The sequence below is a fragment of the Pseudonaja textilis genome, chromosome Z (assembly GCF_049901715.1).
Source record: "Pseudonaja textilis isolate UNSWEBS1 chromosome Z, rPseTex1.2, whole genome shotgun sequence".
NCBI classification, from domain to species: domain Eukaryota; kingdom Metazoa; phylum Chordata; class Lepidosauria; order Squamata; family Elapidae; genus Pseudonaja; species Pseudonaja textilis.
The window spans coordinates 86,831,672-86,896,492 of record NC_142008.1 but is presented as its reverse complement, the minus strand read 5'-3'; the positions used below and the strand labels follow the sequence as shown (position 1 = coordinate 86,896,492).

At 38.3% G+C, this 64,821-nt stretch overlaps 3 protein-coding genes across 4 annotated transcripts; 2 read left to right on the top strand and 1 right to left on the bottom strand.

Annotated features, from left to right (window-relative positions):
- The first annotated feature begins 8,962 nt into the window (after positions 1–8,962).
- Positions 8,963–32,562, top strand: MEIOC (meiosis specific with coiled-coil domain). 2 transcript variants are annotated; one of them, XM_087916813.1, is made up of 8 exons: positions 8,963–9,124; positions 9,954–10,082; positions 16,649–16,809; positions 17,790–17,894; positions 19,255–21,097; positions 26,330–26,464; positions 27,663–27,843; positions 30,783–32,562. In XM_087916813.1, the coding sequence occupies exons 1-8, from the start codon at positions 9,119–9,121 to the stop codon at positions 30,947–30,949; spliced, it is 2,727 nt and encodes a 908-aa protein (XP_087772939.1). In that variant the 5' UTR covers positions 8,963–9,118; the 3' UTR covers positions 30,950–32,562. The 2 variants fall into 2 exon arrangements, with proteins under 2 accessions (XP_087772939.1, XP_026574059.1); XM_026718274.2 differs by having other exon boundaries at positions 8,972–9,106.
- Positions 32,563–37,885: 5,323 nt separating this feature from the next.
- CCDC43 (coiled-coil domain containing 43) lies at positions 37,886–42,563 on the bottom strand. Its single transcript, XM_026718261.2, has 5 exons — positions 42,356–42,563; positions 40,424–40,511; positions 39,887–40,022; positions 39,138–39,196; positions 37,886–38,604 (listed from the first exon to the last, which is right to left on the bottom strand). The coding sequence occupies exons 1-5, from the start codon at positions 42,518–42,520 to the stop codon at positions 38,417–38,419; spliced, it is 636 nt and encodes a 211-aa protein (XP_026574046.1). The 5' UTR covers positions 42,521–42,563; the 3' UTR covers positions 37,886–38,416.
- A 14,172-nt stretch (positions 42,564–56,735) lies between these two features.
- On the top strand, positions 56,736–63,230 carry DBF4B (DBF4B-CDC7 kinase regulatory subunit). Its single transcript, XM_087916811.1, is given in 15 exon segments — positions 56,736–56,772; positions 58,233–58,281; positions 59,969–60,061; positions 60,368–60,512; positions 61,371–61,489; positions 62,213–62,259; positions 62,262–62,300; positions 62,303–62,461; positions 62,464–62,509; positions 62,511–62,564; positions 62,566–62,658; positions 62,660–62,916; positions 62,919–63,017; positions 63,020–63,190; positions 63,193–63,230. Coding segments are annotated over 15 exon segments (1,410 nt in total). The 5' UTR covers positions 56,736–56,771.
- Positions 63,231–64,821: the final 1,591 nt, after the last annotated feature.

The window sequence follows — 64,821 nt, the reverse complement described above, 5'->3', positions numbered from 1 at the left end:
AAACTTTTACAGATTCTTTCTTTTCCTTAGGGTGTCCTTTTCAGATTTAGAGTAAAAAAAAGTTATCACCAAACCGGCACACTCTCTCTTTCTGCTCTCTTCCGTTTTGGAGCTGTCCCAACTTCAGCAGCTTTAATGGCTGCCTCTTTGCCACTGGCAAAGAGCTTCTCCTGGATCTACCAGGGATTTTGCGGTATCCCTGGGATCAAAAGGATGCGCTCTTCACTTTCACCGTCTCTTCGGGACGGTTTAGATCCGATAGGACCGCCCAGGAGCAAAGATATCGGCAGCGATCTCAGACCTCCAAGATCGCATGCTGTATCGTCGCGACACCAGCTCCGCCCTCTCCAGGCAATAGAGGATTTTACAGGAGATGATGTGACTCAGTTTGTAAAGCAGACTCTTCTTCCACACAGTATCATATGCCACAGTAAGGTTAATGAACACAGCTGTGGTTTTTAAGCCTTGTTGGAAACCAGCCTTGATATATCCTGTTAGGCTCAGCACCCGATCAATACAACTGTGATTATGACGAAAGCTGGCTTGTTCCATGGGCAGAAATGTATCTATTGTGGGACCAATTCTGTTTATGATAAGTTTCTGCAGAAATTTGTAACAAGAACTCAGAAGGGCAATGGGGTGGTAGCTTTCTACTCTGTCTTGTGGTTCGCCAGGTTTCAGAAGTGATATTACTTTGGCTTTTTTGAATTCCAGTGGGAGGTGTCTGCTAGAAAGTACATTTGAAAACAATTTGCTACGGACAGTAAAATGCCAAGACAGAAATTACTCTTACTCTAATTAATCATTGCTATTATACATGTTTTTAATATATGGTAATTTACTTACAAACTCATGCTTATATACAACTAAACAATCTCAGCTTGATCCAATAAAATATATTCCTCCACATCCTAGATTTTAAATCAGTTGCTTCCTATGCAATCAGTTACTTTGCAGAGCAAGCTGGTACTCTGGACAAAATAGTTGGGAAAACAAAAATCAGAAAATAATTCCATGTAGTAGACTTGAGGGGCGGGGTAATAAGATCGGGAAAAGATACAATCTATTCTTTTGTGGCCCTAAGGAAAATACTTATCTGGAAAGTTGAACTGTATTCTTAGGAATTGTTGCTGATCAAAATTCCTATTTTTAAAATATTATTTTATAATTTATATTTTATTTTTTGAAGTCAGATTTTAACAATTTCTTTTGTTATAAAGTCATTTTATTGTTACATGAGTATGCTGTTTAGGTTAATTTAATTGTTCATTTGTAGGCAAAATATTCTGCAATATTCTGTACAGAAGAAATGATTTGGGGCAGTTAGCTGTGTACATAACATCGAGTCTCATTTAAAATCCAGCTTTAGAACTTCACAAGATTTTTTTATAAATGGCAAAATAGATATAATACGCCAGCTCCTAATGAAAGGTAGAACTATTCCTTGAGAAAAAATGGACAAAAAATTAAAAGAAAAGTCTAAGGATACATTTTTGCTTCTAGCACCATCTATGGTTCATCTGGATTCACAATGTGAATTTTTGAGTTCCCCAAATCAGGAGAAAGCACTTAACTAACTTGGGGATTGTCCTAAATGCTAAGCAAAATCAGAAATATAGCCATTTTGATGTCCATACTTTTCAAACTCTCTTTAAAAAGTGTTTTGTCTGAAATCCTGGAAAATATGAATATTTAAATAATATTACTTCAGAATAAAGTGGAAAATCCTGTATTTTAACTTTTCATCTAAGACTTTCCTTTATTGCTACCTTTTATATTGAATATATAGCTTCTGAGCCTCAATTTTTGTCATAGTAAAAGGTTCACTCTGTATGAATCTTTGCCTTTATTCTGCACATATATTGGGAACTTCAAAATATACTTGGGGGTGTGTGGAATCTTTCAATTTATGGTTGCTCTCACATTCAGCCCTACTGCCCATTAGCTTAAGCTCTGGTGTTTTAAATTATTGTACACAGTTAAGAGATGTAAATGCAAAGATTCAAATGATCAGTGGATGATACTAACAGTTATACAAACTTGTCACTTCCCCAGATATCTCCAGCACATAATTTTAATAGCCTTCAGTTATAAATTCTTGACAAAGCTGCCAGGTCTGGGTTCACATAGCACATTAAACCATACATTATGATTACAAACCAGTTGCCCAAGTTCAAAAACAAAAAATTTAATAAAAACAAATGTTCTACTTAATGTAGGGACCTTTCATTTCCCAGTTACACTTCTTTTCACAACATACCAAACAGTACAGATGTGTTAGGTTTCCACTTAATTTTAGAAATCTAGTTATTGAGTGTACAAACCATGGCTAAGTATGTGTGAACATAGCCAAATGTTAATAAATTTTGGTTAAGTAAACCAAAATGGAATGTTTGAACCCAATGTCCCAGAGTTGCTTTTTGAAAGGGGCAACTGGACTTTCTTGTCTTTCTGTGAAGACATTTCACTTCTCATCAAATAAACTTCTTCAGCTGAGTGGATGGTGGGGGAATGGAAGGATTTATACTCCTTGCAGACAGCTGGTTATTTGCATTCTTTTAGAGTCATTAAGGTCACCTGGAAGTTTATCTGTTTAATCAGGGTCCCTCAGTGGTGCAAATGGGTGTGGATTCCTTTTGGTTAAAAGGACTGTTATTATATATTGGAGATAGATGATGTTGTATTCCTCCCCCTCTGTTGAGAGAGGGCTGCTCATTTTTAACATAAATGGCTTCTTTTACCCCTCTTTGAAACCAGCTGTCCTCTCAATCTAAAATGTGGATGTTATGTCCCTGGAACTCTAGGAGTTCCCACTCAGGTCCGTTCACATTGCGGGGGCGGTTTTCCCCCTCGCTCATTGGTTGGTTCTCCCCAGCAGCCAGCTATAAAAGCAGGCTGCGGGGTCCAACCAGTTGCTGATCGCTGCGAGCCAGTTCCAGGCTTGGCAAGCACGGTCAGTCCTTTATTGTTATAATAAAGTATTTGTTGCACTAATGCTCTGGTCCAGCCTCTCATTACCCAAACTTAACACTGGCGACGAAGGTGGGATGGCTACCAGAAGCACAATGCAACCGCTGAGTCACTAGCCGCCGATCCGCAGCCAGAAGAGCGATCGGCCGGCGATAAACACGCTGATCCGCAGCCAGAGAGAGCGGTCAGCAAGCAACAAGCGAGCGCTGATCCGCCGCCAGAGAAAGCGGTCAGCAAGCAACGCGAAGTGAACGCTGATCCGCAGCCAGAGAAAGCAGTCAGCCAGCGAAAGTGAGAAGCGTCTGTAGCCGCTTGTTAGCCCAGCTACAGGAAAAGTGAAGTGCTGCGAGCCGCAGCAGCGCTCCGTTTCTTTAGGCGCGAAATTCAAACGGCTGTCATTTGAATTTCAAACCTAAAAAGTACAGCGCGTGCTGTAAGTCAAGTCACTGACGCCCACGCAGGCGCGAATTTCAAAACGCTGCCAACGGCTGGCAGCCTAACCTCGTGTTTAGCCCAGAGAGAGAGAGAGGATTGTAAAAAGCCTCTCCAGAGCTGAAATCACTTGCCTGCCACAGGCACTAGAAACCTTCTGCTGCTGCCCCAGAGAGATTTTCCACAGATTGTACAACCGATTTCCTCACTATGAATTCCAATCCAGTCTTCCCAGCGTTCAAACCGGATGAGGAGAAGTGGGAGTCATACAAGAACTGCTTTAACCATTACATCGGCGCAATTGGGCTGGCTGATGCAGGGAGCACCGGAAAAAATCATATTTCCTGATCTACTGTGGAGCCATCGTCTTTGACACTGCCACAGCACTCGTGGCTCCACGTGAGTTAAAAAATGTTCCATGGTCTGAACTGTTAGAAATCCTTACTAACCACTATTCTCCCAGACCTTCACAGATTGCCAGGCGATTCACCTTCCGTATGAGGAAGCAATCAGAACAAAGAGACCATCAACCAGTACATGGCCGCCCTCAGGACCGCAGCACTCCATTGTGGGTTTGGAACCTACCTGGAGGACATGCTCCTCGATCAACTAGTCTGCGGGGTCAAGGATCCCCACCTCCAAAGCGCCTACTCGCTAAGAAGGACCTCAACCTCGCACAAGCCGTCGAGGAGGCCCTGGCAGCAGAACTGGCAGCACACTCAGCCACCGAAATCCATGGTCCAACTTCCAAGCTAACGACAGTTCCAGTCCACTCCGAGGAGGTGGTAGTAGAGAAGCCCCTAGTGATGAAAGCGACATCCACCGCCTCACCAACGCCAGGCATCCGCAGAGTAGGAGCCAAGCAAGAAAACATCAGTCCACCCAAGCAGATCACCCTGTGCCTATCCTGTGGTGGATCTCATCCGAGAGCCGCCTGCAAATTCAAAGGAGCCACCTGCAACACCTGCCACAAAGGGGGCACATCGCGAGAGTCTGTCAAGCCTCTCAAAACTCGGCACAAAGGCACCCTCCTTTCTCACATTCTGGACCTCAGAGGCAAGTATTGAACTGTCGCACTCACCACCATGCCAAGCACACTTGCCATACCATTAGTAAAATCTCTCTCTCCGTTTTGTTAGAAGGTAAACCGTGTCGCATGGAGGTTGACACAGGGTCAGCGCTCTCAATTATCTCGTGGAGCACCCTCAGAGGCTACAGCCCAGTCTATCAACAAGCCGGCTCCAGAAGTGCCAGTTTAGCCTGAAGGACTACCAGGGAAGGTCATTCTTGTAATCGGCAGAGGCAAGTTCCTTGTCAATTTTAGAGCTTTCAAAGGTCACCTACCTCTAGTGGTAGTTAACGGCAATCTCCCCACACTCTTGGGGCTCGATTGGTTTCCCCATCTCGGCCTAGGGCTAACAGGAGTCCATGCTGTCTCAACCTCTGACACTGACTCCTTATTCGCTGATTACTCAGATGTATTCAGCGATGAGCTGGGGTGTTATAACGGTACCCCTATCTCATTCTCAGTCGACCCCCAGGCAGTCCCAATCAGGCTAAAACCGCGTAGAGTCCCATTCGCTATTCGGCCAAAACTAGATGCAGAATTGGATAAATTATTAAAACAAGGGTCATTGAGCCAACAGATTTCGCCAAATGGGAGGCGCCCATTGTCACACCCTCAAAAAGACGGTAGCCTGAGAATTTGCTCGGACTACAAGACCACAATTAATAAGTTTTTACAAGTTAGCGCTTACCCAGTGCCCGTCATTCAGCATTTATTACACACTTTTGAACCTGGCAGCATTTTTGCCAAATTGGACATGTCTCAAAGCGTATCAACAGTTCCCTGTTGACAGCCAAACAGCGGAACTCCAGACCATTGTCACCCACAGGGGTGCTTTTCGGTGCAAGCGTCTCCAATTTGGCGTAAGTGTTGCCCCAGGCATTTTTCAATCCCTCATGGAGCGGATTTTGCAGGGCCTCCCTGGCGTAGTACCCTACTTGATGACATCTTAGTCTCGGCCAGGGACAGACCCCAACTCTTCCAGAGAGTTCGAGCAGTGTTAGAGAGGTTCAGACAGCATGGCCTCAAATTAAAAAAAGAAAAATGTGCCATTGCCACTAGACAGGTGGACTTTCTGGGTTATAAAATTGATGCCTCAGGCATTCACCCCCTGAGTCAAGGTTAAGGCAATTCACGAGGCACCCACTCCAACCTCCAAAACTGAACTGCAGGCCTTCTTGGGGCTATTGAACTTTCGCATCCTTCCTGCCCCATAAAGCATCAGTGGCAGAACCCTGCACAGACTGTTGGATAAAAAATCGCCTTGGCACTGGGGTCACAAAGAAGACTCCGCTTTTGCGCAGATCAAATCACTACTCACGTCAGAGGCGGTCCTTATTCAGTTCGACCCCAACCTTCCATTAGTGCTAGCAGCAGACGCATCCCCTTTTGGAATTGGGGCAGTATTAAGCCACAGGCTCCCCAATGGCTCCGAGGCTCCCATCGCTTTTTCTCCAGGGCGCTCTCTGCAACAGAGCGCAATTATAGCCAGATCGATAAGGAAGCTCTAGCAGCTGTTGCAGCAGTGAAGAAATTTCACGAATTTCTCTTTGGCCACTTTTTCGAGCTGGTCACGGATCATAAGCCTCTCCTGGGTCTACTAGCTGGGGACAAACAGACCCCTCAAGTCCTCTCTCCTAGAATGACGAGATGGACCCTTTTCCTAGTGGCATACTCGTATAGACTCATACACCGCCCAGGTAAAACATTGTCCCCCGAGACGCTCTCAGCCGGTGCCCCTTGCCGGCTCCAGCTGAAGACCCTGCTCCGGTCCACGCTATCTTTGAGGTCACCCAATTGGACCTCCCCATCACTGCCCTTGACATTGCGGCCAAATCCAAGACTGACACAACGATCGCCCAGGTACTGGACTGGGTGAGGAGGGGTGGCAGGCGGTGATGTTGAAAACAAATTTACACCTTTCAAGACCCGCCTGCAGGAATTATCCAGTTTGCAGGGCTGTCTGCTGTGGGCACTCGGTGGTCATCCCGACCTTACTGCGTACCCGAGTTCTGGAGCGTTGCACGAGGGCACCCTGGCATCGTCAGAATGAAGGCATTAGCACGCAGCTACGTATGGTGGCGGGCCTCGGCGAGGACATCATCAGATGGGTAAGCTCCTGCAATCCCTGCCAGGAATCCCGTCCAGTTCCTCCTATTGCCACCCCTACTAAGTGGGAAGCGCCAGCGCTCCGTGGTCCAGAATTCACATCGACCTAGCCGGCCCATTGCACGGGAAAATGTTCCTAGTGGTCGTGGACTCCTACTCTAAATGGATTGACGTGGCACAACTATCCCACGACCACCACACTAGCAATTACCAAGGTATTAACTCGCCTGTTTGTAACACACGGGCTGCCTGACTCCATTGTTTCCGACAATGGCCCACAGTTCGCATCAGCCAAGTTCAGCCGTTTAGCTGCCAACCTGGGTATCCGCCACATCTTTACGGCCCCATTTCATCCTGCCAGTAACGGATTGGCTGAAAGAGCCGTTAGGACCACTAAAAAGCCCTAGCTAGGTTCAGCAAGGATGACTGGCACCACAAACTCTACGCGTTTCCTGATGAGCCAGCACTCAACTCCGTGCTCAGTCACCAATAAGTCCCCAGCTGAGCTCCTGATGGGCATGCGCCTGAGGACTGTATTGGACAGACTTCACCCACATTACTGCCCTGACTCTCCCTCGCTTCCACATCGGGGTTAGACATTTTATCTTACAGGAACCCGTATTCGCGAGGAACTTCGCTGGAGACCCTCTGTGGATCCCGGGCGAGATCGTGGCCATCACCGGACCCAGGTCATATCGAGTCAGATTGGAGGACGGCCGAATATGGAGAAGGCACCTGGACCAGCTGCGAAGGCGTCACAGCACCCTCGTCAGCAGTGACTCAGAATTACAAACCGGGGCGAGACCTCAGCATCAACCCCACATCAGCACCAATCCCAGTGACCTGTTTACACCAGCAGCCGTTCCAGGGAATCCGAACACAGACAGCGACGTCCAGATGGCTGACCAGTCCGAACCAGTCAACGGGAGCACGTCCCCAGTGACCAGCCCTACGAGTCCCGAGCCAACCCGAACCGAGGGGCACGTTAGTGACTCCCTACCGATTCTGCCTTCCCCTACAGACTCTGAACTGACAGACAACCCACCAGAGCTGCGCCGTTCTGGGCATCAGCATAAACCTCCTGCCTACCTCAAAGACTATGCGTGTTCGCATCTGGGGGAAGGGGTGTTATGTCCCTGGAACTCTAGGAGTTCCCACTCAGGTCCGTTCACATTGCGGGCGGTTTTCCCCCTCGCTCATTGGTTGAGTTCTCCCCAGCAGCCAGCTATAAAAGCAGGCTGCGGGGTCCAACCAGTTGCTGATCCTGCGAGCCAGTTCCAGGCTTGGCAAGCACGGTCAGTCCTTTATTGTTATAATAAAGTATTTGTTGAACTAATGCTCTGGTCCAGCCTCTCATTACCCAAACTTAACAGTGGACTTTGCTGTTTTCAAAAAGAATGGCCTGTGTCTTTTAAGTGCAGGTGGACTGCTGAATCTAGTCCTGATGGGTTTGTTCTCCATACATGACCTGGATGACTTCACAGACGTTTGAACCCAATCTTTGTACTTAGGTTGTGTCATTTTTAGACTCACTGAGACCCCACTAAACTCTTAATTATGATTTGCTTTCCATGGTTCATAATTAGATCAGCTGAGACCAGGAAACTACAATACCTCCCACTATAAATTTTGGTTTATTCTCTCTTCCTCTTGATCCTTCCCCTTTCCAAAATTCCCTCCCCCTCAAGGAAATAGAGAAATTAAACTTTCCTGGAGTGACAGGAATTCCCCCCCGTTTTAAATGCAACATCTTAATATATGATTTCTATTCCTTTCTAGCCTTTGCGTTTTGTTTTGGTGTTTGTGTGACAGGAAAAAAGTTACAACTTATTCCAACTGCCTTAGCTTATCTCCGGGTAATTAATATCACTTACCGGCTTCTCATTGGGTAGGAGGAAGTTCCTCCAACTGCGTGCCATAAGTTCCCGCCCACTAAGATTAGTGGGCGGGGAGAAAGAACGGGAATACCTCTACCGAGTATAAGAACAACGCAGTTAATTTGGGGGCCAAATTTGGACAAAGGCGGTGCGGTGTTCACCTATCTGATTGGTTCTCTGGAGGAGCACTGACGATAACAGCCTCCACTTACAGGCATGAGCTCAGCAGAAGAAAGGATAAAAAACACTTAAGAGTTGCCCTACAATGGCATTCCCGAGTTTCCTATCCCTGTAGCTATCCGCCGAGGAAGATGCGGGGGAAGGAAGGATATGGGGGGCGGAGGGAGGGGGCGGAATGCCGCTTTTTATTGGTCGTCTTTTTATCTGCGGCATCCAATTGTGGGGAGGCCTGAGCGGGGGGTGGGTGTTTGTGTGGAGGGGGGAGGGGATGATCCCTTGGGAAGTCGCTTCCTTCTCTACCCCGCCCCCTCCCTTCCCCCAGTCTGTCAGGTGTGATAACGGTTGTTCTCCTTCCCCCGGCTGCTGTGAGAGACGCTCTCAGCTTCCTTGGGCATGGCGGGGGTTCCACGACGTCTCTCTTTGTCCCCAGGTTTCCTTGAAGGAAGGGAGTGAGAGGCGTTCTTAAAGCTGTGTAGGGAAAGGGATGGAGGTGAGGGGGTGGGGGAACGGGGTTGAGGAAGAATGGTATACAATAGAATGATACGCTGAGGTATGAAGCAGAAGCGGAGGGGGTCAGGCAAAAGACAGGCGGGAGAAGAGGGGTGGAAGGGCATATGTGGATTGAAAGGGGCGGTATGATGAAGAGGACTTGATGAAGGGCAAGCGGGAAAATACGGAATGGGCACAAACTAGAGAATTTAGATGAATGGCGACCAGCAGAAGATACTGGAAATGCAGCTAAGGAAAATAAATGGGATGTGGAAAATTAGAAAGCAAGAGGAACCACAGGAACTTGAGGAATTGAAAGTCGGGGGTTGTAAAACTTAATAAGCAAACACCACTATGAAAAAGGGGTGCAATCATTAATTACATATCAATATAATCGTCGTGCATTTAGCAAAAGGAATCAAGTATTTTTCCAGTCATGTTTTTCCAAATTGCCCAACTATTCTCAGTGGAGGAATCTAAATTTTTCCTTTGGTTTGGCTAATTTATGTTTACAGTTATGTGTGGGTATCTGAATAAAAATATGGACTTTAGCTATTCATTTTGCTAACTAATCAAATCTGTGAGTTTTAAAACTAGGAAATCTTGACTCAGAATTCATCCAAGTTGGAGATGCAGATACTATTGTGCAATTCTTCCAAATCTTTGGTACACTATTCTTTAATGTAAAAAAATATGGAGAGCAATATTTTAATAGGCTGATTCCCAGAAAGTCAGCATATAGAAATGTACTTACCCATTTTTTTTAAAGTGTAAAGCAAACAATTTAGATGTGAATTAATTGTCTTTCTACTTCCATTGTTTTATACCAGCCTAAAGTAGCTTTCAGAGGTGCCAGCCACTATTTGAATAGTACAGAATCCAGTGGAAGACTGACGGATGTGTTCAATAACGTTATCATGACAGGTTGCAGCTCCTTCTATGATTGCTACAAACTGCAGGTTCAATCAGTTTTTTTTAAAGATAATTTTACTTCAAAAACATTTTAGGGAGTAACCACATTGAAGCATTGTATGATAGTATATAGTTCTATTATATTGACTTTAAAATAAACTTTGTATTTAAAATGCATTATGAAATAGTTCAGGAGTGAGTTCAGTATTGGGGTGATAACAATACATTCAAACTGTATGGGCAGATGAATCATAAATCTGGCACCCTGTTTTTGCAGGTTTTTTATAGAAGAACAATGCCTTTTTTTCAGCAAAGTGTAGATCTAGATAGTGTTCCATTTATTTTCAAGGAGAAATAAAAAGGCAAGACTTTGTTAGGCTTAACATACAAATGTTTTAAAAAAATCCTATCCCAAAACTTTAAGCAGAGGTAACAGTTTGAATTTTCTACTGTACTGTTGCTAAAGATTAATTTCAGCATCCTATGATTCTTGATCAATGAAAATAGATGTGCAGCCCATACCCCAAGATGATATTTTAGTATGGTTTATCAGTTGTTAACTCAGCTATCCTTATCATGCTTCTGTATCAGAAAAAAGAATTATATAATCTCTTGTGAGATTCAGAAGATAGAGGGAAGAATGGGTCAAATGACATCTTTTCTTTAATTTTCTTTTTTAATTCTATATTTTGCTCTTCTGTCTTTTTCTACTTCTATGAAAATTAAATGAGAATTCAGTATAATGAACTTATAATTCATTATAAGGTATGAATAAAAAGAGTAAAAAAAGCCTTCAAATGTTCACTACTTCCAACAAGTATATTTTCACTACTTCCAACAGTAAATTTGTTCCTGCATTTGAATGGAAAATACCTTTGCATTATTTGTCCCAGGAACTCAGAGTGAAGTGTTGGGACTTACAAAGTGATTGCTTATCTTGTTGAGGCCCTGACTAAATTGTTTTCAAACCAGTATGGTATTTATACCAAAATTAATAAACATTTTAAATAATACTTTATTCTGTCATCTTCATAATACAGAAATATGCTACTTTCCAATACAATGCTATAACACCAAAAATGTATTAAGGACACATTATTTTCCATTTAGCATGAAGTGATCACAGGATCCAGGGGACCAGGGGTGGGCTTCAAAATTTTTAGCAAGGCGTTCACTGCCCAGTTGTTGGGTGGGCGTGGCCTAGTCGGCCTCCTGCACCATGGCAGTTGGGGTTTGTCTTCCCCGGACTCCAGAGGCTTTCCTCAAGCAAACGGCTTCCCTGGACTCTGGAGGCTCTCTGGAAGCCAGAAACGGGCCCATTTCCAGCTTTCCTGAACTTCTTGGAGGCCATTTTTCACTCTCCCTGAGCCTCCACGAGCGCCCTGCACTTACCTGCATCCAAAATGGGCTGCATGGGGACTCTTGGGAGGGGCGGGGTGGGGTGGGAAGGGCCAACCAGGAGTGGATTTGGGGGATTCTCTGAACTGCACAGAACCTTAGCTAGCAGCTCTCCCTCTGCAAACCCCAAGTTGCTCACCCCTGCAGTGGACCCCTGAAAGCTATTACTCCAAACTCAGATGTTTTTGTGTAATGTTGTTGGCAGTTTTTGGTTGTATTTTATGTTTTAGGTCTTTGGCTATATAATACGATGAATTTACTGTATTACAGGTAGTCCTTGATTTAGGACCATAATTGAGCCCAAAATTTCAATTGCTAAGCAAGACAGTTTTTAAATGAATCCTGCTGTTGTTTAAATTAGTAACACAGTTGTTAAGTAAATCTAACTTTCCTATTGACTTTGTTTGTCAGAAGGTTGCAAACAGTGATCACATAAGCCTAGGACACGGCAACTGTCATAAATACATGCAAGTTGCCAAGCATCTGAATTTTGATCATGGGACCAGGAGGATGCTGCAACAGTTGTAAATGTGAAAAATGGTCATAAGTCATTTTTTTCAGCACTGTTGTAACATTGAATAGTCCAACATTGAATTAATTATGTAAGCCGAGGATGGGTCTAGACAACTTACAATGGCCAACTTGCTGTGGGATAGCTCACCAAAGCCAACTCGCCATTGCCATGGGACAAGAGTTTCACTGATATCAAATAAATGGTGGAATAGAATCATTAAAGAAAGGATGCCAAAGGAGGAACAAAATGAAATGTGAATGACAAAAATTAAACGTTATTTTTTTAAAATATACATATTTAAAATATATACATATATACATATACATACATACATACATACATAGGTCTTGGCATGTTCGGGTCTTTTCCTGTGTAAGATTGAGAGTATCTTGGCGATGTTTCGGCGAGGTCCCACTCGCCATCCTCAGGCTGGTTGCTCGGCTTCATGCCAGTACAAGCAAATGCACTGGCATGAGCCAGCACCAGCCTGAGGATGGCGAGTGGACCTCACTGAAGCATCGCCAAGATACTCTCAATCTTACACGGAAAAGACCCAACATGCCAAGACCTGCATACCTGTACCCATGAAAATTTACGAATATATATATATGTGTGTGTATAAAGTTTTCGCGGGTACTTACATGTATGGTATTCAGCTTTGTTCGGGTATTTTCCCATGTCATTATGGTTGTGCTTTTAAAGTTGTAGCAACGTTTCGGCAGAATCTCTGACAGACACAATACAGAAGCCTGATGATGGCAGATGAGATTCTGCCGAAACATTGCTACAACTTTAAAAGCACAACCACAATGATGTGGGAAAATACCCGAACAAAGCTGAATAACATACATACATACATACATACATACATACATACACATATACATATACATACATACATACATACATACATACATGCATACACACACACAAACATACACACACACATACATACACATATATAGATTTTACAGCATATATTGAGCAATGGTTACGTTTTTTTTCTTTATCATTGACGTGATCTGCCTTGTTACCATAACTCCCTCGTTCTTTTAATGTTTTAATTTATCTATATAGTTTGTGATTAAATGCACGTCTTCTGTCATTTCCATAACTTATCCAAATATCAAATATTATCTTTTCTTTAACCACTCATACCAAATGTTGCATATTTCATAGTAGTCACTATCAGTCAGTTTGGTTAGGCTGTCCATCTCAGCACATTCATGTATTTTTTTTATTACCGTATCCTCTGAAGACAGTTTCCAGTTTTGTGCGTAGGTTATTCTAGCTACAGTTATGATATGCAAAATTAAATATTGATATTTTTTCTCCATGTTTGAATCTATCATACTTAGCAGAAAGATTTCGGGTTCAAGTTTTAAATTTTGTCTTGTTATATTTAAAATCCAATTTCTAATATTTCTCCAAAATTTCTGAGCACATGGGCAAGTCTACCACATGTGAAAATATGTTCCTTGTGCGTAGTTACATTTCCAACAATTGGGTGAGGGAATATCTTAGCCAGTCTCGCAGGAGGTAGGTGCCAGTGATGAACCATTTTACATAAGTTTTTTTTATATGAGACTGACATAGTTAATTTGTAATTTGTTTGCCAAATGTGTTCCCACTGATCAAATTCAATACTATGACCCACATTTTTAGCCCAAATTATCATAGGATTCTGTAACTGCTTCTTTTAATTTGTAGTCCAAAAGATATTTATATGTTTTACTAATTGATTTCTTTTCCTCTCCTAGCCATATTTTATCTAATTCTTGTGGAGTCATATTAAAGCCAAATTGTTTTCTATCATTTTTATACTGGGTTTGTATTTATGCAAAGGGCCACCATGCTATCTCCTTTCCTTGAATTTGTATTTGCTTCCTATTTTTAAACTCTCCAATGTCATATAATAAATCTTTATACTTAACAATATTTTCATAATCCAATACATTTGGATGTGTAACTGCTTCCAATGTAGATATCCACAATGGAACCTTTGGATAATGGTATTTTTTAAAAATCTTTCCCCAGATATTAAACAATAGGTTTCTTACATGGTGCCTTTGGAAATATGAATGTTGTTTAGATTTTCCATCCCACATGAAGGCGTGCCAGCCAAGTTGGAGATCAAAACCCTCTAATACTAATAACCTTCTATTTTCTAATTTAACCCAACCCTTAAGCCAGTTTACTATAGTGGCATCATAATATAATTCAAAATCTGGAAGGCCAAATCCTCCCTTTTTCTTGGCATCCTGTAATTATATTTCTCTCTGGGTTTTTTCCTCTGCCATATAAATTTAGAGATACATTTGTTTAATTCTACAGAAAAATTCTTTTCCTACTTAACTGGCACTGTTTGAAACAAGAACAACAATTTTGGCAAAATGTTCATTTTTACTATCAAAATATGTCCCAATAGCGATAACTGCAATTTGACCCAATTATCTAAATCTTTAACTATTTGCATTATTAACTTATCATAGTTATCTTTTTAATCGACGAACATCTAGCAATCAATCAGATCCCTAGGTATTTTACTTTATTTGCCACCTACATACCTAATTTATATGCTAGTTCTTCTGCTCCTTTGTACAGTTTTTTATTAACACTTGTTTTTTCTCTGTTAATTTTTAACTCTGTCACCTTTCCATATTCTTCTATTTCTTTTAGTAGTATAGGGCTCACTTCTAAGGGTTCTTCTTAGTTCCCCAGGCCCACTGGCAGAACCAGGTCTTCAGCACTTTCTGGAAGAGGGTTAGAGTGGGGCCATTCTAATCTCTGGGGGAATGATATTCCAGAGAGAGGGAGCTACCATGGAGAAGGCCCTTCTGGCTCCCACTAGATATATCTCTAGGGGATGGGACCTGCAACATTTCTTTCATCTCTGCTCTAGTGGTTGGTTAGATGTGACCAGCAAGAGATGGTCTTGGAGATAACTTGATCCCAAACCATGAAGGGCTTTAAAGATGACAACCACCACCTTGAATTGCACCCAGAAGCAGATCGGCAACCAGTGCAGCTCCTGCAGGAGAGATGATACATGTACACACAGGTCTGCACAAAACCATGCGGGCCGCTGCATTTTGCACCAATTGGAGCTTCTGGGTGCTCTTCAAGGGCTGATGATTGCACATTGCAATAATCAAGATGGGAAGTGACTAGGGGAGTGACCATGTGTAAGTATAGACAGTAACTTACTGTTACTCTACCAAGTTGCTTGTCTGGGGAATATTTCTCAATTGCTAATTAGAATTTGTTTATTTGCCATCATTGTGAGAGGATATTCAAGGCAGATTATAACAGAAAAGAAATGAAAAGAATATTCAATACTTAAGAATCTCTCCAATTCTAAGGCTGTTGGCTATATTTGCTGTCATAAGTTTGATTTTCTTTATATATAATCTTAATCTGATTTTTTTTTACTATATTCTTTGACTTTCATGATTTAGATATTGCATGTCATTTGCATTTTCAGCTGTCAGAATAGTATAAAATTGGGAGGCGAGGAAGCAGAGATGTTTGTTAATATAAGATATTTTTCTCTTGAAATTGTTGTATACATACTAATGTATGTTAACATTTCATTTGCATGACTAATAACTTATTAATTAAAAACTCTAAAATATTTTACCCTATTTGATAGTCAGAGAAATTCACAGATACAGTGAATTTTTGTATTGTGAATTGTACATTTTCCCTTCAGTTTAAATGACATGACACTTCAGGGAAAGGATCTGGGAGAAACCAAAGAAAAAAGGCAGTAGGTCTTAACAGTTACATATATAATGAGTGATTATACACTTTAGGTAGTTTAATGTAATGGTTGCCACTGAAGGTAGCAATTGAAAGAAGGCTTGTACCTTGGTTCTTTACTAATCTAGGAAAATACAAATCAGGTCAACATGCTTAGATTTTCAAAAATAGTCCTAGAGTGTTACATATGAGGTAATCACAAAAATAATAGGTAGCTGCATCACACTGGGGCATTACTTCAGAAAGTGCTCCTTTTTAACTAGCAGCAGTACTGTACATATTATTCCATTGTTTGATATATTTATTACTCCTATATTAAGACACTTTGGACATCCAGTTTACTACTTTTTGCTTGAGGATAGATTTACATTGTGTGATGATATAGAAATTATTTTAGTTGTGAGGGAATAAATTACAAAGAATGAATTACATTTTCAGTGGTTTATTGATAAGTGAAATCCAAATAAATTGCATTTTTAATTTTGTATATGCTCTGGAAATTGTACTTCACTTACTCTTTCCTGCTTACATTAGTTAATATAATATAAGAGCAATTCTGATTTTTTTTTCTACCAATGCTTGAATTATTTTGAAAACAAGCTAATTTGATGTTATGTCATTTGTTAAAAACAAGAAATTATAAAATGTAAAATGTTGAGTATTGAAATGTGAACTATTGTTATGGTTTGGTAATATCATGAAACAATTTTGCATTGAAATTAATTAATACATTGAATTGAGAAAACAATGTCTAGCTTCATTCATTTGCATACATCTAACTTCCTAGCATTAGGCAAAAAATCCAGATGGTTGTTTTCCTCCTTATAACCTGCTTAACCTTAATACTGGAAATTAATTATAAAATTTATGTTATAAGTTAAGAAAAGTACTGTTTTGTATATTGCTTTGTATATTATCTTTTTCTTCTTTAAAATTCAGAATGAAGAGAATGTAGACTTACGGCAGACTTACAGTACTTCACTTTCAACAACCTCTGAATGTTTAAATCACAATGACTCTTCTCTTTTCTATGTCCCATGGTCCACTTATGCAGATGATAATAAACAACCTCCAAATTCTCAAATTAATGTAAAGAGCAGGTATATGATTAAAGAATTAAATGAACTTTGAAATTTGTTTTGCTTTCTGGCATAAGACATGTTAGGGCTTTTCTAAATTGTTTCTAATGTCCAGCAATCTTTCTGCACAGATCATTTTTATTTTTGCCCCTAATTGTTTTTTTAAAAAGAATGATGAGGAAAAAAGAAACCTGGCAAAAGAGAAACTTAAAAGGCTCAGAATAATGTTATGTCATCATCTTCCATTCTGTAAACATATTTGCCTTTGATCTACCCTTTCTTTTACAGAAATACAGTAATAATGGATGTAAAAATCAAAGCTTTCAAATGTCTCTCCTATTCTAATAGCAAGATAATAAGTTAAGAATTACCACCATTGTCACCTTATGTTGTACTGTATTTTGATTGATCATTTTATTAATCTAAATAACAGAAACTCTGATAAGTCAACTGAAGAGAAAAAGACTCTTGTATTTTCTATCTTTACAAAATAAGTTGGTGTAAATCTTTAGGGAATGATGGCAGCAAAAGTAATGATTTTGATGTTCTGAGTTTTATAAAATCATATGGGTTTGAATTTTGGAATTTGCTTTCAGAAAATTTTGGCATTACCAACTATATTTATAAAAAGGAATTAATATAAAGGTACAGTTTTGGCCTTTCTGACCCATAGAATCCTCTAGCAATAGCAGTTTGGATATATTTGAATTATGGAAGTTCTTAATTATATGGTATTAAAATGTGGATTGATATAAAATTATGTGTGATTCAGATCATGATTTGGTTGGGAAATATGTTTTTATCAGCCATTGTCTGGTAGGAAGCTAGCAGAGTAAAATAAAGAGAAAATTTAGTTATGCTATGTAAGAAGGAACTTGGTGAAATAAGTTGTAGTTCTGGATAATTCATTATATCATAAGTACAGACTATACAATTAAAAAGACCAAACATAATAGATTTGGATGGTAAATCACAATTCACTATACTTTGTTTGTCTTCAGGATTCAAACAGAAAGAAATGACTATGGCAGTGAAACAGATCTGTATGGACTTGTGTCTAACATCTTGGAAGAACAAGATAAATCACAGCCCTATTTTACTGAAGGGTTAGTACTGTATTTAGAATAGAACAACATTTTCTCATGCTTACTATTATAAGCAGCATTTATCATATATAGCCACTTTTAATCTACTTCTAATAGTAAAAGGTTGTAATTTCTGAAAGCCTTGATATATAAATACTTGAAAATTAAAATTTTCTAAGTATTTTTTTCAGCTGTTTCAACTGTTTAGTAAGTATCTTAAAACAATATATTGGATCTATTTCAAAATACTATCTTCTTGAATTTATTAATTAAATAAGATATATGCCTGCTACTTGCAATCTCCGCATATTAGCAGCATAAAGGTAAAGGTTCCCCTCACACATACGTGCTAGTTGTTTCCGGCTCTAGAGGGCAGTGCTCATCTCTGTTACAATGCCAAAGAGCCAGCGCTTTCTGAAGATGTCTCCATGGTCATGTGGCTGGCATGACACCAAAGGCGCATGGAACATGGTTATCTTCCCACCAAAATGGTCCCTAGTTTTTTAATTGCATTTTTTACATGCTTTCGAACTACTAGGTTGGCAGAAGCTGGGACAAGTAACGGGAACTACGCAGTGCTAGGGTTTTGAATCGCCGAACTGCCGATCTTTCTGATCGACAAGCTCAGCATCTTAGCCACTGAGGCACCACGTCACTTATTAGTAGCGTACTACCTTTTAAATATTTATTTTTACTTTAATATATATGTTTAATATATAGGTGGCACGCAGAGCCATTTGTGAGCCTCAGCCAAACTTACCTGCACTGCGCATGCACGTGCCTCCCAGTTGATTTTTGGCCTGTTTGAAGCAGTTTTCGGCCTCCCAGAGGCTTGAGGGAAGCCTCTGCAGCCTTGGGAGGGCGAAAAATGGGCCTTCCGGAAATACCGGAAGTGCTGAAACTGGCCTGAGTTCAGCCTCCCAAGGCTCCAAAGACTTCCTCAAGCCTTCAGGAGGGTGAAAATGGGCTCTAGAGGCCCTCCGGAGGGTGAAAATGGGCACTTCCGGTATTTCCGGAAGGCCCATTTTTTTGCCTCCTGAAGCTGCAGAGGCTTCCCTCTAGCCTCCAGGAGAGTGACAACAGCCTCAAACGGTCCAAAAATCAGCACAGTGCGGGTAAGGGGGTAGGGTGGGGGTGTTGCACATGCATGCGCAGGGGGGCAGACACATTGCATTGTGGGTGCCGGCACCCGTGCACACACTTTCGGCACACCACAACAAAAAGGTTTGCCATCACTGATATATGTTGTTCTAAGACTATAATTGTAATAGCTTTTAATGGCTCTTTGGGTACATTAATTATAGGACACATCAAAACTAAAAGCATAAAATATAAAACCTATTAAGGAATTGCCACAACTATTTATTTTTCATTCTTCTAGAGCATGTGCCACCAGTTTAAAATCTGTATGGCCTGTGAGCAGTACTCGATTTACAGATCATCCTGATGTGTTGTCTGAAACAAAAAGAGCAATAGATGGAGTCATTCCTCAACAGGCTTTTTATGGTGGAGAATCTTTACCAGTTTCTGAAAAACAGTATCTGCACACTGGTAATGTAACATTGCAGCAGAAGGTGGATGACCTTTATCATGAGCTTACTAATATAGATCTTGATGAACAATGGCTGTTTCCTTCCAGGAATGATAATCTCAACTGTTACAATGTTCAGTCCAATGAAAATGCAAAGGTATCACAATTTCAAGACTATTCATATGCAAAAACATGTTTTACCCCACAAACCAATCTTTTAGAAGCAATAAAAGAATCAGGAACAGATACTTACACTTATGGAAGAGAAAAAACAGGTCCTAGGGGACATGATTCAGAACATCAAAAGAAAGCTGAAATGTTTCTTTCACAATTTAATAGGTACGGTGAAAGTGCAGATTATTATAGATACCTGGATTATTCTCATCTTAATAAAGTAAAGCAAAATAAAAACATAAATTATGCTGTCCAAGAGAGTAAAAAATTACCAAGTGGAACACCTGAGTTACCAATGTTAGATACAGATAATTATAGTAAATTTTTTCAAAATAAACAAGTTGTCCCAAAGAAAATGGAAGATGTATCTTCAGAGCAGCAGAGTTTTACATTTCAAAAGACCACAGGACTCTTATCAGAAAAACAGTTTGTGAATGAAAATTCATTTACTCCTGATTTTGGTTTAAAGTCGGATTTTACCCTGAAGTCTCATATAGCTGTTCCAGGAAGTGGTGATTTTGCAAATGTTTCAGAAAATTCAGATTATTTCAAATCACTGAATATTTTAGCAACAAATCCAGTAACTACTTCACCAAGCACAAACCTGAGGCCAACATGGATAAATATACAAGCTAAAAACAGTTCCTCTGTCCCTATTCGGAATCAAAGCACCTTGATAAAATTGAGTAATTTATCTACAGGTTCAAAAGGTTCCAATCATTCTTACGATTTTTCTCAGCTATCATCAGCGAATGTAACTTTAAATAATAATTTGTTACTTCAGAAATATCGCCAAGAAGCACCTACAATATTTTCCAATTTTGATTTCAAAGATGGTGGTGCTACAGAGAGAGTTTCTTCTTCCAGTCATACAGAAGGATTAAGTAAAGTAGAAGAAAGCCTTTTTGAGTCCATTATTGACAAAAAAATTAAGCCACCAAACGGTTTTTGTGATAACTATTCACAGCAATATGGGATCATTGAAAATGTGAACAAGCACAATTTTCAAGTTAAACCACAAACTGGACATTATGAAGTTGAGGAAGGCCAAAAACATTTAGATGGATTGTCTCAAAATTCCTACCAAGATATATTGGAGTCTCAAGGCCACTTAAATAGTCATAGACAAGGAGGCGGAGATAGTAATATTGTCAGTAACCGTGTAAATTGCAACCAAGTTTCTTGTTTCTCAAATAATTTTATGATGGGTGATTTGAGACATAGCCCAAATGCCCAACAGCTAAGTTCAAACAGATTTCCTTTGAAACCCAACCATGCTTTTGGACCATCAGTTATTCCTTTGATGGATTCCTATGATTTGTTTTCCTATGAGGATTTAAGCCATTTGTACCCATATTTTAATGATATGATGTATGGAGACAATTCTTTCACCGGCTTCATTCCAACATTTGGATTTCAAAGACCCGTGAAAACTCGAAGTGGATCAGCCAGTGAGCTTCATATTAGATTGGAAGAATGTTATGAACAGTGGAGAGCTCTAGAAAAAGAAAGGAAAAAGGTAAGAAACCTATGCATAGAATAGTTATTACAAATAATATTTGTTGTATTCTTAAATTTCTTCTTAAACTACTTCTGCTACCTGAAATAGAAGTTTCAAATATCCACATTCTATTGTACTAAATAAAACAGAATCTTAAGATATAATACAGTGGAAAAAAATAATTGTTAATAGCTACAGTTTTCTCTAGTATTAATCCAAATGAATTCAGTGGGCTCATTTTTGGGGGTAGTCAAATGTAAGACTTCCCAACAGCGGTACTCCCAAATTTACCTCTTTTCCTCATAAAATGAAAGTAGCTTCTTATTTTTGTATGGAAGAATAAAATATTACTCTTGAGAACACATGTAATAATTGAATATAGGTAGCTTTTGACTTTAATTGAGCCCAAAATTTCAGCTGCTAAATGAGACATTTGTTAAATGATTTTTGCCCTATTTAAAACTTTTGTTGCCACAGTTATTAAATGAATCACTGCAGTTATTAAGTTAGTAATACAGTAGTTTAGTGAATCTGGATTTTCCACCAATCTTGCTTGTCAGATGTCGCAAAAGGTGATCACATGATCCAGGGATACTGCAATTGTCATAACAGTGAGTCAGTTGTCAAGCATATGAATTTTAATCATGCCACCAGGGGGGTGCTGCAATGGTCATAAGTGTCAACAACTGTTGTAAGTCACTTTTTTCAGTGCCATTGTAACTATGAATGGTCACTAAATGAACTGTTGTAAGTTGAAGCGTACTTGTAGTCAGGCCATCATCAAAGGAATTCCATAGAGCAGGAGTGTCAAACTCGATTTTACTGAGGGTCACATCAGGGTTGCGTTCGCCCTTGGGGGGGGCGGGGGGCAAGGTAGTTGTTGTTCCTCTTTCTCTTTCCTGTTCCCTTCTTGGATGCTTAAATGCAAAAGGGGAAATATTTCTCCTTTTGTTTTGTTTTTAATTTGTTTTCCTAGCCCCCTGCCAGCAAAAATGGAGTCTGGGGGAGGTCATGTGTAGCTCCACTCCAGGACCCGGTTTCAGCCGTGATGGTCTCCTGCAGCCCTCTGCCAGCGAAAATGGAGTCCGCATGCGGCCCTCCTGAGCTCTGATTTTGCTGGAAGAGGCACCGCGGGCCGGTCCTTCTTTGTTTCCAGGGTAGCCCCACAGGCCAGATCTAAGCACCTCATGGGCTAGATCCGGCCCCAGGGCCTTGAGTTTGATACCCCTGCCATATAGGGGAACAAAAATTCAATACAGATAGTTCTTGACTTAGAACAATTAAACCTAAAATTTCTCCTGCTAAGTGAAGCGGTTAAGTGAGTTTTGCTCCATTTTATGATCTTTCTTGTTATAATTGTTAAGTGAATCACTGCAGTTGTTAATAATATGATTGTTAAGTGAATCTGGCTTCCCCATTGACTTTGCTTGTTAGAAAGTCACAAAAGGTGATCACATGAGCTTGGGACACTGCAACTTGTCAAAAATACATGGAAGTTGCCAAGCATCCAAATCATAGGATTGTAGGGATGCTGCAATGGTCGTAAGTGTGAAAAATGGTCTTAAGTCATTTTTTTCAGTACTGCTATAACTTCGAATGGTCACTAAACAAATTGTTTTCCATTGAGGATTATCTATTATAGAGGACAAATATGTACTGTCAATTTACCCTTCTACAAGTAGTCTTTAACTTACAACAATTCATTTAGCTACTGAAATTATAATGGCACTTGTTCGCTATGCGGTGATTTTGCTGAAAATCAGAAGTATATGCTGACAAAAACATAAATCGTAATTGTGATAGTGGGATGCTGCAAATAGTGGTAATTGTGGACCAGTTGCCGGGCACCTGAAATGTCATGTGACTGGGGAGAGGGCAGCTGTTGGAACTTTAGAACCAGATCATAAGTATCTTTTGGGAACTTGATGTAACTATGAACAACTTCTAACTGACAGGCCATGAGGACTATCTATACAATGGTTAAAGCACCCTGCGGTCATGTAATGATTTATGGCCTTCCCAGCCAAAGTCCAACAAATAAAATAATGGGTGAAACCATATTCATTTAAAGACCATGTAATTCATGTAATTTGCTTAACAATCATGGTGATTTGATTAACAATCACGGTAAAAATGGTCATAAAATTGGGTCCAGTTAATGATGATTGAATTAACTATAATGACTATATAGCCTAATGGCTCGAAATTCTGATTCCAACTCTTGTCATAAGTCAAAGACTATCTGTATATTATATTAAATAAATGCACCTAGTAGATGCTTCTACAACTGTTCTTTTCAAATGTATTAAATTCCTAGAAAATCCAGGAAACAGTAGCTTTGGCTTCATTAACATAATCTTCTAGATTTCTTTCTTGTGGGTAGAACACAAATTACGAAGATCAAGCTCCATAATATGTTTATTTCTGTAAAAAAATGTTCTGTTGCAGCTTATGTCATGATAGATGCTCACATTGGCCCTGGTACCTCATATCAAGATATATCTCTATGTTATGTGATGTGGACTCCAATTTTTCTCTTTCAAAAAACTGAATAATTTGCCAGTTAAATTTTAAGATAGTATTTCCAGAGCCTCTGGTCTTTGTTATCCTCCAAAGGGAAGAGTCCATTCTGGATGTAAAGTAGATGAATGAGTTTACTATTGCAGCTTCAAGTCATAAACTCTCCAATCAAATAAGGACTTCAACTGGGGACTTTGTCTATCTATCTATCTTCGTTGATCTATCAGAGATTAGATTCTTTCCCATAGTAATAGCAAAAAAATTCTCTGATGTTCTTATCAAAACAATCATTTTGAGTTCTAAGACTTATGTTTTGATTTGCCCTGGGCCCCAAGGGTGTTTTCTATATTTTATTTATATACCTGTTTGTTTAGCTGTCCATCTCAAACAATGGGTGTCATACAAAGTTTTAAAAATATAACAAAAGTGCAAACTCATAATGTCCCAATTAAACAATAAACCCCAAAACAAAATCATATCATCAAGACCACTGTTGCTCATCTAGCTTGCTCTAAAACCTGGAAAAAAAGCTAGGTCTTCAGATCTTTACAACATTTTAATAGGATCTGGGCCATCAGGATCTCTCAGGGGAGATCCCAGATTGAGATCTGTATAATGCATAGTAACTAAGTCTCTAAAAGTCATACCTGGAGAATCCATTAATTAGCAGGCTTGAACTAAAGTTAAATATTCCAATATATGCTGTATATGGTCTCTTATCATAAAAATACATTAATACTTAGAAGACATTCATTTTTTTAATCTCTAGAGAGAATATTGACAAGGTGTCAGATCCATACCATCCACAAGTGCTTCTTGAATGAAACTGCTTCTTATCCTCTTGTGATGCACAGGCTGTATTTTGATCAGGGATTTTACAGATTGTTGTAAGCCCCCTAGAGTAGTGGTGGCTAACCTTTTTGGGCTCCTGTGCCGAAAATTGTGTGCGCACTCACACGCTCACATGCCAGCATCTAGAAGGCAATGCCCACGCCCCCTGTGCATGCAGGTGTGATCCCTCCATGCCTTACCTGCACTGCGCATGTGCACTCTTCCCAGCTGATTTTCAGTCTGTTTGAGGCCTTTTTCAGCCTCCCAGAGGCTTGAGGGAAGCCTCTGCAGCCTTTGGAAGCCGAAAAACAGGCTCGTTTCATCACTTCCAATATTTCCGGAAATCCCGGAAGTGATGAAACGGGCCCATTTTTCGGCTCCAAAGGCTGCAGAGGCTTCCCTCAAGCCTCTGGGAGGCCAAAAAGGCCTCAAATGGGCTGAAAATCAACCGGGAGGTGAGCACATGTGCAGTGCAGGTAAGTTTGCCTGGGGTTTGAGTGCCTGCACAAATGGCTCTACGTACCACCTGTGGCACGCATGCCATAGGTTCGCCATCAGAGGCCTAAAGTATCATAATGGCAAGATAGACAGCAAATAAATCTAACAAACAAACAAATACTATTCTCAAGACCTCTCATTGAAGCTCTGATACCTTCCAAGCACCTGTGTTCAGTATAGGCAAACAGCCATTTATTTGACCAAAAGAATCTCCAAGCTTTTTGTCCTTTCCGTTTCTAAATTCTTATACATTTTAATTACATCATTCCCTGGTTATTTAATTGTTACACAGCTATATTATTCTCCCATCTTCTTGTCTAAATGATTTTCATTTCACAGATGTTACTACAAATTCAATGTTTACAAGGCATTAAAATATTAAATATATATCTTATTTTCTCTTACTGATTCCATTTTTGTGCCATTTAATCCCAGTTCTCTGGATAAGAAAGCTGCTAACCATTTTCTATCTAATTAGTTTAAAGATAATTTAAACTAAATTGCAAGTCCTACGATAGCAAATTTTCTAAACTTTCTCTTGTTCATGTACTATTCCCAAGGCTGTCACTGTAATCATATTTTCTTCTTATGTCTACTTATTGGAAATAGGCATGGCAATTTTCTGGATATATTTTCATTAAATATTATAAGTTATTTCATAGTAACTTATTTAAAAAACCAGCTTTTAGTAGATGCAGTTTGCCATAAATCCATTCTTATTCACATGTCAGTTTGATGTCACATTTATTCTAAAGGTTCCTTCTGATTTGATGAAAAGGAGCTATCTAAGATTAGCCACTGTTTTAGCTTCAACTAAGTTATCATTTACTAATGATAACAATAATTTTGTTTCTTCCTAATGCTATCCTTATATAAATTCCTAATTTAAGTTTGGCTGTGGAAAACTAGAAGATATAGCAACAGCTATAACAATTAGACCTATATACCACTCCAAAGTGCTCTACAACACTCTCTGGTTTACAATGTCAGCATATTGCCCCCAACAATCTGGGTCCTCATTTTATCGTCCTCAGAAGGATGGAAGGCTGAGTCAACCTATGTGATTATATAATTGCAAGTTACATAATTTTATACTTTGGATACTCCATGCCAGAAAGAAACTTTACTTCAGTGCCCAATATCTTGTTTTGTCCAATATCAAAATTTCAGTACTTTCTATTCTATTATTAAACTTAACAAGTGATTCTCTTTTAAGATTGTCATAATTATGATTGAAATTTTGAATTGCAAACTTCTTCTAGGGAATATATCACATTTACACAATTTTTGAAAGTTAGGCTGAATAGTTGGAATCCAGCAATTTTGTTTAGAGCTTATATCACTATTTGCATCCCTGAAGTGTGGAAAATCTTTCTTATCATTAGTTATTCTGCTTTTCAGACTGAATCTGCCCTTGCAAAGAATTACCCTGGGAAGAAGGTATCTAGCACTAATAACACTCCTATCCCAAGACTGACATCAAATCCATCCAGAGTTGACCGTTTAATTGTGGATCAGTTACGAGAGCAAGCCAGAGTGAGTTATTTAAATTTTGAATCTCATATTTTATCAGCTTCCCAAATGGGCGCAAATTTTCTGCCAAACAGAAAGATTGACTATTACATGCAGTGACATTTTTATTTAATTCTTCTTTGCTTTGCTCCTCCACCTCCTAATAGACATGGCTGCTCAAAACAATTTTATAGAATTTTATAGAATTCATTCAATGATGGATGCAGTTTGTTCTATCTTCAGTCTTGTCAATTTTAAGGAAGGAGGACTGGATGCAGTTTCTATCAATTTTCCTTGCTTCAAGCTGGCATTCCTGCTCCCTCTTACTGGTTTTTCTCCTGTTTGTGCTCTTGGGTTAATGATGAAAATAGAAGCAGCAGTTGGAAAGTGAAGCACTACCATATAAAAAAAGTATAATACCTTCAAAAACTGAGAAGTATCTGCTTGCATATTTTAATTCAACAAATATCTTCATATCCTGAATCAGAAGTTTATTAAAATTAGAACAAGTCAAGGAAATAAATAAGTGAAACAAGTTACACTATATTTTTCATAGTCTAAAATAAGACTTGTCTTGGCAGAGGACATAGAATAAAAAAATATTTTAGAACATTCATGAGAGAATCTAAAAACCTGACAGCCATAAGTAGAAACAATAGCAATAGACACAGTATATTAACCAAAAACTACAGCTATAGTATAAAAATAGACAATAAAAAAGCAAAAAAATAGCAACATCAAATTGGGCAAAGGCTTCTGAATTAGCTTGGTTTTCACTGAGAGGGTAGGTAATCACTTGGAAGCTATTCCACAATTTCTGTTCTACCATAGAGAAGAGACATCTTGCTTCAGTCTGTTCCTCCCCCAACCTTGCAGAAGTGAAGAATTTGTAACAATTATTCCTAATAGATTTAACTGGTTGAGCCAATACTGGCTGGAGTAAGTGGTCCTGCAGGTATAAGTAATCATGATCCAATTATTGTAAAAAAACAAACCCTGAAATAGTGTTCTATCAATATAATTTTCAAAAACACAAAATATTTTGAAACTCTTAAATTCAGAATCTTGGAATGGCATGGGGATACTCCGGCAAATACAAAAATTACAGTTGCCTTGGATCCCCAGAACTGTAGTTCTTTGAAAGATTTAAAAAGCAATTTCATATTGTACTTTTATAGTAGGCCTTCAGTGTGGAATTTAAACTGTCTGTTAATATTCATAGGTTGTGACTCTGCTGGGAAAGATGGAACGTCTCCGAAGTTCTCCCCTTCATGCTAATATCTGTACTGCTCTTGATAAGCACTTGGAAGCAATACATGTTGTTCAATCCCGCAGAAAGGATGAAATTGTCAATGCTTCACATCGGCAAAGACAAGGAGGCCCCCGGTGTCAAGATGACAGAGGTAATACAAATAATAGAATTGGGAGGGGCTTTGGAGGCTATCTAGTTCAAACAGGAGGCCTTTTGCAGTGGTGGGATTCAATTTTTTTTAACTGCCGGTTCTGTGGGCGTGGCTTGGTGGGCATGGCAGGGGAAGGATACTGTAAAATCTCCAATCAGAAGTTGTATTTGCTGGTTCTGCAAATTAAAAATTTCCATTACCAGAACTGGTCAGAATCTGCTGAATACCACCTCTGGCCTTATATCATTTTGGAGAAGTGGCTATCCAATCCATTCTTAAAAACTTCTAGGGATGGAACACCTACAAGACAAGCCGTTCCACTGGAAATTTCTCACTATTTTCTGGGTTGAATCTCTCTTTGACAAGTTTCTTGTTACTTGTAACAGTGCTTTGAAGAAAAGAATGTTCTCTTCTTTATGACAGTCCCTCAAATATTGGAAAACTGCTATGATGTCAACCCTATCCTTCTGTTAATTAAAACAGACATGTTGAAGAGTACTAGGCCTAGGACAGAATCTTGGGGTGCCACTGCATATTTCCCTCTATGTAGATCTAGTTCCATTAAGCACTACATGTTGAGTACAGTTTGTCAGCCAGTTACATATCCATCTGGTAGTGATGCTGTCCACATTTTTGAATCTTATCAAGATGTAGGTTGTTGTCTACTTTGGCAAATACTTTACTGAAGTCCAAGGGTACTTGTCCACATTTCACTGGTCCACTAATTTAGTCATTTTTTCTAAGAATGCAATAAAATTTGGGCATGATCTGTTTTTGACAAAACCATATTGGCTTCTAGTAATAGCTTTGCTAGCTTCTGGGTGTTCACAGATCTGTTGTTTGATTATCATTTCCGGGATCCTCCCAGATACTGATGTCAGGCTCATAGGTTTATAGCTTCCTGGATTTGTTTCTCCCCTCCTTTTCTAAAGAAGGGAACCACATCAGTTCCAGTTTTTGATAGTTCCCCTGTGCTCCAGAAGTTTTAAAAAAAAGGTTCAGTGGTTCTGTGATTACATCTGCCAGCAACTTCAGAATTCTGGGATGTAATCCATCTGGTCCTGGTGGAATTTTGTCTAGGGTGGACAGGAGTTCTCTTACCATTTTCTTGTCTATTTTGACTTTGTGTCTCTGGATATTTTCAATTTGGGTTGTCCCAAAGTTTCGTTTTCACTTGTTTTTCACTTTTTTTCTTCGAAGGTGTTTCACTTCTCATCCAAGAAGCTTCAGAGCTAAAGAAGCTTCTTGGATGAGAAACGAAATGCCTTCAAAGAAAAAAAAAAGGCTAGTTGCCCCTTGAAAAAACAACTTTGGGATCCCTAGCCTGTCTTTTATGATTCTGCTTTTGGTAGAATAGACTATTTTTTTCTTTTGTGTGCAGACAGATACAAAGAATAAATTATGAACTTCTATTTTCTCTCTGTTGTGATCATTTCCTCCTTATCCCATTGGTGGACCAATTGTTTCCTTGACATTTTCCTTATTTTTTGCATGTTTAAAGATTTTTATTTTTGTTAATTTTAGCTCATTGAGCCTTTTCTGACTTTATATTTGCAGTTTCAGCTTATATCCTGGTATTCTGCCTTAGTTATGGGTCCCTTTTTCAACTTTTTATACTTGTCCTTTTGTCTTTCAGTTTAACAAAAAGTTCTTTATGCAACTATGCAGGTTTCTTTTGGATCTCTTATTTTTCTTTTTCAGTGGCATCATGCTGGACTGGATTTTGATAATTTCATTTTTCTGACTTTCTCAAGCTTCTTGAATTGTTTTCTCCTTAAGATTTTGATCCATGGAATCCTTTCCAAATTCAAAGTTTGTTGAAATATAGCTGTTAAATTCTAAGACACTGCTTTGATTTGTTCTATTTCTTGTGTCTGTATTATATTGAATTTCAAAATGACATGGTCACTTTCCTCTAAAGTTCCTACAACACGAACCCCTTATACCAGTGGCCCCCAACCTTTTTTGTGCCACAGCCCGGTACCGGTATCACAAAATGATCCGCGGCCCGGTACCAGCATCAGCATGCATGACAAGGCAAGGCGAGCCAAGCGACTGGCCAGTCAGCCGTCCCCCACCACCTTCAACTCCTCCTTTGTACCTTTGTCGATGGGCTTCGCTTCTGGGCGGCTTCGGGACAGTCGCCGTTCGCCTTGCCTTGGTGCTGAAAGAATCCTCGCACCTTAGTTTCATTCGAAGCCCCCTTCGATGAAACTAAGGTGCGAGATTCCTTCAGGACAAACACCGCTTCCAACCGGAAAAGCTCATCTGGAAGCACTTTCTTGTCAAACAAGATGGCGGCGCCCAGCAAACCAGCGGCCCAGTAGGAAATGTTACACGGCCCGGTACCGGTCTGCGGCCAGGTGGTTGGGGACCCCTGCCCTATACAATTTCAACTCTGTTAATAAGAATTAAGTCCAGTATAGCTGACCTCTTGTTCCTTTCTGTAGATCAGGGGTCCCCAAACTTGGCACTTTCAAGACTTGTGGACTTCAACTCCCAGAATTCCTCAGCCAGCTATCTGGCATGGGCACGCTCTCAGTAACTGTTGATGCCAACAGATATAAAGAGACTGCCCATATCAGATTTAAAGCACTCTTGCCCACTTCAGATTAGTTACTGCACACTTTAGTTAGAAACATACTCCATTAAAAGATGGGAAAACTATGCAAATAATTTTTGCTGTCGTTCATTACAATAATTTTAAGCCCTAGCAATATCAGGATTTCTTAAATGGGAATTCCTTTATGTTCCTTTTGGATAGGAATAGGTATTTTTTGCCAGATCTGTATGATTCAGATAAAATATTTTTCTCTCACAATATAAAAATAATGCGGTATTGTTGAAATCAGCAGCAGATATTGGTGTGGGTTTGTGTCAGTAATGATTTTGAGCAGTTGATAAGAATTTATATTTTCTATTTTTTTCTTATGTTGCAGATGTTTTTGCTCTTGCATTGGCTATTAAAGAGATGTGCATAGCAACACGTAAAGCTCGTACTACACTGTGGTGTGCTCTTCAGATGACATTGCCTAAAACAACCTATACATCTGTTCCAGCTGAGATGGAAAAGGTTTTACAAGAGCTAGTAACATCTCAAGATTAATTGTATGATCAGATGAATAGTGGTAATCCTATGATTCAACGGGGAGATACAAAAAAGCACTGAAAAGCAAAGGCAAATATATATATACATACATATACATACATACATATATATACATACATACATACACATACATACATACATACATATATGTTTAAACATTCTGTCCAAATTAAAAGTAACTACAAGGAAGTAAAGTTGGCTTATGTGAATCCAGCAGCTAACTGATAAGTATCAGTTAACATAAGCCACAATGTCTGTGTTAACCGCTGTTGGAATCAGTATATTAATGAGGTTGAACTACTGTATTAGGTTCAATAAATCAGTATGTTTTAAACTTTTAAATCCATTCTACATTGTAAGTATACACAATGAGAGTTTGGTTGTATAATAAAAATTCTTTTAGATTACATTATTACTTTAAAATAATGAACTGAATTGCTGTCACATACTATCGTGTATGCAGTCTAGTAAAACAATCTTAGATTGTGAAAAGAAAAAGGTTTCATTTAGACAATGAGTACCTGGAAACATAAAGAAAACCAAGCTAAACACACCCAGTATGAAAATTTTAAAAATGAAAATATTTAAAGGAATATATATTTATGAATTTGAAACCTTATTTTAAGCTTAAGTACAAAATTAACCGATTTTTCTCAAATTAGTGATGCTATCATAAAGTTATTATCCAACCATGCATTTAAAGGGAACATAAAAAGAAGTTTTGAAATCATTTGTAGCAATTATTTTAAATATCAATAAAACATTGCCTGTTTCAAAGTATTTAAATGTAAACAAATATTACATTTATCTGATCTGTGTCCTTACAGTTGTGCTGCAACTAAAATAATGAGTATTATTTTTAATACCCTTGGTTTACTTTAAGAAGGGTATCAAGAAGTTCTGAAATGCACTTTCTTTATGGTTATTACACTTTAGCCAGTTTGGTTTAAAATTGTTTAATGTATATTTTGTTTCCTTGGTTTGCTTCTGCATACTTTAGCACTGTTGAACAATTGCTTTTATCTTAATATCTTTTAATATATTTTTATTGAATGTGAATAACTTATTAAATTAGCATGTTATTATGTGGCTCAGGAGATCTTGGGTTTTAACAATATAGCATGAACATAAACTGTATAATGTCTGGATAAAATTTATTAATCTGCCCTTGGCTAGGTACACAGATATTTTAAATATTTGTGTTCTTCCAGCGTTTAGAAATCCTGGTGTGCTAAAAAGTATAATCAAACCACATAAATTGCCTTTAGATGATGAGAGGAATTGATTGAGATTGCAAGAGAAAATATAGGGAACAATTTTGATCATTGATATGACATTCCATGCTGTCAGAATAAACTGCAGATGGCAGCAAATTCATATCACTATGCTATAGTAGCCACTCAAAAGATGGGTTGAGTTTTGACATTGATATGTTTCATGTTATGAAAACAAATATTGTACTGACTTTAGTCTCTTAATTAATAAACTGGATTTTGTTGCAGTAAATTGTGTTTTTCCTATGTCTATACCTTGACTTCCAGACACAAGATATTGGCAAATAGGGCTTTATAAATAAATTAAAAACTTCAGGCTCCCTTGTTTCACTTTTCCAGCATTTTTACAAGCTTTTAGCTGTACTTTCTAATAGGGGCTGAGAACTAGAGATTTACACCTTATTCAGTTTAGGTGGGAGCAGTGTTTTGGACCCAGCAGTGTGTTCATTGTATCTATCATTGGCTCCTTTGACAAACCGAATGTCCTGGAACTGGAAGCCCAGGAAAAGGAGTGACAAGTACCGTGAGCATATAAATATCAGATCCAATGCACTTTTCCCAGTTTGCACATTTGTATGGAGAACTATAGAATTACTTGTTCAGTTGACATGACAAATTTGATCTGGCCAGTATTCTGAAATAGTGTAACACAAAATGTAAACTTCCAGTTCTTATTGGATAGGTCAATACAGCTTTTAAGAGAGATTATTTCCTATTTGATGATTTGGGTAATTTACTTTTCCTTGAAAATAGATGTTTTACTTATATCCCACCGTTATTTTTATAAACAACAAGGTGGTAAACATACCTGATACTCAGTTCCCCCTCCTATTTTTACCATAGCAAAAACTGTGTGAAGTGAGTTGGGCTGAGGGAATGATTGGACAATGTTAACAGTATTTTTAGATACTGTGATCACTTCAAAGTCATCCCTGTAATAGAACTATTGTTGTTTTTGTTTAATGTTACCTGGAAATAAATAGTTGAACCTTTCCAATATCATAATCATATAGAACTAATCCTCGCTACACACCCTTCAGCATAGTTCGCATCTTTAGCCTCAGTCTCTTGACCACTGCAGACAGAGTAACTTTTTCTTAAAAGTTTGTACTGATCAACTGGACCCTCATCGTCACCTGCATCTTTAATAAATCTTTAGGGATATATTATATTCCTTCTTGCTTCAAATTCTCTATCATCCCCAGGGCCCAAGACACCATCAAGGAGTTGAGTGACTACAGACTGATTGCTGACATCTGTAGTTATGAAAACCTTTGAAAGATTAGTGCTGACCCACCTGTAAAACATCACAGAACTATTGCTAGACCTTGCAGTTTGCCTATCAAGCAAATAGATTGCAGATGATGCTGTTAATACAGCACTGCACTACATTTTACAATATCTTGAATCCCCAAGGACCTATGCAAGATCATTTTTGCAGACTTCAACTCAGCATTCAATATCATCCCAGAAATTCACTTTAAATTGACTCAGCGAGCTATACCGGTCAGCTTATATATGAATTATAAGCTTTTTAACAGAAAAAGTAGGTGTAAAAAAAAAAAAGGCCAGTAAAATCACATTGAATACCTGTTCAGTTAGCACACACACCCCCTTTGTGCATTCTCCATACCAATGACTACATTCTCCTAATGGTATCTTATGATTATATTACTTTGTTTGTATGTACATTGAGAGCTGTTGCACTAGAGATAAATTCCTTGTGTGTCCAATCACACTTGGCCAATAAAGTGTTGTATCTACTCTTCAATTTCCATTGCCATTCTACTTTATTCACATCAGGTGCTAGAATGATCATGATCCTTTGAATCCAATTGTTGCAAAGCTTCTTCCTCCACTGCTGCTTCAGAGCAATGAAACTACATAAAACTCCAAGGTGATATTTGGAAAGTTATGTGAAAGTTAATATAATTATGTTTAGTGGCACAAATTACACTAATGGCACAAATTACAAACTGGATTATAGTTATGAGAGAGGTTATGTAAAAAGAACAAATAATAGTGCCCTATGAGCATTGGTAAATATAGTAAGAAAATATAACTTATTTAGTGTTGTGACTCAGAGGTTTGAGCCTGCTCTGTTAGAAGACACAGGCTCGAGTAATGAGGAAGAGGAGGATTTGGCCTTGAGGTTTGAACCTGCTTTGCTGGGAGACACAGACGTGAGTCAAGAGGAAGAGGAGGATTTGGCTCTGAGGTTTGAGCCTGCTTTGCTGGAAGATTCGGAATCATCTTCCTCTCCAGGACCTTCCTCCCTGGTTGTGCCTCAGGTGTTGGCAGATAATCAGGAGAGAGTGCCGGAGTCCTTGGCTGAGGATCAAGCCGAGGAATGCTGGTTTGATGCAAGGCAAAGACGCAGGCAGAAGTGTGAAATACAACGTAAAAGGAAATGTCAAATCAGGGACTGACTTGAGAGACTGACACGCCCCTCAGGAAATAAAAGAGGGCGTGTTAGCTCTGAATCCTTGTTCGGGACAACTTGTTTATTTGGAATAGAAGCTTTGACAAATTATCTGTGTGGCATTTGCCTTTGATTTGTGGTCTTGTCTTGTTATCGGACTTGGCAGGCAACTTCTGGAAGACTGCCAAGGACTTCTCCAGTCAAAGGAATTTAACTCTGTCGTTCCTGGTCCTGTCTGTTTATTTATATTCCTTTGAAACTTAGACTCTCACCTCGTGGTCACAGGTGAGACAGAACAATTTAGCACTGCAAATGTAAAGAAAACATAATACAGCAATCCCAACAGTATATGTCACAATGGCTATACCATAAAATGTTAGAAATATTCCTTTAAGAAGCAAAATGATAAAAGGTTGTAATTAATACCTATTGTAATAAATAAATGGGGGCACTTTTAATGTAGCTTTTCTTGATGTTCTGTTCTTGGCCTTTAATTTTCAATAATTCATCAATTAGTGTACTAGCAAGGAAAAGGTGATAATCAGGAAAGTACAGCAATTACTCTAAAACATTTAAGAGCGTGACTGCAAGGGTAGTATTCGTTGTATCAAGTCTGGAATCAAGTAGCCAGAATCCTGGGTACTGAAATGTTGATGCTATACTAACACTATAAAACAATAACGGGATAAGTAGTAGGATAAAATAAGATGCTTAAGAGCATCTATTAGAATAAAGAGGAAAGCAAAGGCAATAACTTTAGGCACTATGTAATTAAGGTGACTATGCTTCTGCATTACAGCAGAACTTAAGCCAGGACTTCACTGCTACAAATACAGTACAATATTTCTATAAAAGGAAATTTTTTCTTGTTCCAAAATACTTTGCCTTTAAAATGGAAGAGTCATCTGAGATTTGGTAAAAATTATCATTGTATCTTATAAACATTAAGGATCTCATTTCGTGTTCATTCGTGATAAATATGGTAGATTATAAAGAATGTATGGAGCGACACTTCCGCTTGCCAGCTTCGGTGACAGCAGGGATTTGCGTTCCTTCGCGATCCCCGCTGTGCTCACCGTCTTGGTGCCTCCGATCCAGATGGATTTGGAGGATAAGGCTAACTTGTAGAGGCAGCCGAAGATAGGGAGGATCTGGGGAGGGGTTTGGGGGTGTCGCAGACCCCCCCCCAGTTTAAACCTCCTTCTCTCAAGACGATGCAGCGACGGTCTTATGGCCGCCATGAAGAGGCTGGCATCCGGGAAAAGATTGTGCAGGAGGGGTGCTGAAGGAAGAAAAAAAAACAGAGAAAGCTTTTGGCTGAACCGGGACAACAATTAACATCTGAATACCCTGGAACTTTGGCTTTTCAAGTGATATATTGTTTTCCAAAGGATCGTTAAGCTGCGGTGGAAGAGTAAAGGGAAAACTTTTTTTTTTCTCCTCACTTTCCTTCCCACGGAGGCAGCAGATGGAAATCCGAAACACCCGTATTGGCAATAGAAGGTATTAACTTTCAAAATTGAAGCCAAGGGGAAATTATATTTTCAAATATTGATACTTTAAAACTCAAATCTTTTTGCTTTAAGGGGGAAGGAAGAGAGGTAAATGATTTATACTAACGTTTGTTGAAGGAGACTGCTTGGAGTTTTATAAGATTAGAGATTAAACTGTAATAAAACTTCCAAAAAATGTCTTGGAATTATGTAACTGAATTCTCCCCCAGGAAGAGCAAATGACTTTGGGACTTTAACTATCTTTTTTGAAAGACTAAGAAAACATTTGGACTGCTTTAAAAAAAAATCCTTTTCTGTTCACAATGGTGTCTTTTGAAGAATTGAAAATGCAGTTTGAAAAACTAAAACAAGAGGAAGATGGCTCTTTTGGATCTATCTTTGGCTTTTTAGAAATGGCGATTTCTGCTTACCAGGAAATGCAACAAGAAAGAGGCTGGGACGATGAAGAAGAAGCCATCTTTAATAGACATATGATTTCAAAAAGGGTAAAAAGGAGAAGAAAATCAAGAATTTAAGCTCTAAAAAACAATTAAGAAAGGGAAAAGAAAGGTGAAAAATCGATATAATGATAGAAAGCAATGGAAAAGAGGCATGCAACAGAGAGGGAGATTAAAAAGTGGGAGATTGAGAGGGGGTAAAAAGGCTAGATTTGACAAGGAAGGAAGAGACAAAGCGAAGGGAAGTTATAAGGACTTTAAACAAGATGTTGTTTGTTTTGTTTATAAGCAATTTTTTTTCAGAGACAAAGGGTAAAATAAAATCTCAATAGAGATTCTGCAAAGGTACACAAGACTGCATTTTTTATTTGTATTTGAAATATGTGTCAATAAAATATTGTAGGGACTGTGTAATTGATGTGTATTTAACTAATTTGTTAGGGAATACTATTTTTAATATCTATAAGAATATTATGTTTGTTTGTTTTTATTCTAAAATGTTATTTAGAATGTACTAAGCAGAATCAGAATAGAAATAATGTTTAATTTTAAGCGTTGAATTTGGGGGGAAAATAGAAAGGTGTCATACTTCAACCAGTTATTACAGGGACAAGATTGTGTTTAAGAGAAAGATAAATGGATGATTGAAAAAGAACGGACAAAAAATACAAGTGAAATGATTTAAATTGAGATTAAATAAATAAAGTAGAATTAAGAGAGTGAAAAGAGGGGAGAAGATATTTGTAAAATGTAGAATCTTTAACAGGATATGAAATAGTATATAAGCTGAGCATGAATTTAATTTAAGTCTGTACCAAAAGTTATAACCGGGTTAAGCCGCTTTCTAAAAAGAAGTTTTCTATTTTTTTTGTTATGTGTTTGTCAGTCTATATTTGCTTATTGAGGAGTAATATTGGATAAGAACATATGAAATAGTAACAATATGAAATATAGTAAGATGAAATATATGAATGAATAAAACTGAATAGAAATAAAGGAAGAAACAGTAAGAAGGTGGAAAACAGTAATAAGATATGAAGTTGAATATATAAGATGCTTATTAAGTTATGTGTGGAAATGTGATAATTTAGAATTATATTGTACTTAAATGAGATGTCTTATTTGTTTTGTTAAGTAGTTGTTGGAAAAGATATCTTATGTTCTTATGTCTTATGTTTTGTTTGTGTACTTTTTTTTTTTTGAAAATTAATAAAATTTTACTTAAAAAAAAAAAGAATGTATGGAGCAGGAAGTCAAGCATGTTACCTAAGGTAGTCACAGTACAGTTTTGCTGAAGTAATGTATACATTTATTAGGCCAATCCTGAACAAAAGAAATATGTTCTCTCACATTTGATGTCAGATGTTTACAGCATTATGCTAAATCCAACCTTATACACCCATCATGGCGTGTTATCTCTTCTTGACAAATCCATGTAGCAAACTGGATTTTTCCTCAACAATTCTATCACTTATAAGAATCCTCTGGGTAGACTGAATATTATAGAAGTGAAAATACTTAAGAGCAGAAAATGACAAGAAAAACAAAAAGTCACCAGTTCTTTGGTTATAGATCTTGGCTGTGACAATTCAGCCAAATTCTTGGACAGCAAAATTATATATGGAAAATTTTAAATCAAAGTTTTTATCATGAGAGAGAAAACATCCCCTCTCCCTGCAAACCTTGCCAAGTACATGCTGCTGCTTTGGAAAAACAAAGAAAAATGTTCAAAGCTTATCTGCTTGATCACTCTGAACATGCATGCTGTGCTATCTTTTAGATAATGGAGGGGAAGAAAGTCCAGCAGCTGTTATTAGCTACCGTTTCCTCTCGCCTTTTTGTGTCCTCTTCTTCTCTTTCTCCTTGCGTTCTTGCTTAGTCAATTTGTCTTTCTCCCGCTGGACTTTGTCCCGTTCTTTCTTTCGCTGGGATTCATCCCGTAGATGTTCTCTCTCCAGCTTACGAGCATTCATAACGTCTTCCAGGTTTGTATTTTTGAACAAAGCTAACAGAGAGTTGAGGAGAACAAACCTTTTGAGCACATAAAGTTCTGACTTTGTCTAAACATACTTGCAACACAGCCTTAAGCCATAGAAACAGAATATAACCTGAAGAAAAATCAATTCAACATGGTTCTATGGAAAATGAGATTTAGCATTCAAATATCAATTCAGACTTGCATTTCTCAGAGAAAAAATGTAACTATTTCTCAATTTACTAAGCTTATTCTGAAGTGAAATAAAGAAAAATAAAAACATTTAATAAAGTAGAAGATGCAACAGAAATTATCAAGAAAATAGCTGCTGCTGCATGATCTGTACCTAATCAATTAACTCATTAGGAAGACAGTGAAACAAGCTGGAATATTGTAAGTAAGAAAATCTTTCCTATAATAATTGAAATTTCATTCTTTACCCAAGATTCTCCTCTGGAGACTCAACACCCTTTAAAATATTATACTATTGACACAATATGCTTCTCTATTATTATTCCAAGAATGACCAAATTTAGCTTCAAGGGACACCCTACAAAGGATACATTTGTTAGAAGCAATAGGCATTGCTGCTGCTCCCAAATCTTCATGTACATTTACTTCAGTGTACTGAGTTAAGGATAATAAAATATTGGGAATATGAACAAATGTACTAAATGCCTATGTAAGATGCTTCATGACTATTGCCTACCATGAAAAAATAATTAAGAGACCAGAAATAATCTTCCATTCCCCTACTGAAATAATCCAAAATATTTGCCTGCAGTTTTTCTTTCATCAAGTATGGCAATATAGGTATCTTCAACCTTCACTTATTCTTGGTATCTATTAACCAGAGATTTCCTATGAATATAGAACATTATATACCAAAGTACCATGGCTAAAATAAAGAACTTACCAACATGAGTGTGTTTGATCCATGCTGAAGTCATTTAAATTATTTTGAAGTAACTTCCTGCTTACTTCAATAATACCTATCATATGGGTATACAGCCCTTATTAATTCTGACATAATCATAAAGATAATGTATGTTAAATAGATGGTAGAATGAGAATCTTCTTTCTGATTAAACCACAGTTGGTTATTAATTATCCCTGTCCAGTCATCATGGAGTATCTTTGCTCTGACCCATATTTAAAGTTCTTCCATATGTTCTACCCTAAATTTATAACACAGAGCAGGTTATAACAAAAAAATAGTTAACCAAGGAATACAATTCACCTCAACCCCGAGTCACTGAACGAGCCAGCTAAAGAATAGACATTTTCAGGACTTGCAGCAGAGAAAGGATATTCCTCATCATCTGTCACTTCAGCATATTGTGCCAGGAGAGCAGCTTTCTGAAGTGTATCCTCCTTCAAGATCTCTTTAGGTTTCACAACAATTTGTGCTTGCTTTTCAATTATGTTCGTGATGGCTTGGATCTCATCTGTGGAGGAAAGCAAGAATAAATAATTACAAGTCCACCAGGAAGTCCTCGTTTTTTTTGCATATGAACATGACGCTTTCCAGAAATCAGTATTTCCTCCAATTTGAATGCAATGTTTAAAAAGTCAAAATTATAACAATAACTTTATTTACAGCCTCAGATGAAATAAATTAAAAATTCCAGCAAGATAAAACTATTAATAAAAATAAAAACAATGAAAAATAAAATGAAATAGAGTAAAAATAAGAGACTGCACAGTTGAATACAGAAGCCTATGCCATGAAATCAGAATTGGAAAAAACAATACAAGGGGATAAAAAGTAATTTTTGTAGTGAAAATCATGCAAAAATATTCCAATTCATGCAACAACTTGAGTACCACAAAGACTGTCATTTAATACCTTCTTTCTTCTCACTGATTTCAACATATTGTGCCTCTGACCATTTTTTAATTATTTCTTTACAAACTTCTTGTAATACATCTTCATCCTGATAAAGAACAGAGAAATTACTCAGTTGAATCAAGAAAATCTTACCTAAATTAAAAATATAATTCTCTATGGTCTGTAATCTGAAATCCACTAACATGCAAATTTATGCAGTTTTTTATAATTATGTAATTATTACATTACCAATGGTAGAAAGTGTGTCTTAATTGGGAAGCTCGTAATGATAGTTGATGCCAACTTTATCACAGAGTCTGATCATTTCGCGAAGGAATCAGTTCATAAACAGAATTATATTTTAGAGTATGGACCAATTTAAATTGTTTCCTAATAAAAACTGAATCATATGAATTATAACAGGAGAAAAATAGAATAAATATAAGATTACCAGAACAAGAAAATTTTGTGAGTCACAAGAAAGTATTTTTAAACAGTTGCATAAAAGCAGATGGTAGGCTATGAATGCAAGACCCACTTATTCAATGGAAATACATTGATATAGGATTGCAGCATCGCCACAAAACAAGCTAGTGTGTTACTGGCTTTTTTTTTTAGTGGAAAGCAAGAGAAAACATTCTTGAATTGTAGTCCTGAGACCTAAGAGACTCAAAAAGTTTGAGGCAACCAAAAAGACTAACATATTCTTAAAGTGAGATGGGTGGTTTCTAAAGTTGGTTGATAAATAACTTTCACAGTTCCAATCTCAAAAAAATGAATTATTTTCTTGCAGATATGTTTCCAATTGTCAGTAGCCAAGTTACTATTTTTGTTCTCTTATCCTTTAACCATAAAAAGAAATGCATACATTCTTAGTGATAGTCTTGGCTTTATTTTCTGTGCCCTTTTTAAATCTAATACTTGTTATTACTGTTACAGTCTAAACTATTTTACTGCTACTGTAGTTTATGGCTCATTATATGGAATGACCTGTGGTTGCAACAATAAACTTAGTTACATTAAGACTTTTCAAAATACAATACAATCTTTTTTTCCAATGTAAAATAAAGTTTAAATCTGTATTTTATGAAACAAAAATTATAAAACTAGAAATAGGTTTATACATTGCATACATTGATTTCCACAATTAGCCCTTGATATGGCATCTTTGCAATGGTAGGCAAAGCTAGGGGCAAAGAAAAACTTGTACCTCTCCATCTAGACCCAGTTAATGTCATACAAAAAGCCTAATTGCTCTAGACTTTGGCTTTTGAAAATTCTGATGTGTCTTATTGTATAAATGTGTCCATCCCAGCTGCCTGAAAAGTTCTCTTTATGCTTGTATTTAAACAAATGGCAGAAGATAATGACAAGTAGTTGTTTCTGATTTTTCACTTGCTGTTTGATTTTCATATCTGGTGATACAAAACTAACAAATATTGATTGCTGCAGCTTAGGTTCACCACAAAACCTGTCAATTGACCCTTTCTGGATTCTACTTGGATTCCCCATCCACTTAAATTCAAAACACTTAAGAACAATCTTAACGAAATCAAGGACAGAAGAGTAGAACCTCCTATTTGTAATGTAAGCAATGAGGATATTTAATAAGAGACTTAAACCCATTCAATAAACACTAGGAATAAACAAAATTTGAACCCAGATTTGACAACATAACTTGTCATCTCGAGATGCTTTGCGTGAATAAGAAATAGAGATAAAAATTAAAACTACACTCGGTTCAATACCCCTATATACCTAGCTGTTCCTGGAATTCTTCATGCGCATTTTTGATACATTTTATACATACGAATAAAATATACCCTCGAAGCTAGAAAAGATAGGAAATCCATTTTGATAGTGTCATATGAGGGGAAGTACGGAGGGAAAGAGGAAGGGGAAAAAAATAGCTACGGAAGCCGGCCAGGACCAATTTGGCGTCATTCTCACCGATTCCCCAGCAGCCAAGGCCCCTGCCAGCCCTTCCAACCGCTCTGCATCGCACTCCGCTTCCCGCAATACTCCTCGTATATATCCACCGTACACATCTCCATCTAATCCAAGGGCCTCGAGACGACTCTCAAGCCAAGGCTCAAAAGCGCAGGGCGCCGCCATCTTAGGTCATAACCCGTCCGAAGTCGCAGCCGCGAATTAATATACATGCGCAGTGCTCCGGCGGCGGAAGTTCGAAAAAGTGTAAGGATTGGAGATGTACGCTTCGGTAGAAAAAAAAAAATAGCCTTGTGTGATTGTGATAATTCTCAACAGAAAATACCGGTAGTATGAATATAACCTTTTAATTTAGCGGTAATTAGGTCTCAAAAAATCTTGTCTCCAAAAGAAGTAGCGACAAGTGGTAGGAATTACTGCTTTTTCTCACTTAGGAGTTTTTTACTGTTGCATTCTTAGGGTTTTTTTTAAAAAAAATCAATTTAATCTACTGTCAGGTTTTACACCTGGACTTAAAAATAAATCATGGATCTTCTGAGGCTTCACCGTAGCTCAAATGCTAATTTGGCTGGCAAAGTTCATAGTCACCAGTATTCAGCTATATTGCATATACATAAAGAATAGAGTTGGAAGGGACTTGGAGATTTTCTAGTCCAACCTCCTGCTCAAACAGGAGATCCTATAGCATTTCAGACAAGTGGTTGTCCAATCTCTTCTTAAAAACCTCCTGTGATGACACACCTACAATTTCTGAAAGCAAGCTGTTCCACTAGTTAAATTGTTCTCACTTAAGAAGTCTCTCCTTAATTCCAGGTTGCTTCTCTCCTTGATTAGTTTCCATCCATTATTTTTTGTCTTGTCTTTGGTGCTTTGGAAAATAAGCCCCCCCCACCCCCTTTTTGTGACAGTCCCCCAAATACTGGAACACTGCTACCATGTCACCCCTAGTTGTTCTTTGCTCTAGACTAGCCATATCCAATTCCTGCAACTATTCTTCATCTGTTTCAGTCCCCAGGCATTTAATCATCTTAGTTGCTCTCTTCTATACTTTTCCCCAAAGTTTCAACATCTTTTTTGTAATGTGATAACCAAAATTGAATACAGTATTCCAGGTGTGGTCTTACTAACGTTTTATAAAGCGGTACTAATACTTCACATGATCTTGACTCTGTGCCCCTGTTTATATAACCAGGGATTGTATTAACTTTTTTGGTTGTTGCTGCAATTGCTGGCTCATATTTAAATGATCGTCTACTAGGACTTCAAATCCCTCCCTGTTTTTCAGCCAGATTTCCCCTAATCTGTACTTGTATCTTTGATTTTTCTTCCCTAATTGTAAAATCTTGCTTTTCTTCACATTAAATTTCATTTTGTTGGATAGGGCCCATTGTTCAAGTCTGTCAAGTTATTTTTGGTTTCTGAGCTTATCAGTATCCAAAAAGCATATGAAGTTGAACACATTAGTTTTATCCTCTCCAATAGAAAGATGTCAGGGGCATTTATATTTTCTAAAGAGTTTAAACCTGATGCTTCTTATAACTGGTGTATCCTGTACAAGTAGAGTATTAGCAAGTATTAAACAAATTAGACTGCTTATATTTTTGCTATCATCTAAGATTGAATAGGAATTGCCATCTAAAGGGAATCTAGAGTATGTAGATATTGAAACGCACAGTAGAATTACAGCCTCATTCAAATCAGAGGAATATAAGGTATATATTGATAGTTCATGTCAGAATTTAAACCAGAAAGGGAACTGAGATGCTATGATTAAAGTTTTTCCCCAAACGTGAATATCATGTAAGATCTAGATATAGTAAAAGTCTGGTTCATTATATAGCAAAATATATGTTATTATATCTCTTTGTTTCCACTTAGTGTTCATCTGTATATTTGCAGCCCAGAATAAGTGGCTATATTTTAAGCTCCGTAGGAAGCAGAACCACAAAATACCCAACTCATTTAGTCTACTGTATTGTATAAATTTAGTGTATCTTGTTACTTTGTGGTTCAATGTGTTTTGCAAACTCATTAAACTGGATTCCTTAGTGAATGATTAATCACTTTTCCCAGATGCACTATGGTAATTATTTTCATAAACAATGCTATCTTTAGATGTATGGAAATAGTTTATGGCATTTGAAACTACATTTAGGACTTTAGTAGTTTAGGATTTTAATTTCCAGAATTCATTAACAATCACTTGGCTAAAAATTTTGATTCTTGCAATCCAACCCATCTGCAATGCATCTTATTAGAGAAGGCCATTTTAGTGTTTTGCTTTACAGCATGCTAGTTTCCAATTTAACTTTTTAAGGCAAGACATGGACAAAGATATCTGGGGAAACAATGGGACCTGAGTTCTGTATTATTTACACCTTATACAGACCAATCAGCCTAACAACAATACCTAGGAAGATACTGGAAAAAGTAATAAAAAAACAGATCTGTGGACATCTAGAAACAAATAAAATTATAACTAGTAACTGCTTTTTTCTGGTTAAAAATGGATCACGTCAAACCAATCTTACTTCATTCTTGGGACAAAGTGACCAAATTAGTAGACCAGAAAAATGCTGAACATAGTATGTTTAGACTTCAGCAAGGCATTAGACAAAGTAAACCACAACCTTCTTCTTGATAAGCTAGAAAAATGTGGGATAGACAGTCTCATCACCAGATGGATTTATAACTGGCTGACAAACTGTATTTAAAGAATAGTCTTTAATGGTACTACATCTACATGGAAGTAAATAAGCAGTGGGGTACCACAAGATACCATCTTAGGCCCAATACTCTTCACTATCTTAGATGATGGAATAGAAGGGGATACTTGTCACATCTGCAGATGACACTAAACTGGCAGGAATAGGCAATACCCCAGAAGATAAGCTCAGGATCCAAAAAGATCTTGACAGGCTTGAACAATAGACTGTACTCAACAAATGAAATTTAATGAGATAAAAAGCATGGTTTTATACATGGGCAGGAAAAACCAAAGGTACAAGTATGCTTAGGTGAAACCTGGCTCAAAAATAGTAACTGTGAGAGTTACCTTGGAGTCCTAGTGGATGATCACTTAAATACAAGTCAGCAGTACGCAACAACAGTCAAAAAAGCTAATAGAATTGTTGGTTGTATAAACAGAGGCATAGAATTACAATCACATGAAGTATTAGTGCCGCTTTATGAACCCTTAGTAAGACCATACCTAGAATACTGCATCCAGTTTTGGTCACCACATTACAAAAAGGATTTTGAGACTTTGGAAAAAGTGAAAAGAAGAGCAACTAAGATGATTAAAGGCCTGGAGACAAAAACATGAAGAATGGTTGCAGGATTTGGATTTGGCTAGTCTAGAGAAAAAAGGACTGGAGGGGCATGATAGCAATATTGTTGCAAAGTCGTGTCCAACCCATCTCGACCCATGAATAACGTCCCTCTAGGCCTTCCTGTCCTCTACCATCTTCTAGAGTCCATTTAAGCTCATGCCTACTGCTTCAGTGACTCCAGCCACCTCATTTTCTTGTCCCCTTCTATTGTCCTCAATCATTCCCAGCATTACGCTCTTCTTAAGTGAGTCCTTCTTTCTCATTAGGTGGCCAAAGTATTGATCTGGCCTTCTAAAGGGCATCAGGGTTGTGCAGAATGCACAAACAGAAAAATATCCACCATCCTAAGAAACCCTAAAGACAGAATCAAGTTAGAAAACCAAGGAGTATATGAAATCCCATGCACCGCCTGCCCTACCACATACATCGGACAAACCAACAGAAGAATAAGTGCATGCATTGAAGAACACAAGAACTCAATCAAAAAAGAACCGAACTCTTCCCTGGTCCAACACCTCAAAGCCACAGGACATGAGATTGACTTTAAAAATACCAGAACTATCGCCAAAATTGAACACTTCAACAACAGAATGATCAGAGAAGCCATAGAGATAGAAAACCCCCTACACAGCATGAATAAACGAGATGATACCTCCCGCCTACCAGCCATTTGGAAACCCACCCTCATTAACAAACGAGTACCTAACATGAAGAATGACACCAGACCCACACCCACGAGGGCCACACAAGATGCTACCACCACACTTCCACGTAGAAAGCAGACCCATACCCACACAGATGATGAGACATGACCACGGACCAGAAGCCGTACCGCAGCTACATCACTACCCTCTTCAAACCCATCCGACCCATACATGAAGCTAATGGATGCCCACCATGAAGATGTGGCATGACCACGCGCCTTGCCTCTCCACCGGGCTGCTTCTTTAGTGACCGAAAGGAGCTATTCCTCAGGCTTAACAGGGACTGAGGAAAGAATGGCAGGCAGGAAAACTCCTCCCCATTTTCCTCCCGTTCTCCAAAAAGCCTCCATTCCAAAACTTTCCCCAGGAAAATGGGGAGGGGAATTTTCCTGCCTGTCATCCATTCCTCAAGCTCCCTCTCTCCCCCCATTTTCCTGCCTTTTGCAAAAATGGCTCCACTCCAAGCCTTCAGCATATCCCAAGGCTCTGCAAGGCTTGTTGTAGTATTGCGCATGCAAACAGCGGCATTGCTGTGAGGTTCATCACATCGGCACAGCCTCTTCAAGCAAAACCCTACAGGGACTGCTGTGCCATTGCACATGCAGGCGCTGGCACCACTGCGAGTTTGGATACACTGGCGCAGGTGCTCACAGCAGGATGCCAGCTGCACCAGTATGATGAAGCTCATGGAGCTGCCATTCATGAGTACAATGCCACAACATGGTCAAACAAATGGCAGGTTCAAATCTCAACAAACAAATGCTCTGTCTTGCATATTGGCAAAAAATAAATAAATCAGAATAAAATACAGCTGAATAGTCAAGACCTTGTTGATGATCCCAATTATGTCAAGGACCTTGGAGTACTCATCTCTAATGATCTAAGTGCTAGAGCCCACTGTATCTACATAGCCAAAAAGGCATTAAGAGTTGTTAACCTAATCCTATGTAGCTTTTTCTCTGGTAATATCAAACTATTAACTAGACCATACAAAACATTTGCTAGACCAATACTTGAATACAGCTCATCAGTCTGGAACCCACATTACATATCGGATGTTAATACAGTCGAAAAAGTCCAGAAATATTTCACGAGAAGAGTTCTCTACTCCTCTACTTGTATCAGAATACCTTGTGCCACCAGACTTGACATTTTAGACCTAAACAACCTAGAACTACGTCGCCTTCAGTTCGATCTAACTATAGTACATAAAATTATCTACTGCAGTGTCCTACCTGTCAATGAATACTTCAGCTTCAACCACAACAATACAAGAGCAAACAACGGATATAAACTCAAGGTAAACCGCACCAAAGTTGATTGCAGGAAACATGACTTCAGCAACAGAGTGGTAATGTCTGGAATACTCTACCTGACTCTGTGGTTTCTTCCCCAAACCCCAAAAACTTTAACCTTAGACTATCTACTATTGACCTCACCCCTTTCCTAAGAGGTCTGTAGGGGGCATCCATAAGCGTACCAAAGTACCTACCTCCCCTGTCCTAATGTTTCTTTTTTTTTTATTCGTATCCATTTCATGTGTTCATAATCATGGTTATACTTATACCTGTTATCTAATACTTGCTTGACAAATAAATAAATAAATAAGCAAGCAAGCCTCGAAGGGTCCTGCTCCAAGAGGAATGGCTAACAGGCAGGAAAATTCCCCTCCCCATGAAAATGGCTCCACTCCAAGTCTTCAGCATCTCCCAGGATTGCAGTGCTGAAGGCTCCGTTCCAAACCTTCAGCGTTGCAATCCTGGGATACACTGAAGGCTCAAAATGCCTCTGCTGCTTTGCAGAGTGACTTTTGCCCCTCTCTGCAGCTGAACAGTTGCACCCCTCTCCCTGTGCCTGCACCACCACTCGTGCTGGCCATGCCCATCCCCCAGGCTTATTTTGGGGATGGGGCACCCCCCCAAAATTTTTTAGGAATGGCTTATTATTGGGGTGGGTTGTGTTTTCTGAGAAACATGATATCAAGTTTCCCCCTCTTTAAATTTCCTGGTGTCTAGGAGTCACTTTTCTTTTTGTCAGCAGAAGATGTTCTCAACTTTTCTGCAAAAAATCTCTTTTAAAATATTTTCTTCCCCCGCTTAAACAGTTATAGTTTTAGAGCCTTTTCTCTAGGATTTTTTTATTCTTGGGTTAATTTTTAAAGAAAAAAGAATCATCTCATTCAGCAACAATCTCTGTTCACTGTTTTTTCACTCCTGCCCTGTCTTAGGTATTCTGGCTGTTCCCAGCTTCATGGTAGCCATGTTGACTGCCGCAGTTCCTCATCTTTGGATGAGGGGTTCTCTAAGTCAGGGAGGAGAGATGCGGCTCTCCTTGACCTGCAAGTTGCCCCCCTTTATTTCATCACCCCTACAGGGTGGCTATGGCTTCTCTTCGAACCCTCCGACGGGGAAAGCTTGGAGCAGGATCGCAGAGCTTGCAGTCCTCATCCCCAATGGCACTGGAAGCACAGTCAGAAGTCCACATCACCTTTTGTTTTGGGTGGAAAGGGCAGTGAGTCGCGAGGCAACCGACATTGACAGGTTCTAGCTTGCATGTTGAATACCAAACAAATTAAGAGTCCTGGGATTTTCTTGTCAAAATGCATTGAGTACCAAATTCAATGAGTTTTGAAACAATTGAGTATACTGAGGTACCACTGTAGCAGTAATTCTTTAATGCTTCACACAGGGAACTGCACATTAGAACCCAATACTCTTTTTAAATTGATACTTGCAAATTTAGTACATATGTTACTTCTCTTCTAAATAAAGTTTGGTTTCTAAGTTGAGTAGTCGATTCTCAAGCCAATATTAATAAACCATGTGCTCTTCATCAAAATCCTCAAAGAGATAAACTATAATTTTGCATATAAAGTAATCAAACTGTCTGGAGTGGTATAGGGCAGGAGTATCAAACTCAAGGCCTGCCACAGGGTAGCTAAATCTGGTCCGTGGGGCTAGCCTGGAAATAGCAAAGGACCGGCCCATGGTGCCTCTTGCAGCCAAAACAGGGTGAGGGGAAGCTGTGTGTAGCCCCTCTGCAGCCCATTTTCAACCTGGATGGATTCCTGCAGTGTTCTGCCGACCAAAACAGGACGTGTGTAGCCTACTGCTCCCTGTTTTGGCTGGCAGAGCACTGCTCAGGAGGCCATCCAGGCCGAAAATGGGTCTCTGTCTCTATCTCTTAAATTCAGTTCAATGACATGGTACCCAAAGGTTAGCATTTTTCATTTTCTGGTTAAAACACATTGGTTCATTCCTGCATAGTCTCTTTACCGTTTAATAGGGCTTTTTATAACAAACACAAGAGGATCTGGGTTTTTGTTCCTCAAACTATTGTGGCTTCAGAAGCAGAAAGAGAGACAATTTCACAAGGGCACAAAGTACAACTATTTAAGTCTCTTAAATAGAATGAACAGCTTTCTCACAATAGTGGAACAATCTACCTACGGTAATTGTGGCTTGCCTGTCTAGAGGTTTTTAAGGGGTAAGACAGTCACCTCTCAAGGACATTTTAACTGGTTTTCCTGCACATTGCAGTGTGTTGGACTAGATTATCTTTCACAATTCTATTTTATATAAAATGCATGTGTGAGAAGTTGAAACAACATTATTTGTTATTAATCACTTCAGATAAATCATTAAAGGTATGGTTCTTCCTATTAACTGTCCATTTACTTCCATCTCTCATCCTACTAAACTAAATGGCAATTACAACTGGTTTCTGGTTTTTTGTTTCTATCTACTGTAGGTTATAGAAAGTTTTCTCAGTAAAGAAGTGAGTTATGTTACAGCCAGAGCTGCAAAGCTAGACAAGAAAGAAGGCTAAAGAAGGAAATGGTTACTCTGCTGAAAGATGCTGGAAGTAAATCTTTTTCAAGACTCCCAGAGGGTCAGGGATGCCCCTTGCTCAAACCAGTTGATGTGGTAAGAACTTTAGGTTGGAAAAAATGCTTACTCTTTTTTATACATATTTTTAAAAGAAAGAACAAGATCTTGGCATGTTTTCAAAATTAACCTGCTGGTTTGACCCCTAGTTCTTAAATTTGTTTTTTGTGGGGTGCTAGTGAGCTTGGCATTCTTTATGAGAACTGCTAGATAAAGCCAAGTAGCACAATTTTATCAGTTTAGGCAACAGCCTTGCTTCTGTTAGGCTCTGATTACATGCAGATTCAACTACTGTATTGCAATATTTTATCTATAGCCTTTGAAGGCAGTTTGTAAACTTCAATTGGTACAGAATGAAAAGTCATGGATATATTTACATTATATTATTCCAATTTTATATCAGAAGGATTGGTTCTTGGTTTGTTTCTGGGATCAATTGAAAATGGTTGTATTGAGGATTAAGTTACTTAAAAGCCATTTTTATCTCTATGAATGGTGTCAAAGTTATGATTACCTTATAAGAAACCATATCATCAAATTTGCTTAAAAGTGGCAGAGCCTTTTTAGGTATGGGCCAAATTTGTAGAACTGTCTTATGTTGGAAATATAACTGGCTACTTCAATACTTGTTTTAATTTGATATGAAAAGGTATTTTCCTCCTTAATATTTTAAGTTTTTAATGCCATAAAAAACCTTTTTCATTATTTACTGAAATTCCTTTATATTGTTAGGATTAAGTGTCTTATAATTTTAATAGTTATTTTGTGATAAACATCTTCAAATTTGGCATATTTATTTTTCAGTTTTAATCATTTTTATAGATTATTTAAAATGCCCCTTGATTTGGCTGATTTTGAAAAAGATAAGCAGAGTACTGTAGACCCAGTTAGTAGTTCCATGAAAGTTTATCAGGAAATCCCAGGTGTAGAGGCTAAACTGGAAAGTTAACAAAATATTTTTGAAACGGTGAGGGGAAAATAACTTTTACAATGGATATAAAAAGTCTACCCACCCTTGTTAAAATTCCGGGTTTAGAGAAATAGAAAAATCAGACCAAAATAAATCACTTCAGATTTTTTTTACCTTTAATGTAACATATATGCTATGCAATTGAAAAACAAACTAAATCTTTTAGGGGTGGGGAAATAAGTGATTAGGAGACAAGTTTATCTGAACGGAGAATTTAGTGTACTTTGTGATATACAATAAGTAGATAATTTTTTCTTGTGTGTGAAAATAATGTAGTATTTTAATTTTGCCAGGAGATGGCAGACCAGAACAATCAAGTATTTGCCTATATTTTATTTATTTGTTTGTGTGTTTGTTTGTTTGTCAAACATGTAGAAGACAAGTATAAGTATGAACATAAACATGAACAAAGGTAGTAAATACAGATAAATGGGGACAGTAAGACAGGGATGGTAGGCACTCTGGTGTGCTTATGCATGCCTCCTTTATATAATGGCTTTATATTTTATATAATGGCTTTATATGTATGTATGTATGTTAGATACAGATAATCAGAGTTGGAAGGGACCTTGTAGGTCATCTAGTCCACCCCCCCACCCAAGCGGGAGACCCTACACCATTTCTGACAAATGGCAGTCCAATCTCTCCTTGAAAGTCTCAACTGATGGCGCTCCTGTATGTATGTATGTATGTGTGTATGTGTGTATGTGTGTATATATATGTGTGTGTGTGTGTGTGTGTGTGTGTGTGTGTGTGTGTGTATGTATGTATAATGGCTTTATATTTTATATAATGAATATATATAATGGCTTTATGTAATGGCTGCCTGGTTAAATGGTTAAATTTATCCATATAACGGAGTACTAAAGCTCTTGTTTCACCTTTAATTGGTGAAAATGATGCCTCATCGGGCAACAGTTTTTCTAATCAAGACACAGTACCTCAAATGGGTTAACTTACAGATGTGTCCAAAATCCAGGACCCATGAAATTTCAAATTTGGCAAACTATATAAAATGTTTTATGACAGAAATTATCATAAAACATTTTATAACAGAATACAAAATAGCATAAAATATTTCCTTATGGATGTTTGACTGCATTGTAGTTCAAGAAGGGCTGCTTTAAAGTAGCTGCATCTCTGAATATCTCCCTGAATTTTTAAGAACTTTTGCAGTAAAGTCAGTATATTGAAAGCCTTGTCATTGTTGAATGCATTGAGGAGTCTGGTAAATAAATAATTCTTAAATGATAACTAAAAGGGTGATGAATTGTAGGGTATTTGATTATTGCTGACAAATATTTCATTGTCAGTAACTCCTATGCTTTAGCAGTGTAATCATTATTAGATAAAGGCAATCTCTATCACGAGAAGACTAGTGGGGAAAGTTTGGGTTTTGAGGTGGAAGGTGTCAGGATGCTGTTAAAATCTCATTTCTGCATAGCTATCAAGTATACCTTTTAATTGATTCACAAAGCAACTAAGCATATAAAAGCATTTCACAAAATATTTTTTCTGTGATGGGCATAGTACTGTGCTACACTATGTTATTCAGTTCTGGGAATTGAAATCCATGGATCTGAGATTGTCAAGATTGAGAAACATTGATGTAGACCAATAACGTTGAACTCATACATAATGTTTGACATATGACAATTTATTTAATGATGATCTGGGATTATGCCGCCTTAGAAAGGGTACTTTACAGACTACACTTCCACTTCCAACTGTTCTAAAATATTGCACCACCATTCCTGTGGTCACATGATTATGATCTGGGTGCTTGGCAACTTATTTGCATTTAGGACTGGTTGCCAAGTGCCCTGTGATCATGTGATTGCATTTGTAATCTCTGTCTGCTTCCCAAGAAAGACAGTGGGGAAGCCAGCAGGCAAATATTGCCAACTGCTGCTGTTTGCTCTGAGGATTCCCCCTTGCCTCTGAAGGCTGGTTGAAAGGGCTCTCTGCTGAGGGGAGCTGAATATCTTTGATGGAATGTAAAAACAGAGCATAAATCTTGAATGTTTGAGTTCTGCTCGTGCCAGAGAAGTTTATTTTCTGTGCACATAGAGGGAACTTTTTGGGGGGAGGGAGCTGTTTTAGCCAGCTCCAAGATATGAGAGGGAGCTGAAATCCAAACAGATAATAGAGAGGCTTCATGATAAAGTAAAGAATATTAGGTGCCTCAGGAAGGTAGAGGAGGACTGGCATAGGCTGCATGCCAAGTGTCTTTCTGCTCAGGGGCCAAAAATCCTGCTTGGATTTCAGTAAGGAGGATTTTCAGCTTCTGAGTAGAGCCTTTTAGGATCTCCTCCCTTCCTCTCTATTTGAGGATCCCATGATCCTAATCTGGAACACCATTTGCTTAGCAATCTGCAAGATTGCTTAACGACCACAACTAAGAATACAAGTTTGTAGTTGTTGAGCAATACAGTCATGTAACATCTTGCTTTTCTCAATGGCAGATTACAGTCCCAAACTGGGCATAAATGGAGGATTACCCATACCCTTTAAAAGGGCTTCTTCATATCTTATTTTAATCTCTGTCAAGTATATCATTATAATCAGGGGTGGGATTCTACCAGTTAGTACCTATTTGCTAGAACCAGTTGTTAACATTCTAAGCAGTTCGGAGAACTGGTTTTTAGAAGAAATTACTGGCCTAATCCTGTAAGGAAGGCAGGAAGGAAACATTCTGGTGTTGCTTACAGAAACTGCCTCTCCATTAACCCTTATTACATTCTTGGCAGGACTAGACTTCCTATCTCAGGAACTTCTCTGGAGTTTTTTTCCCCTCCTTTGCTGGTACTTTGCTTGTGTGGAGTGACCATTCAAAGTTACAGTGGCACTGAAAAAAGTGACTTATGACCATTTTTCACACTTACGACTGTTGCAGCTTCCCCACAGTCATGAGAGGCCAGGCGAGGAGATGCATGCCTCGATGTGAGTGATATTGAGTTGGCCACATCCAGCCAATAACATGACCATCAAACCATGTCCACCCAGTCACATGACCACCAAGACACGCCCACCACTTAAGCCACACCCACAGAACTGGTTGTTAAAAATTTTGAATTCCACCCCTGATTATAATTGAATTATATCCAGAAAAAGACTGGCAACCAATACAGCTCATGGAGCAGCAGTGTTACAGGAGTCATTCTTGCCCCCACCCCACCCCCCAAAAAACTTCCCCTACTGCCATACTCTGCACCAGCTATAGTTTCTGAAAGCTCTTCAAGGCTAGCCCTATGTAGAGTGGATTACAATAGTCCAGCTAGGAGATGACCAAGGACTGAGCTGCTGAGGACAGGAAATCCTGATCCAGGAAGGGTTGCAACTGGCACACAACACAGAATGGCTCTTCTAGCCATGACTGCTTGTTGAGCAGGAGTTGTGAGTCCAATAGAACAGGGTTTCCCAATCCTGGGCTGCGGCCTATTTGCAATCAGCTCAACTGATGCATGCATGCAGCTCAACTTGCATGAGTGGCAGTTAGAGTTCACGTGCACAGTTGTACTTCTGCGAGCGATGGGCCAACATGCACATGCTGTGTGTGTATATGAGTGTGTGTGTGTGTGTGTGTGTGTGCCAGCCCACCACTTGCACAGCCTTGTGCTTCTCTTCCTCCGCTCATTCCCCCACCAGGCTGCTAAGCTGCAAAGGTTGGGGGTTGCTGCAGTAGAAGCCCCAAATTGCAAACTGGATTTTTCTGGGCCAGTGCCACTCAAAGTCAGATATGGCAAAATCCCGGATCCCAGTATCCAAAGTCTTATCAGGGTTTAGTCAAAACTGTTGTCTCTCATCCAGGCCCCCATAGCCTTCTGGCACCGTGAGAGTGTGGCCACAGCATCACTTGGGTCACCAAAAATGGAAATGTCATCATCATACTCTAGATACCTCAACTCATGATGATCTCATGCAGCAGTTTCATATAGATGTTGAAAAGGAGTGGAGAAAGTGTCAACCCCTGCAGCGCACCACAAAATAGCAGCTGAGGGCTGGACCTCTCACTTCTTGGGAATGAGAGAAAGAGAAAGGAGCCGACCCAGCACAGAACTGTGCCTCACAGTCCCAATCTCCACTGCTGACTTAAAACGATACCATAATCAATGGTATCGAGAGCCACTGAGAGGTGAAGAAGAACAAGGACGGTTGCATTGCCCCCATCCTGCTCTTGCCAGAGATCATCAAGAAACGTGACCAATATCAGGCCTGGATCCTGACTGAAAGGGGTTCAGATAATCCATTTAATCGAGGATACAGAAACTGTAAACACATAGTATAGTTGCTTGAAAATTTGATAATCTGACAGAATTATGATTAAACCTTGTTTCAGTTCTCCCCTTTCCTTACAAAGACAAGGAATTAAGTAGAAATGTTTTGCCTTTTTTCCCTCAACTATCTTTGGAAAAAATGTGATATGCTCTTCTTCAAGAAATGTTATCCTACATACAAAGATTATCCAAGAAACAGCCTCTGCAAAAAAAAAAAAAGATAATGCTGGAAGGACTTGTTCTGATTATAGGAGTGGAGGAAGATTTATGTAATAGTATAGCAGAATTGGAAAACACCTTTTTTAAAGATATAGATGCTTTTTTTATGGAATAAGAGAGACATGTTGTACTCAATCATGGCTGGCTGGGGAATTTTGTCCACATATCTTAAAGTTGTCAAAGTTCAGAAACATTGATATAGGCCATTCTTTCTTGTGCCAGACAAATGCCTATCACAATATGTAAGGGTTGAAATTATTGTGACCTCTATTCACCTCATAAAAAAATTACTCCTATAACAGTACTTGCTTATTATAGAAATTGGGGGAAGGTCTCATCATGAAAGCAAAAGTTAATCAACCCTTTAATTTTTCTTTCAGCTGATTGCATAATGTTAAATGATCAAATAGCAGGCAGAACTTCAAAGAAATTCCAGGATATATAAGATAGCTGATGGAAATTAGACTTGATTTGGAGAGAACAAAGTTGGATCATCATCTCTTCCATGGCTTTGGAGACAAAGGAGCATAGGCCACAATTCAGATACTTAGTAACCTAACTGACTAAAAAGACAGGAACCAAATCAGTCCCTGTTCAATTGCATGGGATTTGCATTGCAGACTGCTTGTTTCTGAAGATGCCAGCCTCAGTTGTTGGCAAAATCTGTCATTTAGACAAGTCACTGAACCTGAAGCTCAGTACTGCCACCATCTTTGAAAACCTTCACCAGTATATTGGCAGTCATTTTCTGCCACATAAGCTCTCTATGCCCAGACTGACCCAAGGAATCATAAAGATATACTACATGGGAATGATCCTCATTATTCCCATGTAGTACAATTTATTAATGTATTAAATTGTATACTGCCTGGCTCTCGATGACTCTGAGTGGCTCATAACAAACATTCATATTTCATGTATAGTTTGCATTTTTTAAAAACTTGCTCTGGTTTAGAATCTTGCCTTATCTTAATATGTTTTCTTAGTTTAGGAGAAAGCGCTTGCTTCTGGATCCCTACTTGTAAAAAGTGAGTAGAGAAAGTGTTCTGAATTTTCACTATGACTTGGTTGCACATCTTGATATACTCTGTGCTTAAATGAGAAAAGTGAGAAAAGGCTTCAGAGGGAAGCAATTTCATTCAAAACTAATCCTTTTCCTCACTCCCCAGCAATGCTTTTTTTCCCCTCTTTTTGAAATGGAAAGAAAACACACTGCTTCAGAAGACCACTGCTTCCAAAATGAGGTCAAGAAAGTTGGTACTCTTGCATGAGGTTGGGACTATGACTGGGAGAAGTACAGAAAGAGGGAGAATGAAAAATCACGGTCACTCTAAGGTTTTTTCCTTCAGAACAAAGTTCTGTGTCTCCTGGAATAAGAAAAGCCACCTGCTTTCTCCATATTTGCTGAAAAATTGAAATGCTGTGCCACATTTATTTTTCCACTCTAACAAACCTACACAACTGCTGAGAGGGAGGGAGGGAGGGAGGGAGGGGAGAGAGAGAGAGTGGGGGGAGGGAGAGAGAGAGAGAGAGAGAGAGAGAGAGAGTGTTAAGGAATAGGCCAACTGGATCCAATCAGATTGTAATTCATGGTCAGGCTCCTCCCCACTGCCAGTTGTATTGTTTTTTTCTCACAGAAAATATAAACCTTGCCAGATCATTTTGACCTGTCACAGTGACTGGCTGGCAATGAAATGATAACTGTACAGTGACAATAAATCTTAAACAAACACTCTTTGCCTTGGCACCAGAGCAAGAAAAGGGGATAGATGAAGTCAAAAACACCAATTCAGTTAAGTGATATAACCAAAGAAAAGACTTGGTGACAACAAGCAGGAAAAATGATTGGAGAACCTTTTGTGAGAACTAATTCTGAATAGACTTAAGGCAGTTTATTCACCTGAGACTTAAGTCCATTCTTAATGCCAGTGAGAAACTGGAATTTTCATTACTGGATATTTTAGCATTGGCTTTGCCTATCTTGCTTCTCCTTACTATACTGGCTACCTCTTCTGGGAAATGTTTAAATGTTTCTTAATATCTGAATCTGCTGATGGATTTTCATTATATGCCTAACAAAGCTGAGGCCCATCTCCTGTTCTCTGGAGATATGCTATTGTGGCTGCCAGCCCTGGATAATGTCCCGCTCACTAACAATGCTGTATTGCCTTAGTGCTGGCACTGTGCCTACTCATGAGACAGACTGTTGTGTTAATATAATAATCATCTTGTTGCACAGTGTTTAAGTAACGGTCACCTGCACTAACTTGCTCAGCTGTTTCTTGCAGAATTGGCTGCTTTAGCAACAATCCCCAGCCTAAGAGAGGTCATTATTTAATTTTAAATAGAAGTGGTAGAGTTTGGATTTTCTGATTTCCTTTAATCCTTGTTCCAAACCAAAACTGAAAAGCGATATCTATGTTGTTTCTTATATTAGCTGCCAAAAATGGCTTCTCCCTCTTCACTCTTTATCTTTTATTTCTTGTAGTGATGCAGAGGAAATTGTGGAAATGTGTGGAAATTGAAGACCATAGCAGGTAAAGGGAGCATAGTAGAATATCATTTCTGGCTTTCTAAATTTGAATACATAAAACACCCTAACACAGAACAAATTTGTCCACATTTCTCATAATTAACCCCCAGTCCATTTTTTACAAGTCTAGAAGGGCACAAAGCAAATTATTTTTTTTACAAGGGTGAGAGTGGTGAAAGGTTCTTTCCAGGTTTCAACAGACTGGATAGTTAATGAGCCATATCTGATTCATAGATTAAAATTGTCCACTACTTTCATCATCTCTTATTTTAAGATAATTATGATTATCTCCTGTAATTAAAAGCACAATTCTCTTTAATGCCAGTAACTCTGGAATTACAATTGGTTTTAGAGCTTTAATTTTTGACAAGTTATAGACATTTTTATCCTGACTTTTTTTCATCTAATAGGCCTTCAGACATTTGAAGAGATGGAAATCTTGTGGAAGATTTTTAAAAGTGATCTTAATGATTGGGCAGAAACTGATGAGGGACCTTTAGTGCCCAAAACAATCCCTTGAAACAGAGAAGAAATAACTGAATAGTGAAGCTTCAGTGAAACATCATAATAAAAATCCAAATCCTGTTACATATAGTCATTCTATTGCTACAGTTTTATTTAACCATAGTTTTTGATCTTTTATCAAAGGCTATCCTACATATAATGCATTATGTACAGTAATTTAAAAGAGATTACAGAAGATTTGTTTTTTATTAAATTTTTATCCCATCTTTATTACTTTTATAAGTAAGTCAAGGTGGTTAACATATATAATATTCCTATCTTCTCCTCCTTATCTCCATGAGAAGAACTTTGTGAGAGGGGTTGGGGTGAGAGAGAATGACAGACTAAAATTACTCAGCCATCTTTCATGCTTATGGCAAGACTAGAACTCACAATCTTCTGATTTTGTAGGCCAGCACCCTAACCACTACAAGCTGGCTGTAACATATATTTTCATAATTGATGTTCAGCTAGAACAGAATGGTCATAATCATTTAGATAGATAAACTAAACTATAGATAAACTACATGTATAAAGACACCTGTCTGCCTAGAGTGAGTCCCAGTCATTTTGATTTCATCCAGCTAATTCTGTAGCCAGAAACTAATTTAAACCATTTACTGTCTCACCTAAGTTAGCTAAAAAGTAAATTTGAGTTGGCTGTGTCCTATATATTAATGTTTTTTCATTTTAGTTGATCTCACTAACTGGTTTGTACAAATATCCGTAGAGTTTCAAACAGCAATTTCTTAGCTTACCTTCTGGAATTACCATCCAAATAAAATATAAAAATTATTACATGAAATGTTTAAGTTCTAGCTATCTACACTAGAAATTAAATATTTCATATAATAATTTAGCTACTTAATTATTTATCTGGAAGAATACCATTCCCAGCATTTTTTATTCTATATAAATTTATTTTAAAACAAGAATAAACTAAATGTTTATACCTTTTTCAGAATATTGTAAGCCACAAGACATTCAAGAATTTTAACAGGATTGTGCATTCTCTGACTGACCTCTTTTGTTTCTTCCCATCTCTTTTTTCCAATTGGAAGTCTTGTATGCTGACTGGGAGTTGGTCTAACATTTATGGAGTTCATCATGGCTGGGGGAAATGCTTCCTCAATGGCTGTTCCTAATTTTCTCCCCACGATTCAGTTACTTTTCTCTTCTTTATTTAGGCAATTCCAACCATTTCTTAAAGTGTTCAAGAATTTTCCTTGATTATATTTCCCATTATCAAGAACATGTAGCATATTTGAATCCAATTCAAAGTAAGTATACTTACTGGAATTGGGGAGGGAATAAAATCTATTTAGGAAAGATTTAAACACAATAAACATAACCCAAACTTCATGTGTGGTTTAGAAGCTAGGCTGGCAAGTTCCTGTAGTGTTTTCCCTTCACTATGTGCTCCGATGGAAAAAATTAGAAATTTTGATAAGAGGAGCTCCCTCTTTTAATGTTCAGAAAGTAGCTTTGGATCTAGATGAGGATCATAGATTGTGCGCAAAAAACCTGTGAGGTTGGTTCATAGTTGTAATGAACAAAATCAAGGTAGAGATTTGGATTTATGTGAGGGAAAATGGAAATTCTTATACATGACTCTTTCCATCTCTTCGCAGAGAATCCAAAACCAGTAAACCAAGATCTTTCTTTATCATGCCCAAAGTGCAGAAAGGCAACTGTGAGTGTTGTTGAGAAGATTTCACAGATTTACAGATGGTAAGAAAGCACCCTGTCATCTAGAATTGCCGTAGACATTTCTAGGCTTTATTGAGATGCCGAGTTATGACAACATCTGTCATTCCTGGACCAGGCACATAAAAACTGAATTTCATGTAGTTAAAATTGTTGCCGCTAACAGCTCTTTTGACTGATATAGTAATATGTTGCAAATACTATGCAAATAATTTAATTACATTACATCATAAAATAAGTCAAATACAGTAGCTAAACTAAAACATTGGATAAAAATAAAAAACATAAAAAACATTACCCAAATGTTCAATTAATTCCCAAGGCAGGGAGTTTTACTGCTCCCTTGCCTTACAGTGCAGATCTACTTGAGGTAGAACTATATTGAATGTTTTTGAGACTAGTGGGAGATTATCTCTATATTTATTGCTTCAGAAATTATAAAATCTGGCACTTTCCTTTGTATCTTCTTACTTTATATTCCTCAAATAAAGAATGAGCTGCTGGACATCCTGGTAACAGAATGACACCTGAAAACCTGGCCCATTTTGAGATGCTTTGAATGAATGCCGTTTAAATTGCATTCATTGAATGAATGAATGAATGAATGAATGCATGCATGCAATTTAAATAGAACTTGATTAAACTCTTGCCTTTTTAAAAAATTGCCTGTTCAATTGTTTTGCTTTATCAGTTAAGTTCCAAGTGCTCAAGGTTTTCTACCTGCCTTTTCACAGGAGAATTTTCCTTCCTTTGTCTGGGTCGTAGGTCTAATGCAATGGAACAAGGTGTTTTCGCTTTGGTTTAATATTTAATATTCTTGTTGTCTTTCCCATCTACAAATTTTGTTCATTTGTTAACTTTCTGATGGCATTGTCTTCACAGCATCTTCAAAGTAGGCAACATCAGGAATTTCTCCTGGATTTTATCCACTATGCTTTCTTAGATAGCATCATCTCCCAACTGAGCAGTGACTTTGTGCCTTCCTGCACTCCATTGCTGAGGTATAAGTATAATTCAAAGGTAGAGAAGAAGAGTATCAAAGAATGATAATTTCTGACTTCCTTTTGCTTATTGAATAGGTTGTTTCCTCCTGCTTTCTTCAGATTTCTTCTTTGCTACAACTAGTAAAACATGTAGGCAGAAGAGAGAGATAGACAAGAGTAGAACTTCAGTGAGAAATTATGTCCAGATTTTATCCTGCTTTTGAAAGCGAATTAAGGATTCTTATTCTTCAAATCAAGATTATGCAACAATAAAGGCCAAATTCTGTATACGTATTTGGTGTAACCTTCTCTCTCTGTCTCTGTCTGTCTGTCTCTCTCTCTTTCTGTCTCTCTCCCTCCTTCTCTCTCTCTCTCCTCCCTCTCCTCCTTCTCCTTCTCCGTCCTTCCCTATCCCTCTCTCTCTCTCTCTCGCCTGTGTTTTTTGTGTATTTGTAAATACAAGATTTTATGGAAAGAATAGTAAAACAGGACTAGAGGAATTTGATAATTGATTGAGTGATTGATCAATTGATTATTTGCTATCTGTTGTTTCTAATTCCTAGTGACCAAACTGCTAGGTTTATTCCATGGTAATGCCTGGTTCGAGCCCAGTGGGAAGAAAGTCTTGCTAATTTGTGTAGAAGCTAAGTATTATTTTTGTTGCAATGCAGCACAATAACATAGGCAGAACTTGTGATAGTGTAAAGCATTACATTGGTATCTAGCTCTTTTTCTTCTCAGTGTGTGCAATGTTGTTTCTTCTGAATTTGAAATGGAGGCTGCTGAACATTTTCAGGTCAGGTAGTGGAAAGTCAGATACTTTTTCAGCAGATCAACTTGTTAGCTTGGAGAATCTACCTTGCTTGCTTAAAGAGCAGAATTTATTTCACCTGACAGTAACATCCATAGAGATGACCGCCACATTAGTACCATTTGCCTCTGACACCCATGAAAAAGGCAGAGTGGCTGCAGACACTTGCATAAAGACCTTGGTGAATGCAAATTTGATATTTCTCCTCAGGAGGGAAAATCCCCAACAAATGTTACCTTGCAAACTCAAGCACCCTTATGGGCAGTAGGGACTGGTGAAAAAAGGACACATTGATATCAGATAAAAGCCTGCCTAATAAGAATTTGTTCCCTACAGACCAACAAGTTGAAACAACAGGACACTTATTTCCTAGTCAATTTGCCTGCAATTCCATCATACACCCCCAGCTCTTATTGTGTTCCCCCACAGTTACCTCAGAAAGTCTTCCACTGTCAGTCTTGTAAGCTTGTTGCTATAGACACGAGCTATCTCAAAAACCCAATGCAACAGCTAGACCAGAAGGAGGTAGCTGCAATCTCTCCCTGTAAGGAATGGAAAATGCACAATTTTTGCAGCTTTTCTAGCATTGATAGTACATTAAGCAGCCTATCTAGATTCCATGAGGACAAACAAATACCCCGAAACTGGTGTACTGTGAGCTCAAATGCTGCTCACCTTGCATAGATATATTTGAATTAGCACAGAATATGTTGCCACAGCAACCAGGTTCAGGGCCCGGCCTTTCCTTTCTTTCCCACTAACTAGTCTTTCTTCAGAAACAAAGGGTTCCATATCTGAATTAGTGAACGACTTTGGATGCTGGCAGGTGCATTCCATCCCATCTTCGGAGAGTCCAATTGATGCTACATTGCCCTGGATCTGTGTTAGCTTGAAAGATAGTAACCATGAATTCATCTCTGTTTTGTACTCTGATAGACATCTGAGTAGGGATAGCTTAATTGAGCAGAGCAACCTTCTGGAGATAGAAAGGACTTCTTGTGAGGGTTCCAAGTAATAGACCCATAGCAAGCAAAACTCTGAGGCAGGTAGATTCCTCAAAGAATAGATTTACTGGATATATCATATTGGCACAGATCTGATGAAAACCGACTCTGAAGGTCCCACAGTTTTCACTTAATTAAAAGTAAAAGTTTGTCACTTTCTCAAAACAGTCACTCGTCACATGGTCCATCATGGCACTGACTGGTTGCTTGGTGACATCACTCCTCCTTCTTCTGACCAGGTATGAGAATATCCTTGGTTCCCAAGAGAAAGTATTTTGTTTTGGCTACAAAATCCTAGCTATCGCAAATCCCCCCTCCCTATCCCTCAGCTGCAGTGCGGCAACACTGAAGCTTCCAAGGTAACTTCTGTCAGGTCAGCTTCAAGGTTGACACTTCCTTTACTAGAGTTGAGAATTGCCTGAAAAATGGCCCCTAGTTAGACTTTTCTCATCAACTTCTGGCTTCCTATTTTTTTATCTGTATATGAAGTCTTCATGTAAAACCCCGAGTTTCTTTACCTTTGTTGCAGGAAGGAGCGATCTGCCATTTTGGGTGGGATCATTTGAATTCATACTGTATTTATTCAAAGACCCCCAAATATCTTTGCGTGTAAAAGAGGGAGGTAGAGCCTTTTCAGAAATTAAGCAAGAATATTCATCTATGTAGGTACCTCTATTAGGATTGTTACCATAGTCCTAATTGGATGCCCTGATGGGAATATTGCCTTGTTCATTTATTATGGGGAAAAAGTAGTTACAGTAATATTTTTCCCACTCCTTTGTTACAACAGTGTTAAGAAGGTAAAGCCATCACAAGGGTTTGTGAACAGCACTTATCAACCAGGTTGGAATAGGGCACATTTATGTTTCCTCCTGTCCTCCTCTGAAGACAATTATGTCTGAGCCTTTTAATAGAGGGAAGTGGAAGTAGAAAAGCTGCTTGTACATTTTGCAATTATCTAATTTCAATTGCCCATCCTTTTCAAGTCCTACAAGCATTTCTGTGTCTGCATATCAATGTGTTTTTTAATTAATGATGTTTTTCTTCTTCAGCTTCTTTAAATGTAACTGAACATATATCCTCTTTTATAAACTAAGTTTATATATATCACTATACCTGATGTGATGAAGAGATTATTAGAGTTTTTGTCCGTTGCTACTTGCTTTGCGTATCTACCACAGCCAGACTAACTCACAAAAAAAAAATGTGCATGCACAGAAGACTACAGTAATAAAAGTAATGTTGTTAATAAAGCACCTAACATTTTTCAGAAAAACACATCTCTTAGATGAAAACCAGATCATCTGCAAATACTTGCAGCTTAAATTCTTTCTTTTTGATTTTCATTCCTTTTATATTCTTTTCATCTCTAATATTTCTGTTTAGCACTTCCAAAGTTAACACAAACAACAAAGGTGATAGTGGACACCCTTGTCTTGTTTCTTTTCTTATATTGATAGAGTCTGTCAGTTCTCCCTCTATCATTACTTTTGCCATTTGCTTATGGTATATAGCTTCTATTGCTTGAATAAATT

Excerpts from the sequence above, each read along its gene's own strand:
- MEIOC (XM_087916813.1), top strand. Across the intron at positions 17,895-19,254 it reads CAGCCCTATTTTACTGAAGG|AGCATGTGCCACCAGTTTAA; the intron begins GTTAGTACTGTA and ends TCATTCTTCTAG. Across the intron at positions 27,844-30,782 it reads CCGGTGTCAAGATGACAGAG|ATGTTTTTGCTCTTGCATTG; the intron begins GTAATACAAATA and ends CTTATGTTGCAG.
- CCDC43 (XM_026718261.2), bottom strand. The coding sequence starts at position 42,520 with ATGGCGGCGCCCTGCGCTTTTGAGCCTTGGCTTGAGAGTCGTCTCGAG. Across the intron at positions 40,512-42,355 it reads CCTTGGCTGCTGGGGAATCG|GATGAAGATGTATTACAAGA; the intron begins GTGAGAATGACG and ends GTTCTTTATCAG. Across the intron at positions 40,023-40,423 it reads AATCAGTGAGAAGAAAGAAG|ATGAGATCCAAGCCATCACG; the intron begins GTATTAAATGAC and ends TTTCCTCCACAG.